This window comes from Heloderma suspectum, chromosome 10, assembly GCF_057233095.1.
Source record: "Heloderma suspectum isolate Gila_16-S chromosome 10, 16-S_ref, whole genome shotgun sequence".
Lineage (NCBI taxonomy): Eukaryota > Metazoa > Chordata > Lepidosauria > Squamata > Helodermatidae > Heloderma > Heloderma suspectum.
In genome coordinates, this window is record NC_139467.1 from 15,498,476 (window position 1) to 15,569,149 (window position 70,674).

Below are 70,674 nucleotides of genomic sequence, written 5' to 3' on the forward strand. Positions count from 1 at the left end.
ATACAATTTGTAAAGAATAATTACTGTTGAACTGAACAATGAACAGATATTAACTTAGTAACCAATAATCCCCATATAACATTTCAGAAGTAGCTAAATGTAGTTCCAGAGACTATAAACAATAGAAATGCCTCTCTTTCTATAATCTCCTTTCTCACTCACCTCATTGTTCCTCATTCATTCTGAACTGGTTCTAACTGCCTTGGAATATTCTTGTCCATCAAATAGGAACCCCATAGCAACATTCTAAAAGGGTTAGAATGGTTCTCTTCTCAAACCATTTTTTTTCTTCTGTGGACCACTTGAAAATTGCTTGGAGTGTTGATGAATCACTTAATAAGCACTTTTTTCTTCTACAAATCAAAGCATGTACATAACTCTTATTTTAGTAACCACAGTTCTGCCTTATTAAATGTGATGGCTGTGCTTCTGGATTAAATATGAAGGAAACATACATTTTTCTTCAGTGGCAGCTCCATCATCAACATCTCCTACATCATCGGTAACATCATAAAAGCCAGAAGCACATTATGAGAATCATGGGCCCTAGTTTAGGCTAGGGATGCTGGATCATGGCATCTGGCCCCATCACTTCCTGGCATATAGAAGGGGAAGAAATGGAAGCAGTGACAGATTTTACTTTCTTGGGCTCCAAGATCACCGCAGATGGTGACTGTAGCCATGAAATTAAAAGATGCTTGCTCCTTACTATCCTTATGGCATAGTAAGAAGCAGAGACATCACCTTGCCGACAAAGGTCCATCTAATCAAAGCTATGGTTTTCCCAGTAGTAATGTATGGCTGTGAGAGCTGGACTATAAGGAAGGCTGAGCACCGAAGAATTGATGCTTTCGAACTGTGGTGCTGAAGAAGACTCTTACGAGTCCCCTGGACTGCAAGGAGGTCAAATCAGTCCATCCTAAAGGAAATCAACCCTGAGTGCTCACTGGAAGGACAGATACTGAAGCTGAAGCTCAAATATTTTGGCCACCTAATGCGAAGAGAAAACTCTCTGGAAAAGACCCTGATGCTGGGGAAGACTGAAGGCAAAAGGAGAAGGGGATGGCAGAGGATGAGATGGGTAGGTAGCATCACCGATGCAATGAATATGAACTTGACTCTCTGAGGCTGTAAAAGCAACCTTGGAGAAGGGGTAGATGGGGCATTCTGGTGGGCAGGGAGGGGAGGGAAGGGGACTGAAGAGGCCAGGATACAAGCTATACTGAGGCCTCTCCAGCTTCTTTCCCACCCCATCCGATGCACCCCAGCTAGACAGGCAAAAAAGCTGGTCTAGCTGAAATGCAGAGTGGGAGGAGTGGCAGAAGCAATGATTTCCGTCACAGTTCCTCCCTCTCTGCACTGGATGCTCATAAGTCTCCGAGTTTGGAGGCTGACCAGCATTGGGCAAGGAAGTAATAGGATTGCACCCAAAGAAAAATAATTAGTGCATTTCATTGTTCCTTTGGTGATCTTGTTTTATTATAATGTATGTTCTTCCTTTTGTTGCCTTTATTTTGTTTCTTTAATTGTTTCTTTAGTGTTCTGGTTATATTATAATGTTTCTTCTTCTTCTTCTTCCTCCTCCTCCTCCTCCTCCTCCTGTTGCCTTTATTTTGTGAACTTTATTTCATAATAAAATAAAATTTCATGAGAAAAGAAGAAGTGGTATAGTCCCGACAAAGAAGGCATAAGGTTGAGGCATAATTCTGGGATGGGGCCTAGAAATACCTATTTCAGCTACCTTGACAGCAGACCAGGCCCAGTTACCAGCTGTGGGACAAGCGAGCTCCTGTTCAAACCCTAAACAGCTGGGCTTGTCTGTTGTTGTTGTTGCTGCTGCTGTTTTCATGAAATTTATCTCATATAGTATAACAAGATAACTAAAGAAACAAATGCATTAGCTAATTATAATTCTTTGTCTATAACTGATACGCTTGTGGAAGATACACATTAAAATGACCTAAGTAGCAGCTCAGAGCACCGCCACAGACAGTTGGCAGTGAATAGCTGGGGTGTGTGTGTAAAAATGTGGGGAGACTGGCCATTAACTGGATCCAGTCAGAGCCTAGCAGATAGCAGTCCACTGGGACAGCATGCACATTGTTGGAACTGAGCCCAGAGATCCCCAAAGCAGCTCTGTTTCTGAGGAAGAGCTACTACCCGTGGGACACATCTCTCAGAGGTGCAGCTGCAGGGAGATGCCCCCGCAGTTCACATTCCTGAGAGAGATAGTGACCCTGGCAGCGAAAGAGTGGGAGAGCGGTTGCTGCTAGATGCTAGGCAGCGGCGCAGAGAGAGGCGTGAGGTGGAGGGCGCCGAGAGGAGGCGCTCAGCCCGCTTGGTGCTATGGGAATGGCTGCATCCCAATGCCCCATGGGTAAGGGAGGGAGCCTCCCCTCCTAGCCCATAAGTTTCAGAGCTTTTCCCGCCCTTCTCCAAATGGGGACCAACTGTGCACATGGAGCTTAGGTTACTGTGCTATGATGATACAGTTCCTTGCTTAGTCACTGGCAATTAGCATCTGAAAGAGTCATTAGGATGTAAAGGAATAAAGCCTTGGAAAGAATCCCTTTTGTCTGCGTCTTGTTTTGGCAACTGGAGGGGACTTTAAGAGGCAGCTAGGGTGCTCCTGACATGCATCTAGGAACAGTTGTGGGGTGAAACTCACCTTTTGCTAGGCTGCTGAGTCGGAACTGCAGACAGTAGGTCCCAAAAGGGTTGGACCCAAGACAAATGATGGTTTGGTCCCTTTTAGGACTTCCTGTCAAATTCAGGGCACTGGGGTGACCTCATCTCCCTGGACCTGAGAAGTGTAATGCAGGCTGCCTCCAGTGCTGTTTCCGCTGAGGGTTTCTCCTTGCAGTTGCCACTGGATCTGGGAGGAGGCTGAGAGTGCAAGGAGAGGCCATTGTCCTCATGCCAGCACATAACATTTTTCTGCTTGCTGCTGGGCCTGGGGCCATCTGGAAATAAGCAAAAAGAGCAAGTGCAATGAATCGGAGCAAGGAATGGATGCTCTGCTTGCAATAGAGCACAGGAGCACCAGAGGGTACTGTGCCAGCGAAACAAGCACAGGTAAAAAAAGATTATTTTTTGCTGAAATCACACATACATTTTCAAGGACATACGTTTTCACTCAGCCATCTGAAGTTGGAGAAATCCATTTGGGGAGTGGGGTTTGACGAGTTTTCCTAGGCTCGGCAACTTGGACTTTGTTTTGATTCCTGATACGGCACATGGCTCTGTCTCCAGCGAGTCAGGCCAGTTCATGGATTTTCTGGGAATTTTGAGCATTTGGGGGGAAGGTTTTGCAAGTTGCACAAATCTCTGAGCAATTTGTGCAAATTTGGCTGTAATTTGTACAAAACACTCAGAGATTTGTACAAACTGCAGAACCCCCCCCCCCCAAAAAAAAAGTTCCCGGAGATTGGGCAACAGCCTGTAGCTCGGATCGCAGATGCAAAACGGGCCATACAAGCCATGGAACTCCCTTGAGCCAAAAAAGAAATGGATTTCCCAGCGATGGACACCTTTACCTGTGGGCTTCCAGATGTTGCTGGATTCAAAGTCCCATCAGCATCAGCCAGCATGGTCAAAGGCCAGGAATGATGGGGTTTGTAGTCCAACAATATCTGGAAGGCCACAGGTTCCCCACCCCAGGTTTGCGCTGACTGGCAACAGCTCTGTGCGGTCTCAGGCAGATGTCTTTTCAAGTCCTACTTGGATGTGCCATGGATTGTACCTGGGTTCTTTTGCATACAAAGCATGTGCTCTACCACTGAGCTACAGTTCTTCCTCACAGCCTTCTACTGAGCCAGACTATTGGCCCATCTAGCTCAGTATTGTCCTCATCAGCCTTCCCCAACCTGGGTCCCTCCAGATGTTTTGGACTTCACCTCCCATAATCCTTGACCATTGACCATGCTGACAGGGAACAGTGCAGGCCAAATCATCTAGAGGGTCTCAGGTTGGCCTACACTGACTGGGCACTCTGAGGTTTTAGCTGGAGGCTTTCCTGGTTCTACCTGGAGATGCCAGGGATTGAACCTGGGACCTTCTGCATGCAAAACAGGTGTTCTACCACTAAGCTACAGCCCTTCCTTGTAGGGAGCTGCCTTATACTGGGCCAGACCATTGGTCCCTCTACATGGCAAGATAAATGGTCTATTTACACTGACTAGCAGTGGCTCTCCAGGCTTTCTAAGCCCTACCTGGAGGTGCCGGGGATTGAACCTAGGAACTTCTGCATGCAAAGCAGGTGCTCTGCTGCTGAGCTATGATATTTATGTAGTGCTCCTGCTGGGGACGATGGTACTAATACTCCAGCTCACCCCACCTACCAGGAGTTTGCATCAGATGTTGCACTTCATACTCCCAGCTGTGAACTCCTCAAATGGTTATGAATTGTCCAATTGGCCTCCTTTTGAACTCTTTGTAAATTCTCCAGTTTCTGAAAGTGAGTTGGGGACTCAAAGCTTTCCAGGATTGGTGTGACAGGCCTTGGGGATGTATGTGAATTTCATTCCTGTTTGCAAACCATATGTACCATTTGCAACCCTGAACCCAAGCAGGAATGCAATTCTCAGGAAATCTTTTTGCAGTTCTGAGAACTTGTGTCCACGTTCGAAAGTGCACATATGCACATGTGTGCACTTCCAAAAATGTACATGTGCGCAGTTGCACATGTGTGCAAATTCCCCCAAATCTGCATTTTCACACTTTAGCATATTGGGGAAAATGTGCATTTTCGATCAGGGAAAATGCACATTTTTAAAAATGCATATTTTTTCAGTTGTATGAAAAAATGCACATTTTTCCCAATCAAGAAGAAAAAAGAGAGAGAGATGCTTGCATTTAGGAATGTAAATGATGTGAAACAAACAAATCCACCACTCTCTAACTCAAGGCAGGATTTTTCACACATCAGTCCCCCCCCCACCAGGTCTACCCACACATCTCTGTGGCAGGGACTTCCAGGCTGCCATGATAGGCTACCTAAGTATTTATGTAGCCTATCACGGCATGCCCCCCCCCCCATGGTTTTCCAATAGTAATGTATGGCTGTGAGAGCTGGACTATAAGGAAGGCTGAGCACCAAAGAATTGATGCTTTCGAACTGTGGTGCTGGAGAAGACTCTTACGAGTCCCCTGGACTGCAAGGAGGTCAAATCAGTCAATCCTAAAGGAAATCAACCCTGAGTGCTCATTGGAAGGACAGATACTGAAACTAGGGATATACGGAAGTCACTTACCTTTTCATGGATTCTGTTCATGGTGTGTGGGAGGGAGGCATTCCATCCCTCCCCCCGGAATCCTCGATGGGGGGGAGGCGATCTGGTCCTCCCCCCCGGAATCCTTGACGGCCGGCTGTGCTCCGCGGCGGCTCCGCGGAGCAACCAGCCAGTCCCAGGCGCTGGCCGTCCGCAGCCGGATTTCTGGCCACGGAGGGCTCTGGGTAAAAAACACACACACAAAAAAACGCGTACGCAAATGGTGGCGGCTATGGCTGCCACCATTTGCATTCCTTATTTTTCACCATCTTAGTCTATGTCAATATTTACGTAGACTAAGACGAAGAAAAGAAAGGGGAACGCAAATAGCGTAGTGGGCGCTATTTGCGTTCCCCTTTCTTTTCTTCGTCTTAGTCTACGTAAATATTGACGTAGACTAAGACGGTGAAAAATAAGGAACGCAAATGGCGGCAGCCGTAGCCGCCGCCATTTGCGTGCGCATTTTTTTTTTTAAACCCAGACGTGATAGGCTACGTAAGTCTTTACATAGCCTATCACATCTATGGGGGGAAAAAAAGAAAAGGACCATACTGCAAATGGCGGCGGTGGCAGCCAGTCGGAAGACCAGCCACTGCCACCGCCACCGCCGAAGCCGCTGCTGGAGCTGCCGCCATCCGGAACATCCACCCCAGGTAAGTCTCATCCCGGGGGGGATCTGCGGGGGTGGGTGGGGGTGGCAGGTTGTTCCGTGATGGATTTCGGGAGGCCGAATGCACTGGCATTCGGCCTCACCGAGATCCGTCATGGAATTCTCTGACATCCCTAACTGAAGCTGAAGCTCAAATATTTTGGCCACCTAACGCGAAGAGAAAACTCCCTGGAAAAGACCCTGATGCTGGGAAAGATTGAAGGCAAAAGGAGAAGGGGACGGCAAAGGATGAGATGGCTAGATAGCATCACCGATGCAATGAATATGAACTTGAGCACACTCCAGGAGAGAGCGGAGGACAGGAAGGCCTGGCATGCTATGGTCCATGGGGTCATGAAGAGTCGGACACGACTTAACGACTGTACAACAACATTGCCTGGCTTTGCACAAAACGTTCCCTTGATATCTCCGATTTTCTTGAAAAGATCTCTAGTCTTTCCCATTCTGTTGTTTTCCTCGATTTCTTTGCATTGTTCATTTAAGAAGGCCTTCTTGTTTCTCCTTGCTATTCTCTGGAACTCTGCATTCAGTTGGGTATATCTTCCCCTTTCTCCCTTGCTTTTCACTTCCTTCTTTCCGCAGCTACTTGTAAAGCCTCATCAGACAGCCGCTTGGCTTTCTTGCATTTCTTTTTCTTTGGGATGGATTGAGTTGCTGCCACCTGAACTATGTTACGGACCTCCGTCCATAGTTCCTCAGGCACTCTGTCTATCAGGTTTAATCCCTTCAATCTATTCCTCACCTCCACTGTATATTCGTAAGGGATATGATTTAGGTCATACCTGAATGGTTTAGTGGTTTTCCCTACGTTCTTCAATTTCAGCTGAAATTTTGCAACAAGAAGCTCATGACCTGAGCCACAGTCAGCTCCAGGTCTTGTTTTTACTGACTGTATAGAGCTTCTCCATCTTTGGCTGCAAAGGACATAATCTGATTTTGATATTGACCATCTGCTGATGGCCATGTGTAGAGTCGCCTCTTGTGCTGTTGGGAAAGAGTGTTTGCTATGATCAGCGTGTTCTCTTGGCAAAACTCTATTAGCCTTTGTCCTGCTTCATTTTGTACACTAAGGCCATGCTTTCCTGTTATCCCGGTGATTTCTTGACTTCCTACTTTAGCATTCCAATCCCCTATGATGAAGAGGACATCTTTTTTTGGTGTTAGTTCTAGAAGGTGTTGGAGGTCTTCATAGAACCGATCAACCTCAGCTTCTTCGGCATCAGTGGTTGGGGCATAGACTTGAATTACTGTGGTGCTGAATGGTTTGCCTTGGATTCGTACTGAGATCATTCCATCGTTTTTGAGATTGTACCCCAGTACTGCTTTTCCCACCCTTTTATTGACTATGAGTGCTCTTCCATTTCTTCTAAGGGATTCTTGCCCACAGTAGTAGATATAATGGTCACCTGAATTAAATTCGCCCATGCCTGTCCATTTTAGTTTACTGATTCCCAAGATGTCGATGTTCAGTCTTGCCATCTCATGTTTGACCACCTCCAGCTTCCCTTGATTCATTGATCTGACATTCCATGTTTCTAAACAATGTTGTTCTTTACAGCATCGGATTTTCTTTTCACCACCAGACACATCCACAGCTGAGTGTCCTTTCGGCTTTGGCCCAGCCGCTTCACTCTTTCTGGCGCTACTTGGAAATACCTTCTGCTCTTCCCCAATAGTATATTGGACAGCTTCCAACCTGATGGTCTCATCTTCCGGCATCATATCTTTTAGCCTTATGATACATTCCATGGGGTTTTCTTGGCAAGAATACTGGAATGGGTTGCCATTAGGGATGTACGAAAGTCACTTACCGTTTTGTGGATCTGCTTCGCGGTGGGGGGGGAGGCACTCCGTCCCTCCCCCTGGAATCCTCGATGGGGGGGGAGGCACTCTATTCTTCCCCCCGGAATCCTGCCCAGCTGGCTCTGCTCCGTGGGGATTCTGTGGAGCCGCTGGCCGGCTCCACTGGCAGCCGGACATCCAGCCGCTGGGCAGCAGGGATGCACATGGCGGCGGCTGTAGCCGCCGCCGTTTGCGTCCCCGTACTCAACCATGATAGGCTATGTAAATATTTATGTAGCCTATCACGACAAAGTAAAAAATCCCATGTACGCAAATGGCGGCGGCTACGTCAGCTGCCATTTGCGTTTGCTAGTTTTCGCCTTTCTAGCCTATGTAAACATTTACGTAGGCTAGAACGGCTAAAAATAGCGAATGCAAATGGTGGCTGCTGTAGCCACCGCCATTTGTGTACGCTGCGCCCAGCTGCGGCCGGCCAGGAGACCAGCCGCCACCGCCCCCGCAGCCACCGCTGCCCCTGCCACCGCCTCCGCCGCCCCCGCCGCCCCTTCCGCCGTTGTGCCGCTGCCGCGCCACGACCGCCACACCGCTGCCGCCGCACCTGCTGCCGCATCTGCCGCATCCACCCCAGGTAAGTGCTGTCCCGGGGGGTTCTGCAGGGCGGGTGGGGGGGGCAGGAGGCCGTTCCACCACGGATTCTGGGGGGCCGAATGCCAGTGCATTCGACCTCACTGGAATCTGTGGCGGAATTCTCCGCCATCCCTAGTTGCCATTTCCTTCTCCAGTGGACCACATTTTGTCAGAACTCTCTGCCATGACCTGTCCATCTTGGGTGGCCCTGCACAGCATAGCTTATGGCTTCACTGAGTTATGCAAGCCCCTTAGCCACAACAAGGCAGTGATTCATGTGGGGGTAACAGGAGAACATGAACCCCCAAATGATGGTTCACTTTAAGAAGAGCCATGCTGAATCAGACCAAAGGGCATCTAGTCCAGCGTTCTGTTTATACAGTAGCCCATCTATTGCCTGTGGGAAGTCCACAAGTGCAATCAGTGCAATAGCACCCTCCCCCTCATGTTCCCTAGAAACTGGTATACAGAGGTGTACTGCCTCCAATACTGGAGGTAATATATAGCCATTGTGCCTAGTAGCCCCTGATAGTCTTTTCCTCCATGAATTTGTCTAATTCTTTTTTAAAGCCATCCAAGTTGGTGACCCTCACTACTTCTTGCGGTAGCAAATTTCATACTTTGATTACGCACTGTGTGTCCTCCTTTTATCTGTCCTGAATCTCCCACCAGTCACCTTGATGGGATGACCTGGACTTCTAGTATTATGTGAGAGGGAGAAAAACTGATCTCTATCTACTTTCTCCACACTGTGCATAATTCTGTATACCTCTATCATGTCTCTCTGTACTTGCTTTCTTTGTAAGCTAAACAGTCCCAGACATTGTAACTTTCCTCAGAAGGGGAGTTGCTCCAGCCCCTTGATCATTCTGGTTGCCTTTTTCTGCACCTTTTCCATCTCTACAATATCCTTTTTGAGGTGCAGCGACCAGAGCTGTAAAAATTATTCTAAGTATGGTTACCAGTGGAAGCTGGTGGCTCTTATGTTAGTGGGGTGGTGAGTCCGTTCAGAGGTTCAGTCAGAACCAGTCAGAACTCTAAAGGAGCTGTCTAAGGTGCTTCACATGAACGATAGCTCATTCATTCATTCATTCATTCATTCATTGCATTTATATTAGGGCTGTGCACAGACTGCCTGCTTTGCTTCAGATGCTGCTTCAGACCCTCCTAATCAGCCGTGCTTTGACTCAGACTGATTTGGACCCCCTCCACTTCTACTCAGTTCCGGAGCCGAAGTAAGATTCGGATATCCGGATCACTTGGTTTGGGCATTTCCCCATAGACTTGCATGAGAAAACACAAATGGCCATAGCTTTTTCAGTTTCCATGATAAATACATGAAACCTGGAGACCTCTCTGCTGACATAGAACAGATCCCATGTGCCAAATATCAGACAGTTTGGCCTAGTACCCTTTTTGCTAGGTGCAGATGAGCTTTGCGTTTCCCCAAAACCTCTCAAAGCAAAAAGCTGTACCTCTCAGTGCTGCGCTGCTGCCCCCCCTCCCCCCAACCTGCTCGGCTGTCTATGGCTGTGTTTCCATGACCGCGGAAGGAGAAGCTAATGGAGGAGTACCAGATTTTAATTTAAAAGGGATCGGCTTTGCTGCAACGTGGTCCATGCAGGGCCCCACGAGCAGGTTCTTCGCACCAGGAAAAATAGCTTCACAGAACATACTTCCTGGTGGGGGTGGGAGTTGGAGTGAGTGTCACCTGACTGGCAGGGGCTGCTCAACCAATAGGAGAGGCTTCCCCCCTCTCCGCCCCTTTCTCCTTTCCCCTGACAGTCCAGTTGCACCTGCATTTCAGGAGCAAGCCTCACTAAGCACAATGGGAGTTACTTCAGAGTAGACAGACATATGCTTGTGCTGGGAAAGAGAGCAGCAAACACAAAGGGGACTGGGTAAAATGAGGATCCAAAAACTCAAAAAGGGATCCTCCTGATTTCATATCATTTTTCAAGGGGAGAGCCACAAAACCACCACCCAACCACAGAGCACATCTGCCTCCATGGACTGAAGCAGAAAGATCATGGATCTGCCACTCATGGGTGCAGCCATGATGGAAAAAAATGGATCTGAGGAAGGGGTACTTAGGGATCCTCATGATTTTTACAAGAAAGATACCCCCAAACACGGTCATATCATGGAGCACATATATGCCCATGGACTGAATGACAAAAAACAGATTTGGGGGCTTCATGTTATAAAGTCTCCTTGGGACTGCAGACTCTGGCCTCATCCATCGGCTAAAGAACCGAGGGCCACTGGGGGCTGCACCTCCTGCCTCCCAGGATGAACATCATCACAGCGGGGAGCCCAACCTGGTCCTATACGTCGGTCATTGGTGTATTTGCTTTCCTTCCCCTCCTTCCTCCCACTCCCTTTTCCTTTTGTGTCATGTCTTTTAGATTGTAAGCCTGAGGGCAGAGACTGTCTTAATAATCATCTGTGTAAGCCACTCTGAGACCCTTTTTTGGCTGAAGAGTGGGGTAAAAACACAATAAATAAATAAAGCCATGGATAAGATGACAACATGGATCCTCTGAGTTTTTACATTGGGTCTCCCTTGCCCAACCACCCCATCAAAGCACAGAACTCATCTTTTGTCCAAGTATGCACACTAAGAATCCCAGATCTGCTGCTTCCCAGCAGATCTCAGATCTTCCGCTTCACCTCAAATGGTGTGGAAAATCATATGAAATCAAGAAGATCCCTGCCTCGGATCCCTGTTTTTGAGCCATGGCTGTGCCCATGAGTGGCGGATCCATGATTTTTCTGCTTTGGTCCATGGAGGCAGATGTGCTTTGTGATTGGATGGTGGTTTTGAAATATAGAAAAACAAAACTGGAAGGGTGCAGCATCTGGTACTGGCAAGTCATCGTGTGACTTAAATGTGAGTGGAAAAGGGGATATAGCAGGATGGGAATAGTGGCCCCAGCACAATCAAATTCATCATGTGTGTAGATGCCAAAAGAACTCAGGGAAGTCCAACATAGTCACACTGAATTTAGAAAGAGGAAACGTCTCAAAACTGAGGGGATCCAATAAAAGGATGTTGAAAGGGAGGGTTCAAGAGGGTCAAACCTATCCAGGATGCCTGGAGTAGATTTAAAATATCAATAGAAACAGAGAAAGAACATACAGCGCAGTTTAGGGAAGCTATAGGAAGTCCATGAGTAGGGCAGTGTGGTTAACAAGTTGGGTCAAGGAAGCAATACATGGCATGCGGGCTTCCTTTAAATAGCGGAAGACTTGTCAAAGGAGAACAAAAAATGCACACATTCTGGCAAAAGAAATGTAGCTTGACAATTAGAGAAGTAGAAAGAAAAGGAGTTTGAGGAGCAGATTGCTGAGACATTGAGAGAATCAATGAATATTTTAGGGATGTGCGAATCAGCCAAACTAGAGCTCACCAAAGTTCTCCAAATTTCTTCTTGAAGCTTTTTCCTACTTGAGTCCATATCAAATTGCAAGCTTGTTTCATACTTTTTGCATTAAACTCTGTGTGTATTTTTGTGCATGTTTTTCCAAATGTTTCCATCAGTTGTGTGCATCTTTGAAATGGACACATTCTTCTCCCACTGATTAAAGCATACTTGTGCACATTTTTCAAAAGTATGAATTTCTTCATGCACATTTTTCAAATGTAGGCATGTTGTTAAACACATTTCTTGGTCTGCAAATCACACTGCAAGCTCAGAAATATGGACTTTGACAGCAGATTGAATCCAAGTCCGTGTTTGATCTGGAGGGTGGGAATTGGCTAAATTCTGATCAAAAACAGACTGAAATGAATTTCTCATACATCCCTAAAACATTTTCCCCAATATCTCAGGAGCAGATAAGCTGATCAGATGGGTGACAAAGACAGGAACAAACTGTTGAAGGAGAATAGGAAGTTTTCAGAGAAGTGAAATGAATTCTTTGTCTTAGGCTCCACTGTGGAACATGCTGGATTGATAGATATTAGAGCTGTACGCAAATGGCCTCTCAAAATTTTCCAGCCTACTTGAGGGCAGAGAAATTGGAGGGACAATTTCACTGAATTTCTCCTAGGCTAAGGGGAGGAGAGATTCTACAACAGTTTCTCACAGATAGGGCTCACTATTGGCAGGGGCTGTAGCACAGGTCCTTTCTTTTTTCCTAAGGGTTTTTGGTTTATTGCACTGCTCCTGCAAGGGGCAACAGCATCAGTTATGCTGAGGCTTCCACTTTTCTGAGGCAGAATTTTGAATTTCTTTTGGTTTTTGAGCTTACTTAATCACCGTGAGGTGGCTGAGAATGCTGTGTGTGCTTTCTCTCTATGTTTCACATCTTCCCGTTGCTCATCAGCCTCCAAAGCCACCTGCCATTCCTGAACTGAAAAGCCCCATGGGAGGAATTACCTCATCACGATGTCTTCCTCACGACAGCTTTAATTGAAGTATGGGAAGCTACAGGAGGCTACAGGCCACAGAGATTATTGTACAATGGCAGACAGGACACTCATGCACACTCCTCAGCCACCTCACAAGTAAGGTAAGCACAAGAACCCCAAACCCAGCCCATGATAATTTCACCAAAATTTCTGCTCTTTTGAATTTCTTTTTGAAAGCAGTTTCTTTTCCAACAAATTGTATGAGAATGGTTGAAAAACATGTGGGATTTTTTTTTGGCACAGCACTAATAGATATGCTTGAGTCAGTTTGGGGGAGTGGGTGATCTAGGGTGTCAACTTACAGGAAAAGCTTGGCAGAGTGGTTTGGATTGGGTGACAGAGGGCACAGGTAAGGCATAAGGCCTTTTAGGCACAACATATATTGTACGATATGTCACTTTCATAATCACAGTCTGTAGGTGGATGGTTATTATTCCCGTGTTACAGGTGGGGATCACTGCCTTGTTCTGGCGAAGGGGCTTGCGTAACTCAGTGAAGCCATAAGCTATGCCATCCAGGGCCACCCAAGATGGACAGGTCATGGCAGAGAGTTCTGACAAAATGTGGTCCACTGGAGAAGGAAATGGCAACCCACTCCAGTATTCTTGCCAAGAAAACCCCATGGAATGTATCACAAGGCTAAAAGATATGACACCGGAAGATGAGCCCCTCAGGTCAGAAGGTGTCCAATATACTACTGGGGAAGAGCAGAGGGTATTTCCAAGTAGTGCCAGAAAGAGTGAAGCGGCTGGGCCAAAGCCAAAAAGGACACTCAGCTGTGGATGTGTCTGGTGGTGAAAAGAAAATCCGATGCTGTAAAGAACAATATTGTTTAAGAACGTGGAATGTAAGATCAATGAATCAAGGTAAGCTGGAGGTGGTCAAACATGAGATGGCAAGACTGAACATCGACATCTTGGGAATCAGTGAACTAAAATGGACAGGCATGGGCAAATTTAATTCAGGTGACCATCATATCTGCTATTGTGGCCAAGAATCCCTTAGAAGAAATGGAGCAGCACTCGTAGTCAACAAAAGGGTGGGAAAAGCAGTACTGGGATACAATCTTAAAAACGATAGAATGATCTCGGTACGAATCCAAGGCAAACCATTCAACATCACAGTAATTCAAGTCTATGCCCCAACCACTGATGCCGAAGAAGCTGAGGTTGATCGGTTCTATGAAGACCTCCAACATCTTCTAGAACTAACACCAAAAAAAGATGTCCTCTTCATCATAGGGGGTTGGAATGCTAAAGTAGGAAGTCAAGAAATCACCGGGATAACAGGCAAGCATGGCCTTGGTGTACAAAATGAAGCAGGACAAAAGCTAATAGAGTTTTGCCAAGAGAACACGCTGATCATAGCAAACATGCTTTTCCAACAGCACAAGAGATGACTCTACACATGGACATCACCAGATGGTCAATATGGAAATCAGATTGATTATGTCCTTTGCAGCCAAAGATGGAGAAGCTCTATACAGTCAGTAAAAACAAGACCTGGAGCTGACTGTGGCTCAGATCATGAGCTTCTTGTTGCAAAATTTTGGCTGAAATTGAAGAACGTAGGGAAAACCACTAAACCATTCAGGTATGACCTAAATCATATCCCTCATGAATATACAGTGGAGGTGAGGAATAGATTTCAGGGATTAGACCTGATAGACAGAGTGCCTGAGGAACTATGGACGGAGGTCCGTAACATTATTCAGGAGGCAGCAACGAAATCCATCCCAAAGAAAAAAATGCAAGAAAGCCAAGTGGCTGTCTGATGAGGCTTTACAAGTAGCTGAGGAAAGAAGGAAGCGAAAAGCAAGGGAGAAAGGGGAAGATATATCCAACTGAATGCAGAGTTCCAGAGAATAGCAAGGAGAGACAAGAAGGCCTTCTTAAATGAACAGTGCAAAGAAATCGAGGAAAACAACAGAATGGGAAAGACTAGAGATCTCTTCAAGAAAATCAGAGATCTCAAGGGAACGTTTTGTGCAAAGACGGGCATGATAAAGGACAAAGAAGGCAGGGACCTCACAGAACCAGATGAGATTAAGAAGAGGTGGCAAGAATACACAGAAGAACTATACAGGAAAGATCTTAATGTCCCTGATAGCCATGATATCATGATATCAAGTTCAAGTCACTGAACTTGAGCCGGACATCCTTGAGAGTGAAGGTAAGTGGGCCTTAGGAAGCATTAGTAACAACAAAGCTAGTGGAGATGACAGTCTTCCAGCTGAGCTATTTAAAATCCTAAAAGATGATGCTGTTAAAGTGCTGCATTCAATATGCCAACAAATTTGGAACACTCAGCAATGGCCGCAAGACTGGAAAAGGTCAGTTGACATTCCAATTCCAAAGAAGGGCAACGCCAAAGAGTGTTCAAACTACCGCACAATTGTGCTCATTTCACATGCCAGCAAGGTGATGCTCAAAATCCTACAAGCTAGGCTTCAGCAGGTGCATCATGGAGAAAGCAAGAGAATTCCAGAAAAACGTCTATTTCTGCTTCATTGACTACGCTAAAGCCTTTGATTGTGTGGATGACAACGAACTGTGGCAAATTCTTAAAGTGATGGGAGTACCAGACCACCTTACCTGTCTCCTGAGAAACCTGTACGAGGGTCAAGAAGCAACAGTAAGAACCAGACATGGAACAACCGAGTGGTTCAAAACTGGGAAAGGAGTACGACAAGGCTGCATATTGTCACCCTGCTTATTTAACTTATATGCAGAGTACATCATGAGAAATGCCAGATTGGATGAATCAGAGGTCGGAATTAAGATTGCTGGGAGAATTATCAACAACCACAGTTATGCAGACGATACCACCCTAATGGCAGAAAGTGAAGAGGATCTCAAGAGCCTCTTGTTGAGGGTGAAAGAGGAGAGTGCAAAAGCTGGTTTGAAACTCAACATTAAAAAAACGAAGATCATGGCATCTGGCCCCATCACTTCCTGGCATATAGAAGGGGAAGAAATGGAAGCAGTGACAGATTTTACTTTCTTGGGCTCCAAGATCACCGCAGATGGTGACTGTAGCCATGAAATTAAAAGACGCTTGCTCCTTGGGAGGAAAGCTATGGCAAACCTAGACAGCATAGTAAGAAGCAGAGACATCACCTTGCCGACAAAGGTCCATCTAATCAAAGCTATGGTTTTCCCAGTAGTAATGTATGGCTGTGAGAGCTGGACTATAAGGAAGGCTAAGCGCTGAAGAATTGATGCTTTCAAACTGTGGTGCTGGAGAAGACTCTTACGAGTCCCCTGGACTGCAAGGAGGCCAGATCAGTCAATCCTAAAGGAGATCAACCCTGAGTGCTCATTGGAAGGACAGATACTGAAGCTGGAGCTCAAATATTTTGGCCACCTAATGCGAAGAGAAAACTCTCTGGAAAAGACCCTGATGCTGGGAAAGACTGAAGGCAAAAGGAGAAGGGGACGGCAGAGGATGAGATGGCTAGATAGCATCACTGATGCAATGAATATGAACTTGAGCACGCTCTGGGAGAGAGCGCAGGACAGGAAGGCCTGGCATGCTATGGTCCATGGGGTCACGAAGAGTCGGACACGACTGAATGACTGAACAACAACAACAGGTGGGGAAGCTGAGGGTGGGAGGCAGTAGGGGGCTCAACTGCTCCTGATGGGTTGAAAAAATGCTTGAGGGTTTCTGGGCCACATGGCATAGCCACACCCTTTGCTGCTGACACACCAGTCCCCCCCCTCCAATTCAGAACATGTTAGGAAGTATGTACTGATGTATGCACACAGAGCTTCTCAGATGAGGGGTGGCGTGATTGGCCCAGGGTCCCTCTCACATGGAGGAGTTCTGCATGCAAACACAGGTACCGGCATACAGAGTCTTCCAAAGAGTTCTGAATGCATGGGATGAGGCTACCCTTTGCAGCCCTTTGACCCCCACGTGTTCTTCCAATGTATGGGGACTGGGTTATGCAAATCCCATTAGTGACTTGCCCAAAGGCATTCATGGCCAAAATGGGATGTGGATTCAACTCCAAAGTTCAACAAGGTCTTAGTGGTTCACATTTGCTCACACACATGCACAAAAGGGGACAGAAATCTAATGCATAGAAATCTGATCAATGTTAGCTTTGCAGACATTTCTACAAAGCATGGTTCTGGAAGGCTAAGGAGGAGATAACTCAGAGATGGGAAAGCAATGGACCTTAGGCAAAGCACCAAGGGACAGCTGAAGCTTTGATTGAAGAGCCAACATAGCTGAAATTGGCAGGGTGGGATTGGTTGGCAATGGGACATATCTTGAGGGAGAGGATGGGAAAGGGATGCAAGCTTAGCTGAGCTAGGATAGCGATGGGTCTGCAAGCTGGTTGCCAACTGACCAGAAAAATTATCATGGCCTGTGCTTGTGTCTTTCACAGCAGTTTGATAGGCAACATTTGAGAGGTGACTTTTTCAGGGCATGTGGCTGAGCATTATCACTTGCTAATCCCTACAGATCAAGTGCAGGTTAAAGGCACTGGTGAAAAATAACATAAAAAGCAGTTCATTTGTTCCATTTTGAAAGGCATCAGGAAAGCTAGGGACAGGAACCCAAGTTTAGACACAAGGAAGCTCAAATATACCAGTGTGAATGTGATTTAGGCCCTCTCCTCAGCTTATTGTCATTCTTCCAGCGGATGCACTAATGTGCATTACCCTAATGGTGACTTTATTCCCTTGCACCAAGGAACTGACCTGCAGGGCCCCTCTGGAGTGCTTCCACTGGGGGTCTCTCCTTGCACTTTCCACTGGACCTGGGATGGAGGCCAAGAGTGGAAGGAGCAGGTACAGAAGAGGCTAGTGTCCTCATGCCAGCACATGGTGCTGGGCTGGGAGCTGCTGAGTCTGGGCCCATCTGGAAAAGAGCAAAAGGGAAAAGAGAGCGAGAGCGAGTGAGAGAGGGTGAATGGATCAGGCCCAGGAAAAAAGAAACTCTGCCCATCATTGCACAATAGAGTGCCTGAAGGCAGCGCCATGGAAACAGAGAGAAATAGCCCAGTTATATGGGTCCCCAAAAGGCCCCTCCCCAAGGTCTTACATAGCACATGCAACTGAAAGGACTTCCTGATAGTTCCACATGGATACTTCACTTGGCACTGATACTCCCCAGCATCCTGTGGTCCAACCTTGAGCAACAAGTGTGTGTTCAGGTTGTCCCACTTGGGGTCATGGAGGGGATTCTGCCCCTTCATCCAGGTCAGAGTGGGATCAGGTCTGCTATCAGCCCTGCAGTGGAGTCCAACATTGTCACCTTCCTTGGCCATCACAGGATCAAAATCCCTTTCTGTATTTTCCGAGTACGAGGCTACAAAGAAAGCAGGATTAGAGTTGCATTTGGATCCTTGCTTCAATGCAACGTGAGATGACACTGATAACCACCTTGTCCATTTCACACCATATTTCCCTTCTCTATCCACAGAACAGCAGCAGCACAGCTGTTATGGCAAGGATGGGCAACCTCTAACCCATGGCTGAATGAGGCTTGCGAGGCCTCCCCATCTGGCCTGCTGTGGCCCTGGTGAGGAGAAGGGTGGTCCAGTCTGGTGATGGAGGAAGAGAGAGAGTCTCTTCATCCACCACCCAGATCATGTTCCTGTCTCTGTGCACAGAGAAAAAGCACTGTCTTTTTCTCCATTTATGGAGAGTCACTATCACCAGTGATAGGTCCCAGAGCCCTGTAGTTCAAGAGTCACGTGTGCATTCCAATGGACACCTGCCTTTCGTCGCTTGCCACACATGGGCTGGTCCTTTTGCCCAAAGTGCATTATGATTTGAAAGGGGGCTGGTGTTATGGTTGGAAGAATGCTTTCCCAGCTTTTGTGTGTTCAGTTCAACCATAACTCATGAACCACCAGAGGCTTTGCCACTGATACATAGCAGGTAGGTGTGCGTGTGCACGTGTGGGGTGTAGGTATGCTGAGCTGGATCAAGACTGTGGCATGTGGGAAATTTTTCCTTTTAACCTTTTGCCCCTTCCATGGTCCCGCTCAGAATTGGGCCCCCTGTGCCTTCTATTTGGGATTCTTTTGGGGAGCACCAAAACGTTGTCAAAAGCAACAAGCAGTTCTCACAACATGGTTAATATAACATTTAGTGGTAGCAGCAAAGGGAGGAGTTCAAAATCTTTCTAACACCAGTCTTATTTCATATGAAATTCTAAAAAGGTTTTTAAACATTTAAGAAATATCCCTGCCAGTCCAAATTCAGATATACTCCGTTCTTCCCATATTTCATGTTCTCCAGTTCATTCCTCTATTTTCATTACTTTCTCACAGAAAAGAGTGAGAAATGAATGGGGGAGCATTTATTTTGTCTTCCCTTCATTTTCTGTTGTGTTCACCCTGCTTGGCTTGTTTCGAAGCAAAATCATAGGAGGTTTTTGCCATGGTGGCATCAAATTCAGTGGTGGTGGGTCAGGGTGGGGGAGTGCAAAATTGCCCAGGGGTCCCATATGTGTCCTGCAAACCTTGTGTTGCCTACCATCCCTGATTTAGGGGTTCATATCTCACCAAGTTGTCCATGGCTCATCACATTCACTGTGATTTCGAGGAGCTGCTTCGACTCTTCAGATAGGAAAGAGAAAAGTGAAGAGCAGTGGAAGGAGAGCTGAACAACCTGGAGGCAAAGGACTGAGGGCTTATGCTTCCCAGGAAGGGGAGAGATGATCGCAGCTCTTGGAAAAAGAAAAGAAGAGCTACAGGAGCTACAGGAGCTACTCCCAATCCATGACCATGTGACCATGTGCACAAGCATCTGGGTAAAGCTCTATGCTGTTTGGCTAGGGAGGGTGTGAAAGTGATGCCAGCCCCGTAGGTCCATCTATCACTGGGGTGTGGTAATTATTTGACACAATGGTCCAGGAAATTTCAGTTCGGGTCCCTGAACAGCTTCCTGGTGCCTGGTAGGCAAAAGGGACTAGCTCCCTGCAAAGCAGCTCAGAAACCTTCAAGATCTCTGTCAGCTTTGAGCAAACAAAGGAAGAAAATAGAGGAACCTCCCCGCGCACCTCTCACAAGATATATGAGACACGTATTATGGATGGTGCCCGTTACTATGTTCCTGAGGCCAGATTCTCCATGTTTGGGGGATGAGGCCATGGGCTCTGGGAAGATGATGGTGTAGGAGAAGGCATTTCTCTCAGCTTTGTCCCCAGATGATCCCACTTCCCTGGAGGCCCTGATGCAGAAGCAGGGCAACAGGTTCCCCACCCCTGTTCTAGACTGAGCTCCACTTGGTGTACCTGGGACCTGAATTCATGCCATCTATTACCTTGTACCTGAACTCTTACCTTGAATCAGGACTCCTACTAGAGACCCTGCTTTGGCTGGAACCCCCATCTGGCTGTGACCACCCCCTTGAATCAAACACCTGTGTTTCCTTTCTCTTCGCCCTCCAGCCTCATCGCCCCCCTCCAGTAAGACTACCCTTTTAATGTTCCTTTGACAATAACTTTAATTTCAGACTAGGGATGGTGGAAATATCCACAATGGAACCAAACTAGGTAGTATTTTGATGAATTCCACTGGGCAGGTTCTGCCAACATGCAGACTGTTTTTCTCACTCTCTCAATTTTGTGCAAATTCCATCATTGAAAAATATGCAAAAGATAAAAAAAGAAATGGCAAAAAATGTGCATTTCCCCATAGGCAAAAGCATGAAAATGCACATGGGGGGGGGGGATTTTGCACATTTTGTGGGAATGTGCACAATTTCACATGTGTGCCTTTGTGCAAATTTGGGAACTAAAAAAAATCTTATTCTGTTGATGGGTGAACTGCGGAATGAATGGTGCCTGACAATCTGCGAAGCACAGATAGAACAATTTTACCCAATCCGTACATCCCTAATTACAGCAGACATGTGGTAGAAATAGCTATGCACTTCCATGCACCTTAATGTTAATCAAATAACTCCACTGCACTGTGGTGCAATCCATGAATGGAAGCCTGAAGATTGCCAAGTGATGTGTTAATGAAATGTGAATAGCTTTGATGGAGGTGTATATGACTGCTGCTAAGGCCATAGTAGCTTTCGGTGGTGGATGTAGGGGATAGATTAATAAGGGGAGAAATAAAACCCCCAGGAATTGGTTCACTTTAGATGTTATGCTGATGCAAAGAGAACAGGAAGTATAAGTGACTTGCATGTCTTGTTTCTTTTCCTCCTCAGCTTCATGTCTGTCCCAAGGCTTTTCCTTCCTACAATAAGAGATGTGAACCATCTATCTTTGGCATTCCAATAATGTTAGGAATAGGAAGCAAGAGACATTTATGTTTCCTGTTCTTTACACATCATCACAATGCCTATAGCCACTGATGTAATTATAGGTAGCACAGTTCTCAGATCTAGAGGGAGAAAGAGAACAAAATAGCCAGGGGATAAACAACAACAACAACAACCCTTGCCTGTCACAAAAACTTGAAGCATTTTATGAACATAACTGTATTTTAAAACCAGTCCTCCTTCAACTCTGAAGTAATACAATGCCTGGTCCTGTATTTGGGCATCAGTGATACTGAGGGAGCAGTTGCCTTGACCTAAGTCTCCAGTTAACAGGTAACGGTTCTTAGCGGATGTCTCGATGGTCTGTCTCTGGTCATTGGTGGCCACAAGAAGACCTGGGTGACGTCTGCTGGAGGCATAAAATATGTGCCTTGACCCTTCCTTATTCTTAAACCAGTAGCCATATAATTTTTCAGAACCATTCCCATGCTGATGGTTATAAGTGAACTGGCAGGGAATGTGAACACAGAGACCTCGCTGCACAGAGACAGAAGCAGGCACTCTCAGTGTATAACCTGGATGTTGGCTCAGTGTACCTGCCAGAGGAAAGATGGAAGCTGTTAGGTTAGGTGGTCTGGGGACAGATGAATATGTCAGTCCAGGTCTGGGCTGACCCTCCTATCAGTCTACTGAGGCCATATGGGGCTGTTTCACACACTGGACATTGAAAATTGTTCAAGGTACCTGGAGATTAGGGATGTACGAAAGTCACTTACCTTTCCGCGGATTATGTTGATGGTGGGGGGGGAGGCGTTCTGTCCCTCCCACCGGAATCCTCAACCAGGGGGGAGGCGATCCGTTCCTCCCCCCCGGAATCCTCCATGGCCGGCTATGCTCCGCGGCAGCTCTGCGGAGCAGCCGGCCAGGCCTAGCCAGGCCAGAGCCATCCGCAGCCGGATTTCTGGCCGCGGAGGGCTCTGGGGAAAAAAACGAACAAAAAACTTCGTACACAAATGGTGGTGGCTACGGCTGCCACCATTTGTGTTCCTTATTTTTGGCTGTCTTAATCTACGTAAATATTTACATAGACTATGACAGCAAAAATAAAGGGGAACGCAAATAGCGTAGCAGGCGCTATTTGCATCCCTTTTTGATTCACCGTTTTAGCCTACGTAAATATTTACGTAGGCTAAAACGGCGAATCAAAAAGGGACGCAAATAGCGCCCGCTACGTTATTTGCGTTCCCCTTTATTTTCTCCATCATAGTCTACGTAAATATTTACATAGACTAAGACGGCCAAAAATAAGGAACGCAAATGGAGGCAGCCGTAGCCACCGCCATTTGCATACGCAGTTTTTTTTTTTTTTAACCCAACCATGATAGGCTATGTAAATCTTTACGTAGCCTATCACGTTGTTTTTTGTTTGTTTGTTTGTTTTTACAAGACTGCAAGTGGCGGCAGTGGCAGCCGGTTGGAAGACCAGCCGCCTCCGCCGCCGCCTGGAAGATCTGCCCCAGGTAAGTCGCGTCCCGGGGGGGATCCACGGGGGGCGGGGGGGCAGGTCGTTCCGCCACGGAGTTTGGGGGGCCGAATGCACTGGCATTCAGCCTCACCGAGATCCATGGCGGAATTCTCTGCCATCCTTACCGGAGATACTGCTAGGTGGATGCAGGGGGGTCCCCATCATACCATCAGTATTATTATGTATTTGATTTATTTGTTTATTGCACTTGCATAAGCTGCCTTAACATTGTTCTCTGGGTGGCCCACAACTGTACAATAATAAAATACAATATGAAAAAATACAATATACTCAGGCAAGCTAATTGCAGCATACGTCTCTCTCCCTCTCTCCCTCTCTCCCTCTCCAGAAAAACAAATAAAACCAATTTCACAGCATGAATAAAAATAAATGATATATAAATAGAGCTTTATCATTTGAACATGGAGATCACAGATCTTACCATCCTCCTTGTACCAGACTGCTTATGTCTTAATCAGCCTCTTCTCCAACTACCATTGGTACCTCCAGCTCTCTTGCCTGTAATTCTGTCTAAATGGGCTCTGTACAGCCATCATTTGTGCAAAATCGGCCTTTCCGTCAAATGCTGAACTGCCATTTTTATGCAAAATGGTGGCTTGGTGAGGGATCAGGGATCCCTGCGCTTGCCCGACTTGGAACACGGTTTGGCAAGCATGGGGATCTGTGGACTGGCATCTGGGGGGCCGAGCCAGCAAGAAATTGCTGAGCTTCTTGCTTCACGCCCCCTGCCCAGCATTGTCTATTAAAGAACATACCATCTGTACATCACTGGATCTAGCATTTCCCAACACTGCTCCAATTCATTGGCTGCCACTTGAATGCTGTGACATCTCTCATCACATGTATTTTTTATTAGTGATGTTCTGCTATTGATGTTTTATTATTTTTTTTTTTAAAAACCAATGTATTGTTGGTTTATTATACTCCATTTTCTTTTTATTGCAAGCAGCTATGACTATTATCATAATAGAAAGCAGAATAGAAAGAATAAATAAACTAAGGGTGCAATCCTATGCATCTTTAGACAGAAGAAGTCCTACAACTCCCAGCATTCCCCAGCCAGTAACGGTAACTGGAGAATGCTGGAAGTTGTAGGACTCTTTTCTGTCGAAACATGCATGGGATTGCACCCTAAACTTTTTTAGGCAACAGGGGGAGTTGAGGGGGATATTTTATTTAGCTAGTAGCTAAGGTGTAATTACTTATGTCTTTATTGATTAATAACAAGGGATTTGCTTGCAAAATGTTTCTCTTGCTAGAACATGAAATCAAGCTAGTATGACAGAATGCTAGACATTATAAATATTTGCTTGAAGAGTTTTCTGATTTCTGTATGTCATTCATTCATGCTGATCTTTGCAGAGAAAGGCAAAGATCAGAACAGCAAGCACCCTAACAGAGATACTTTTAGTAGAGACAAAGAATAGGGGAAGTGAGGGGGAGATGTGTTCCCTGTCATGCCTGGTTCAGCCTTCACTGACCAGTATCGAGGTGTTCCTTGCAGAGTGTTTCACTTGCTAGAGCATGAAATCGAACTCACGTTACATAGTACCAAACAATATGAGATATTTGTTTTTAATGAATGTGTTGATCTCTGGACTTCCACACCAACCTTTGTAGAGAAAGGAAAGGATCAGAACAATCAGTGTTTCCATAGAAGAGGTCAGATTCTTCCCTCTCCAGGGGGGATCCACAATGCCCTCCTGTAACTTGGCATACTGATAGCATTGGTGCTTTCTTTTCAGGGGCAGCAACGCTGTACCAGAGAGTGAGAGAAGCAGCCTGAGTATGAGCAGACAAGAACCAAATGAACACCAAACTAACAGGGGGCTTCTCCACATGGGGCTTTTCTTCTGCGATTGAGATTGGTTACTCATGGATGTTTGCAGGTTGTTTACATGATGTTGTCAACTTCCAGCACTTCTCCCATGCTTTCTGATAATTTCCGCAGCTTCATTTGAAATGGAAATAATGAAGTAATAAAAAGACGCAGTTTGAAGAGGTTTGAATTTGCCCGTGTAAAGAGGAAGTGATGCTATAACAACAGTGTCATCTAGTGGCTGTTTAATGAAACATATAGAACTTGCAGATAAAGCCAATCCTCCAAAACAGAAACCCAGAACCCAGGAAGTGTGTGTGAAGGAGCCCATCTTAGGAGCAAAGAATCTGGAAGCAGAAGCCCCAGTAAAGTTGAGGGATAAAAAATCTGATGTGGAGAAGCCCACTGACTGACTGCAGAGGTCTTCATAGCTCATAGAATAACCAAACCCAAAGAATAGGAGTATAGAATCATAGATTCATAAAATGTTACAGTTAGAAGGGACATCTAGTATGGGCATCTAGTCCAACCCCCTGATCACTGCAAGAGGCCATCTAGTCCAACCAGTGGAGGCTGATGTCTCCAATCTCAGTGGAGCAGAGAATCCAGTTCGAGTTTCAGTCAGAACCAGTCAGAACTCTAAAGGAGCTCTCCAAGGTGCAGTTGCCCCGCTGACATTGGAGCCACCAGCCTCTGCTGAGTCCAACTCTCTGCTCTGTGCAAGATCTGCAATGGAGAATGCATCCCTCTCAGATAGGATGGTCATAAATAAATCCAGTGATGGAGAGTTTACCTTCTCCTAAGACAGTTTGTTCCACTGTCAAGCAAAATCTCTTACTGTTGGTTACTAAACATTTCTCTTGATGTTTAGTCAAACCCACTCATTAAATAATCAGAAAGTCCCTGGTTCAAATCTCACTCACACTCAACTTCGATTAGGTAGGCCTCCATCTCTTGCCTCAGCTGGCTAAATGTAATTGGATGATAATGCAGAACCATCTTAACAAAACTGGCCTAAGGCGTTTTGGCATCTAAGATGGACAATCTAAATGCTGCTCCCTTCCCTGCTCCCATGCTAAAAATATATGAACTTCAGCTGGTCCAAAACAGGGTAGTGAGACTGTTAACAGGGATTGGCCATCCAGATCACATTACACGAGTACTTTTCCAGCTGCACTGGCTGCCAGTCCATGTCCAGGCCTGATTCATAGTGCTGATATCAGCTTTCAAAGCCCTAAACAGCTTGGGGCCAGGTTATCTGGAGGATTGCCTCTTCCCATATGTACCTGCCCAGACTCTAAGATCATCTTCAGAGGTCCTTCTCTGGGAGCCCCTGCTAAAGGAAGTGAAGTGGGTGACTACCAGGAAGAGGGCCTTTTCTGCTGTGGCACCCCAGCTGTGGAATGAGCTCCCTAGAGAGATTTTCCTTCGCACCTATGTTGTACTCCTTTCAGCGCCAGGTGAAGACTTTTTAATTTTCCCAGCATTTTAGCACTCTAGTACTTCAGCTCTGCTGTTTTAAATTTATATTTTAAAACTCTGCATTGCTGGTAGGTTTTATTCTGGTTGTATTTTTATGTTGTAGTTTTAAGCTTTCATATTTTAAATTATTTTATGTTGTAATTTATGGTTTTAATTTTTGTGTCCTGCCCAGAGAGCTTCAGCTATTGTGGGACATAGAAATGAAAACAAACAAATAAATAACAGACAGTTTGAGTGCTGCCGAATGGCACCTCAAATTGACACCTAAGGCAGCTGCATAATTTCATGGGTAGTCCAGCCTTGTCCGCAGAGAGGAGTTGTAAAGTTTTCTGAGGTAATTTATGTAAAGAGCTTTCAGTCTTAGCAACATGGTAAGTATTGTTACAAAAACAGCAGGCAGTGGTTATGAGAGAGCCAAACTAAATTTGAGTGGTTGGGCAATTTGGAAAAAGTCAGGCATTTTGTCTCAGAGGCCATCACCTCCTTGCCACACAGAAGTATGACGGAACTGAGAAAAGGAAAAGCAGGAGAAACCACAGTTTAGCTGTTAAAATTTGGTTCCTCTTGCTGTGGTTAGTTCCCTGAAAAGCAGAAATGGTAGTAGAAGCCAGGCCATGACGGCAGAGTCCGGGATCGCATGGAGAGTTCTACTCGCGTTCAAGAGCAGAGCCCCTGTTCAGACTTTGCTGATTCAACATGACGAGGTCTGAACTGAGGGGCAGGGTTAATAAACCCAGAGATGTAGGGGGCACTACCCGTCCATGGTCCAGCTCTCTACCAATTTTAAACCCTCATGCCTTCAGGAAAATGCTGTCAAGGGCTCCTTGGAGGCCTCTCTCAGTCTAATCCAGTAGCCAAGTCCAGACACAGACAAAGGGATTCTTTTCAAAGCTTTATTCCTCTTTTACAACTTAACTCTACTGTCAGTAACTAGATCTGAGCAGCAGAGTACCTATGCCCTAAGTTGGAACAGTTGGTCCCCATTTGAAAGGGAATCACTGAAAGACCCTGAACTTAAGGGCTAGGGAGAGTCCCTCCCCTTTTCCCTTGGATCCTCTGGGCGCAGCTGTTGTTTGCGCGCCAACCGGGCACTACGCCTCCTTTCCACGCCCTCCATTTGGCGCCGCTGTCTGCGTCGGCGTCGCGCGTCCATCAGGTCTGTTTCCCATGCTCTGTCACTCCCAGGACTGCTATCTAAGCTAGGAATGCCGGTGGGAGGAATCTCCATTAGCTGTTGGCCCTGGGAAAGAGGAGCGCGCTCCTCTCCCAGGAGCAACTCCTCTTCCTCAGAATCAGAACTACTCTGGGATTCTATGGGCTCAGTGTCCACCCTGACAAACACCTGAACAGGTCTTTAGCGGGTACATGTTTTGGGTTCGGCTGGCTATACACCATATCAGGCTGAAAGGATATTAATTTAAGTTCGTTTCTATTTCTTGTGTATTTGCATTTCCAGATGATGCTCAATTTTCTGAAGTGGTAGGAAGTTCACCATAACATTCACTGGGTCAGTGTCCTTTGCAAGACAGAATGCCCAGAAGAATCTTGCTGGGTTTTTTTTTGTAACATTCTTCTCATTTGCAAATCTGTTGTCTGAGCAGGTGTGACAGGGGTGCAGAAGAAAGCACACAGGATGTGTTAGTGGAAGGATGGGGAACCTGATCAGGCCTGTCCTGTGTAGGTTCCCCAATCAGCCTGTAGAACCACCTTGGATTCCTCCAGGGGCACGGCCTGGCCTCCAAACCCTGCCCTCCACTGTTATCTCCAATCTGATATCAGAGATAACAGCAGGGATCCTGCTCCGCACTACTCCCCCTCCCAATTTGCAGAGATAATGGTAGTGAGGAGATAACAGCAGGAATCCCTGGAGCCCTGCTACCCTGGAGGAATCCTAGGAGGCTCTGCAAGCTGGACAGGGATACTCTGTGGGCTGGATTGGGCTGTGGGCTGTGGGCTGGAGATTCCCCATCTGTTCCCTAACACATCTTATGTGCTTGCTTCTGCACCCCTGTGACAACTGATCAGTTAGCACAATCGCAAATGATAAGGATGTTACAAAAACACCAGAAGCTGCCAGTGCATTCCATCTTTGGATAGGTACCTTCTGATATATGGCTTTTCGTGGTTGGTAAGCATCCAGTACCACAATTATTTTGTCCAGGATGCACCTTGTTTCTTAGCACTCCATTCTCCTTTTCCTATATGTGCCCAGTGTCCTGATTTCCCATGGATAATTCTGTTTTCCTGTGCCCCTCAGCATGAAGAAAAGCAACATGTTAGGTGTGACATCAGTGGCTGTGGCCATGCTCACCGACATCCTCTGGCCCATGGAGGGCCCAATGGGGGGAAGCTCAGCCCCGATTGAAAACAAATTCCTCACCTCTTTATTAGGGTCACTACCATTTGGAAACCATATACACTGGACTCAGTGTTGCAATGGCTTCATGTGGCAATTGCTCCAGGCACCACCATGAGCAGGTTGATAAGCAGATCATTCAATCTATATGGAGAACTTCCCTGCCAACTATCCATGTGAGCAGGACAAACCATGTGGTGAGTCACTGCATACAGTGTTTGCTCCTGATTTTGGAGGAGGGGAGCCTAGGGATGTACAGATTGTGTGAAATCTGTTCTGTCTGTGTTTTGCAGATTGTCTGGTACCTTTTGTTCCGTTGTCCACCCATCGACGGAATCAGATTTTTTAAAAATTTCTGCAAATGTGCAATTGCGCAATTTTACTAACATGCACAAATTCCCCGAAAAGCACATTTTAACACTTTAGGCTATGATGGAAATGCACATTTTTGGCTGTTTTTTTTTTAATTTTGCATATTTTTCTATGCTGAAATTTGCACAAAATTCAGGAAAGTTAGACAATCGGTCTGCAAGTCGATGGAATCAATCTGACAGGGAAAAAGCTGGTCTGAGGTGGAATCTGTGGGTCAGATTCATGAAAATCCAAACTCATTTGGTACTGTTCTGGATTTTTCTGACAGCCCCAGGGAAGCCATTGGGTAAGATGCCCCCACTGGACCCTCTCCCTGAGTGAGTGTCCCTCACTGCCGAGGTGGTCAGTCTGTTTGTGGTGGGCTTAGGGCAATGACCTTACTGCCCTGGTGCAATGTTATCAGTCACAATGTTGCATCACCTCAACTACAAATCAAAGTTTACAGGTCAGCGACCTAGAAAAATGAAACTGCAAGGGTGCAGCATTTGTGCCTTGAAATTTAGGAAGCAAAACTGGAAAGGTGCAGGAAAGTCATCTGGAAAGTCATCGTGTGAGTCAGATATGAGTGGAAAGAGGGATATTGCAGGATGGGAACAGTGGCCCCAGTGTGATCAAATTCAACATGTCTGTAAATACCAAAAGGCAAACCTAGACAGCATAGTAAGAAGCAGAGACATCACCTTGCCGACAAAGGTTCGTATCATCAAAGCTATGGTTTTCCCAGTAGTAATGTATGGCTGTGAGAGCTGGACTATAAGGAAGGCTGAGCGCTGAAGAATGGATGCATTCGAACTGTGGTGCTGGAAAAGACTCTTACGAGTCCCCTGGACTGCAAGGAGGTCAAATCAGTCAATCCTAAAGGAAATCAACCCTGACTGTTCATTGGAAGGACAGATACTGAAGCTGAAGCTCCAATATTTTGGCCACCTAATGCGAAGAGAAAACTCACTGGAAAAGACCCTGATGCTGAGAAAGATTGAAGGCAAAAGGAGAAGGGGATGGCAGAGGATGAGATGGCTAGATAGCATCACCAATGCAATGAATATGAACTTGAGCACGCTCCGGGAGAGAGCAGAGAACAGGAAGGCCTGGCGTGCTATAGTCCATGGGGTCACGAAGAGTCAGGCATGACTTAATGACTGAACAACAACAAATACCAAAATCACTCAGGAAAGTTCAACATGGTCACATTGGATTTAAAAAGAGGAAACTTCTCAAAACTGAAGGGATTTGATAAAAGGAAGTTGAAAGGGAGGGTTCAAGTGGGGTCAGGATGCTTGGGGGGGGTGATTTAAAACACTAATAGAAATTGAGAAGGAGTGTACAGTGCAGTTTAGGGAAGCTTCAACAAGTCCAAGAGGAGAGTAATGCGGTTGATGAGCTGGATCAAGGAAGCAATACATGGCATGCAAGCTTCCTTTAAATAGCAGAAGCCTTGTCAAAGGAGAAAAAGAAAAAGCAAAGAACAAAAAAGGCACACATTCTGGCAAAAGAAATGCAAGTTTCCAATAGGGTCGATTTAAAAAGCAGGGGTGATGAGAAAGTCATCTCCCCACCTCCTCAGGTACATTCTTGGGCTGCGATGTTGGGGAGCCACTTTCAGCACATTTGAGGGCATAGTGGAGAAATTCAGATGACTTTCTTGGGTGGGGGATTTACATCCTAAGCCTTTACTATTATTTTGGCCCCTCCCCTTTGAGCCTCTTTGTACTGGAGGCTGGCCCGAAGGGCAGTCTGGGGATTCTGCTTGTGTACCGTCCACACCGCTGAACGACTGACTTCCTGGCCGAGGTGCTTGAGGTGGTCTCTGATGTGCGTGTACAGTTCCCTAACTTATTGGTGTTGGGGGACTTCAATGTACATTCAGAGGTCATCCTCACAGGAGCACCTTGGGACTTCATGGAGACCATGGCTTCCTGGGAGCTGCACCATATTCTAACTGGGCCCACCCATGTAGCTGGTCATGCACTAGAGCTTGTGTTTGTTTCTGGAGAAGCGGGGAGTGATCTGGAAGTCAGGGGTATAACCACCACCCCCTTGTCATGGTCAGATCACTATCTGGTGACATTAGACTTCTCGGTTCCACAACCCCTCCGCAGGGTGGAGGACCCATGAAAATGGTCCACCCCAGGCGTCTTATGGATCCAAATGGATTCCTGAACATGCTTGGGGATTCGCTGGAGCACACCAACAGCCACTCGGTCGAGACCCTGGTGGGTGGCTGGAATGCCGCAATCACTGGGGCATTAGATCGGGTGGCTCCAAAACACCCTCTCCCCCTGAACAGGGCTTGGACTGCACCATGATTCAATCTGCAGTTACGAGCTCTGAAACAGGAGGTGAGACGGTTAGAGCGCCAGTGGCGGACGTCTCGCTCCAAAGACGATCAGACACGGGCTAGAGCTGTATCTTCAGCCTATCACGTGGCGGTGAAGGCAGCAAAAAAGGAATATTATGCTGCCTCCATCGTGTCTGCAGAGTGCTGTCCCAGGAGGCTGTTCCAAGTGGTCCGGAGCCTGTTCGGTCCTGTGGCTCCGGAACTGCTGGAACATTCTAAGTCCTCCTGTGAGGCCTTGGCAAGGCACTTTGCAGATAAAATTGATCAGATTAGGTGTGTTACTCCGCATGCTATGGATACAGTTAGTGAGCAAGAGGTGGCCTGTGGAAAACCAGTTTTGTGGGATCGGTGCCAGCTTCTTGCTCCTGATGAAGTGGACAAGGTGCTTTCATTTGTAAGGCCGACCACCTGCTTACTTAATCCTTGCCCATCTTGGCTCATCATGGGCTGCAGAGAGAGACTGGGTGAGGGGATCAGGGCAGTGGTGAACGCCTCCCTTGAGGAGGGAGTGATGCCATCAGCCCTCAAGGAGGCAGTGATAAGACTACTCTTAAAGAAGCCCTCCTTGGATCCCCAAGTTCTGAACAACTTTCGCCCAGTCTAAAATCTGCCATTTTTGGGCAAGGGGATTGAGTGGGTGGTGGCAATGCAGTTGAAGGCACACTTGGAAGAAGCCGATTATCTAGACCCATTTCAGTCAGGCTTCAGGCTTGGGCATGGGACAGAAACGGCCTTGGTCGCCTTGGTGGATGATATGAGGATGGCTCTGGATAGGGGTGAATGCTCCTTCCTTGTTCCCCTTGACCTCTCAGCGGCTTTTGATACCGTTGACCATGGTATCCTCCTGGACCACCTGGAGGAGTTAGGCATTGGAGACACCGTATTGCGGTGGTTTCGGTCCTTCCTCTCCGGCAGGTACCAGAGGGTAGCACTGGGAGAGGAGGTTTCAGACCCGTGGCCGCTCACTTGTGAGGTGCCACAGGGTTCCATCCTCTCCCCGATGCTATTTAGCATCTATGTAAAGCCGCTGAAGGCTATCATCAGGAGGTTTCGGGTGCAGTGTCATCAGTATGCGGATGACATGCAGCTCTACCTCTCATTCAAATCTTCACCAAGGTTGGCCATAGAATCCCTGTCCAAATGTCTGGAGACAGTGAGTGGCTGGATGGGGAGGAATAAGCTGAAGCTGAACCCTGACAAGACCGAGGTACTTCTGATGGGAGACAAGAGGAGGCTGGGGGATGTTGACCTGGTGTTGAATGGGGTACAGCTACCCTTGAAAGACCAGGTCCGCAGCCTGGGGATCATTTTGGACTCCCAGCTGTCCATGGAGGCTCAGGTGTCAGCTGTGAGCCGGACAACGCTGTATCAACTCCATCTGATACGGCGGCTGCGCCCCTTCCTTCCCAACCATCTGCTCCCATTGGTAGTACATGCCCTGGTCTCCTCTTGTTTAGACTACTCTAATGCACTCTACGTGGGGTTACCCTTGAAGACAGTTCGGAAGCTGCAGCTGGTACAGAACGCGGCGGCTCACCTGATTAAAGGCAGCTGCCGGCGAGATCACATCACTCCAGTGCTGAAGGAGTTGCACTGGTTACCAGTTGTTTTCTGGGCCAAATTCAAGGTGTTGGTTTTGACCTTTAAAACCCTATATGGTTCCGGCCCAGCCTATCTTAAGGAGCGCCTCCAGCAACACCAGACAGGCCGCTTAGCAAGATCAGCCTCGGATGGCCTTCTCTCTGTCCCATCAGCCAGGACAGCAAGACTGGCGGGGACGAGGGACAGGGCCTTTTCTGTGGTAGCTCCCACTCTGTGGAACTCCCTCCCTAGGGAACTCCATGCCCCCTCTTTAATGAGCTTCCGCCGTGCATTAAAAACATGGTTGTTCAGGCAAACATTTGGGGTGGGTTAGGGTATTTTAGAAAATGTTTTTATTGTAGAATTTTATTGTTTTAAACTGTTTTATTATATGTTGTACATCACCCAGAGTAGCTGGGTGACCAGCCAGATGGGTGATTAATAAATTTAATTTAATAAATAAATTGCCCCCACCCACCACTGGAATGTGGTCCCTGAGAGCTTCTCCAAAACTGAATTTGTCTCTCAGGATAAAAGAGGTTCAACGCCCCTACTGTAGAAATTTGAATTGGACAAGGATGGCAGAAAAACATTTTAGCCTGAGCTAAATGGGTTACAGACTCAGAAAGGGGGATTTGCAACAACTGCTCTCTGGGAATGTATTTGCTACTTGCCTCTACTTATGCTTTGCTTGCACGTTAGTTAGCCAAGCAAATATTACACATGCACCTTAAGTCGCCTGGGCTCTTTCAGCAGAAGGAAGTGAATCTTTGTACAGTCAGTCAGCTACATTTTTGTACGGCCTCTCTGCCAAAGCCCTCAGTGCAGTTTACATTTTAAAATAATGGCTAAAGATTGAAGGCAAAAGGAGAAGGGGATGGCAGAGGATGAGATGGCGAGATAGCATCACCGATGCAGTGAATATGAACTTGAGCACACTCTGGGAGAGAGCGGAGGACAGGAAGGCCTGGTGTGCTATGGTCCATGGGGTCATGTAGAGTCAGACACGACTTGATAACTGAAAAACAACAACACGAGAGAAGATACAAAAGGAAAAGGGGACAGGGAGGGCAAAGGAAAAAAAACAAATTCCACTGGTAGCCCATCACCTTCAACTTCTCATTGAGTGAAGTGGACTGCATAACATATTCTATAAAGTCTGCTGAAAGGAAGTGCGAATAAGGAAGTTGGATTTACTGAGAATTTATTTGCACACGTAAATTCTATTTACAACATCTGTCTCAACCCTACCACCATCACTAAATAACCTGCACTCTGCCACCTCTTTTTCACATCAGTCCTGAAACTTCTGGGGACAACCACTTCTAGCAAAGAAGATAGAAGTCACCCAGTGATTACCAGCACACTCCTAAGACTGGATGGGATTTAAGCTCATTCTCCTAGATTCTGTGCACAACTGAGGTCTTAAGTTGGGGAAAGGTGGGAGTCTGGGTGATGGTGGAGAATCTATTAGAATTTGGAATGGCAAGAAAGTCAACTAGGACTGGTGAAAAATGACAGAGACCATTTCTCCTCTGTTTCACCAACAGTTGAAACAGGCTGTTTTGTTTCCAGTGTGTTTGGAAGGGGGAGGCAAAACTCCTTTGAGGGGAAGAGAATCAGAACAACATTCAAATGCAGAGAGTTTTCCAATGTAGATAGGTCACATGGATAAAACATGCCAGACATTCTGACTATTAACAAGTTGTTAATAGCTTTCAGGACATTAATAGCCTTGAGTTTTGTTATGTAAAGGGGGATGGGAGGAAAAAGAAAGAAAGGCCTACCTATTAATAATATCAGCATTGCTAGGTACCACTGATCTGAGTCATTTACACATTCAAGAAGCATGAATAGAGAGCAGGACGGGCTCCTCCTGTTCATACTAACAGAAGAAACCCCTTGCAAGTGCAACCCATTCTGTCTTGGTGGTCAATGGGTCCCAACCTTTTTGGTGAGCAGATTTGGAAATTTGAAAGATTGTCCTGGGCACCTCCCCCCAAAGCTACTCTGGGGGAGGGGAGGGGTGATCACACAACATTGGAAGTGCCCCACCGATCAAGGAATGTCTGCAGAGGTGCAATGTCTCCTGAGCTGCAACACCAATCCTATTATATCATCTTCCCATGAAAAACGGAGGCCTTTTGAAATAATATGCTGGGGAAATATTCAGCATGGCAGGGGCACGTGCTTCCTCGGCAACTCCATGAAACCCTATACGGTTCCGATCCAGCCTATCTTAAGGAGCGCCTCCAGCAACACCAGACAGGCTGCTTAACAAGATCGGCCTCGGATGGCCTTCTCTCTGTCCCATCAGCCAGGACAGCAAGACTGGTGGGGATGAGGGAGAGGGCCTTTTCTGTGGTGGCTCCCACTCTGTGGAACTCCCTCCCTAGGGAACTCTGCCATGCCCCCTCTTTAATGAGCTTCCACCATGCATTAAAAACGTGGTTGTTCAGGCAGGCATTTGGGGTGGGTTAGGATATTTTAGAAAACGTTTTTATTGTAGAATTTTATTGTTTTAAACTGTTTTAATATACACTGTACATCACCCAGAGTGGCTGGGTGACCAGCCTGATGGGCGATTAATAAATTTAATAAATAAATAAATAAATAAATAAGAGTGCCCTGGAGTGTGACGTTTTCCTATTTTCATGTCTACAAAGAATTCCTCAGACTATTGCTCCTCCAACTGCTTCCCATCTCCTTTTCCCTTCCACATTCCCTTCCCCCTTCCTCTGCCATCAACTCAGTCTTTTTTCCCATCTTCATCCAGGGCCTTATAGACAAAGGCAACATGGCCTTCCTCTTGGGAAATGCCTCAACCACTAGAATGAATGCCAGCACCAGCCACTCTCAAATAGGCATAAACCCCTTGAACGCAGCCATTGCCTGCTGTATTTCAGTGGCCTTCCTGTTGGGGATAGGCATGAATGGACTCTTCCTCTGGGTCTTGGGGTTGAAAATGAAGAGAACAGTGAATACGCTCTGGTTTCACCACCTCATTTTCACCTACTTAATCTCCTCTTCATATATGCCTTTCTTAGTTGCCAGCATCCTCCTTGACTCACACTGGGCCTTCGGCATAGCTATGTGCAAGCTTCTCAATTTCTTGGGTTCTCTGGGGATGTTTATCACAGTCTTTCTACTTGCCATCATCAGCCTGGACCGTTACCTCCTCACCTGACACCCCATCTGGTCCCAGCATAACTGGACCGTATCTCGGGCACAGAGACTGATAACAAGATTATGGCTTGTTTCTGTCATCCTGAGTGCTTCTTACCTAGCTTTTTGGGAGACTTGAGAGGTGGAGAAGGGCAGGATCATGGGTGTCAATAATTATGCCTTCTCCAGTGACTGGGATGGGGCCCAAACGTGTTCGTGTTCACTTGGCCTGTTTTGTGGTTCGATTCCTGCTGGCCTTCCTGCTTCCCTTCATCATCATCATGGGCTGCTACTCTTGGATTGGTTGGGAAATGAAGAAGAAAATGCTGGTGAGGACTGGAAAGCCTTTCAGAATTCTTGTGGCTTCTGTGGCATCATTCTTCATCTGCTGGCTTCCCTACCATCTATACTCTGCTTCAGTGCTACTTGGGGCATCCAAAGTGATAGTAAAAGCCCTGGAAGTAGTCTTTACCATTGGAACCTGTTTCAATTTCTGTTTCACCCCCATTTTCTACCTCTTCGTTGGGGAGAAATTTCAGCAGGTCTTAAAGACGTCCATTCTTGCTCTGCTTCAGAGAGGTTTTGTGGATGAGCCCATGGTGCATGTTAACAATAGATACACTGTTGAGGTGGGAGACCCCCCAGCAGGAGCAGCTTGGAGCTAAGGTCTCTGAACTCACTGTTGAATTGGGAGACCTAAAGCTAGAGCAGGTTGGAGTGATTCAAGAGAGCGATCTGCTATTTCCCTGAAGAATTAAGCTTGGGTCAATGCAAGGAGGTCAAATCAGTCAATCCTAAAGGAAATCAACTCTGAGTGCTCATTGGAAGGACAGATACTGAAGCTGAAGCTCAAATATTTTGGCCACCTAACGCGAAGAGAAAACTCTCTGGAAAAGACCCTGATGCTGAGAAAGACTGAAGGCAAAAGGAGAAGGGGACGGCAGAGGATGAGATGGCTAGATAGCATCACTGATGCAATGAATATGAACTTGAGAATGCTCCGGGAGAGAGCAGAGGACAGGAAGGCCTGGTGTGCTATGGTCCATGGGGTCACAAAGAGTCGGACACGACTGAACAACTGAACAACAACAACAACAATGCACATTGTGAAAAATGTGGTTTCTATGTTGGACTCGCCTCCATCCAGGGACACTGGTTGTTCGTGAAGCTGCCGCCATCTGTACTCACCCATCACATCACGAGAGCTCCTAGACAGCTCGGCAAGCAACTGGTGAGTGCTGTGGGTCCACCTGCTACTTTGTTACACAAAATGGCATCTCAGGTCTTTTTGGAAAACTAATATTGCCTAGATTGAGGCTGTAAAGGGGCCATCTACACAACATTACAGGTGTAAATGGGCCATCTTGCATAACCATGGAGGCTCAGGGAATAAGCAGGCAGCTGACCCCCGTTCATGGACCACACAAGTGCTTGCCGAACGGGTCCAGTAAGTTGCATGTGGTCTGTGAATAGGTGTCCAGGGGACAAGTCTGTTGGACTCCACCCCCATATTTTCAGGGTGGAAACTGAGCCCATAGAGCCCCAGAGCAGTTCTGATTCTGAGGAGGAACAGCAATCCATGGGAGAGGAGCTCGCTCATCTCTCACAAGCACAGCAGCTGGCAGAGATTCCTCCTGCCAGCATTCCTGGGATAGATAGTGACCCTGGCAGTGAGAGAGCACTGGAGCGGGGCTTGCTGGACACTCAGCGCAGATGCAGGGAGCGATGACAGATGGAAGGTGCCGAAAGGAGGCGCTCTGCTCATTTGGCGCTAAAACAACGGTCGCATCCCGAGGACCCAAGGGTAAGAGGGAGGATCTCTCCATAGCCCATAAGTTTGGAGTCTTCCTGTGGTTCTCCTTCCAACGGGGACCAACTGCCTTACCTGGAGCTTAGGCTACTCTGCTATCTTTCCCCAGTGCTGTTCCTTGCTTTGTCACTAGTGATTAGTATCTGAAAGAGTCATAAAGTAATAAAGGAATAAAGCCTTGGAGAGAATCCTCGTCGTCTGTGTCCTGAGTTGGCTATTGGAGGGGACTGCAAGAGGCAACTAGGATGTTCCTGACACATATTAGGTACTAGCAAGCAAAGTGGCTATTTCTATGCTTTATCCATTTTAACCCAGTGAACTCCCATGGGAACCACATAATTGGATGTTCGGTCACCAGGATATTAAGTATACTTTCCCAAAGGAAGAATCCAGTTTGTAACTGGTCAGTGCTAAGGGGGATATGACATGTTATAAGTCTGGAATGTTTCATCATGACCTGCTTCTACACTGATGCCCTGTCCTGCTCCTGAGGAATTGCTTTTCTGCAATTAGGTGGAATTACAGAATTATAGCGGAGGTTCCACACAGCGCTTTAATATATTATGCCTAGATCCTCCTCTAATATTTTTACTCAGAAATAAGTCTAATTCATCAAATGTCCCTGGCAACTTCAATTAAATGTTGTACGCTTATTTTTTTTTTCATAAAAATAAAACGCTATTGCACTACAGAGCTATTGCACCATAGGGGAAAAAAATGAAATGAAATCTGTAATTAAAGCCTCCTCTGCTACATTGAGAACAGAAACTGAAACTGGAGCAATTCAAAGAGGTTCTTTGTTATCTTTTCATTGTACATTGTTATCTTTTTGGCACCAAGTTAAGATTTTCATCTCAGGCATTTCTCAGTGTATGATAAGGTTTTTTATTGTTGATTTTTAAAAGTGTGTGTGTGTGTGTGTGTGTGTATGTGATTATGTAAACTGTTTTTACATTATGTACAACATTGTATTTTTAAGGTTTTTAGTCTTTGTAAACTGCCCAGAGAGCTTTGGCTATTGGTCAGCAGTGCAGAAACGTTATAAATGAAATGTTATTTGCGGGACAATAAATAGGCTTTTCATCCTTAATCCTCTGGCCTTGATCAACAAGAAGGGATAAAATAGGCTGTGCATTCAAAGGGACAGAGTTAATTTAAAGCAGGGAGCCTTTTTTTCCTGTTGAGGTCAATGTTACCATGGAAGTAATCTGTCAGGGTTCTTATTCCAGCAGCGCTTGGGGTCAGAACCAAACCTGGCTGGGATCAGAGCATGACATACTCACACATATAGGAACATAGGAACATAGGAAACTGCCTTATACCAAGTCAGACCCTTGGTCCATTTAGCCCAGTATTGTCAACACTGACTGGCAGTGGCTCTCCAGGGTTTCAGGCAGGATTTTTTCCTCACCCTACCTGGAAAAGCTGGGAATCGAGCCTGGGACCTTCCGCATGCAAAGCATGTGCCCCATCACACTGAGTTATGGCCCATTCATCCATCCATGAAAACACACACACACACACACACACACACACAAATATACACAAACTCCCCAAGCAAGCAAAGTGGCTTGGTTCCCCCCCACCCCTTCTTTCTGAATTTCATGGTAGAAAAAATAAGAAAAATCAATCAAACTTTGACAGACTTCCTTTTAAAGGCTGCAATCCTGTGCACACTTAAAAGAAAACCTATTTGAAGGCAGTCAGAAAGGAAGAAAATGAAGCTAAATGTGTTTGTGAATGAGAGGAAGGGGAGGGAGGGATAAAAGAGAAAATACATTCACCAGAAGAACACAAAGTTAAGGCTGCAACCCTCTGCAAACTTACTTGGAAGTAAGCCTCACTGAACTCAATAGGAATTATTTCTGAGTAAACACGCAGAGGGCCGCAGCTGTTCAAGAAGAAAGGAGAAGAAAAAGGGCCTGGGAAATGGAGAAACAAAATTAAGAGAGAAATAGCGTGCTTCCATGTGAGGCTTTTATGTCGCCATTGTCCCTGCCTCATACACATCAGTTTATGGGGTAAACAGAAGTCATTTTCTTCTACTTAGAATCATAGAACAGGAGGGTTGGAAGGGGCCTATGAGACCATTATGTACTTGTAATCCTCATGTGTTTTCCCACCACTTATTCCATCTTTTTTCTTAAAACAGACATCCAGTAAAGAAAGGAACAGCTGCACAATGCCTTCTGGTTGCTAGCACTGGAAGCATCCATAGAGGGAGTGGACAGGCATGTAGTTTTACTGTTGGGTGGCTCAGTTTGCCTCTTAGGACTTCTTCACACAGAGATTTTATTCTGCTATTGAGTTTGCTCACTCATAGAAGTTTGTGGGCCCTTTAGATGACGTCGTGAACCTCCAGGGCGTCTCCTGCACTAAATGACCTGTATTCCATTTTTTTAATAGATCGGAGATAATGAGATATCAAATTCCCCCACTTGTGTTCCCTCTGTGAAAAAGGAAAAGCCTCAAGAAGAGAAGCGAGATCAGTGAAACATATGGAGGACTCAGATTAGGGAGAGAAGGAGGGGGAAAGGGGAGGGGGGAAAGGAAATACGTGTAAAGGGAGTCCATTGTGATCCTGCATTTAAAATGGAAGCAGAAAGCCCTGTTTTAAATGTGGGATTTTAGGCTGATGTAGAGATGCTCTTAGGCAGTGAGGAAGGTGTTGGGAATATTGCAGCCTCACCTGCAAGTTAATGGAAGGGGGCAGTATTGCAGTTAGTTAATGCATGGGAATTTAGATCATAGCAAACCTTAGGATCGCTATAGCCTACAATGTGATTTCCTATGATTTCTTCCTTTTCCTCCTCTCCTTTCTTCCTTGGCCTCTCTCTCTCTGACCTCCTCCACTGGTGAGAGCACATATGTTTGCTCTCTTGATCTTGCCTGTCCAATGGAACACAGAATGGACTGAACAAACTCTGTTTGAAACTCTACGCTGTACCTGCATTTTATATGCAAGATTAGTTGTGAGTAAAACCATTTTACCTTTTCTTCACCAAAGAAGGGTGCAGTCTCCTTTTATTCTTATAAGATAGCATGTGGACTGGTAAACACTCATTCTGTTTTGCCTTATTTCTTTTTTAAAGTCTGCTAATGGCCTTTCTAACAGGAGGCATCATTACCACAATCCCATCAAAAGGTGGCTGCACTGGGGTGTACTCCAAATACAGGCAATTGGGGTAGCTGGTTTGGAGAGGTGATCTCATAGGTGGGTTCTTCCCTTGGGTTTTACCTTCTCTAGCCTCCACCCGATGAAACTGAGTAGACACCCCCACACACACCTGCCTCCATTGGGTCAGCTGTTCTCACTGACACCAGGCTTCACCCCTTTTACTCTTTGGATTAAAGAGACACCCCAGTATGCCTAATTGGTTCCTTTTACCCAATACAGGAGAAGTAACAAGGAAATATATTTTCTAATTGTAGTGCAATAAGGCAAACCAACATGTGGGATTCTGTTGTCAAAATAAAACAAGTAAAATTTTATTTAATAAAAGAAGAGTTATATATTAACATTAATCAATCTATGCTTGGTCCTAACCGACCTGCCTGCTGTACCCCTTCTAAATCTTATTCCCCCAGCCCCACTCACTAGATGTAGCTTCTTTAATCCCTATGGGCCTATCTGACTTGTGACTGTCAGATCATTTCTTTTATAACTTCAGAATCCTCTCTCACACACAGGGCCCTCCCACTTTTCACTCACTCTGTGTTAATCCTGTTTTACCTGGGTCACATATAACAATGCAAACACATACATTAATAAAACAGGCATACGTTTCAGTGGGGCTTAAGGGCGGCTGCTGCTGCTGCTGCTTCTTCTTCTTCTTCCCTCTCTCAGTAAACAGGCACAAACACCTGAGGGAAGGGAGGGAAGTCACAAGAACTTCCTCCCTTGGCTGCACACGGATTTTCCCTGCCACCACCCAAAACACTTTTTTTTTTTTTGAGCTCCTGGGAGATGGCAAGCTCCTATTTTCCCTTATGAGCTTCCGCTGGGCTTTAAAAACCTGGTTGTTCAGGTGGGCATTTGGGGTAGGTTAGGGTTTTTTTTTTTAGAGCAGTGTTGTTTTGTTATGTTGTTTTGTTCAGTTGATTGTGTAAATTTGTTGTATTTCATGTTATTAGTACTGTACGCCACCTAGAGTGGCCAGGTAGCTGGCCAGATGGGCAGCTAATAAATCTAATAAATAAAAAAATAAACAAAATAAAAGAGGATGCCAAACCCGTGGTGGTGCTGATCCCCCTGAGATCTGTCCACGGTTGGCAATTGAAATTGCACGAATTATATGCAGACGCTCGCCACTCCAAAGAAGACATGTTGCAGCAGCACAAAGCAAAAGCAGTGGGGGTAGAGGCGGCAGTGGGAGGAGAAAATGTTTGTTTGAGGCAAACTTGACAGGGGACTGTGCTAGCTAACTGGGTGTGTGAGAGAGAACAGCCATGCACAGCGCCCTTGGGAGCTGCTTTCTTGGGATGCTGCTGCCGGGATAGCTAGAAAAGGTGTAGTGTTGGTGGAAGGGCATGTTTGGAAACATGGGGGGAAAACATTGACCCCAGAGAAGGGTAGAGCGGATCTATAGATTAGAGCTGTGTACAAAGGGCCTCCCAAAATTCTCCAGCCTATTTGTGGGCAGAGAAAGGGGGGGGGATTTCTCCGAGGGGAGGAGAAATTCTCCAACAGTTTCTCACAGAGAGGGCTCACTGTTGGCAGGGGTTGCAGCACAGCTTCTTTCTTTTTTCCTAAGGGTGTTTGGTTTACTGCACTGCTTCTGCAGGTGGCAACAACATCACAGCTTCCTCTCTTCTGAGGCAAAATTTTGAATTTCTTTTGGTGGTAGTTTGGAGCATACTTAATAACTGTGAAGTGGGCAAGGGTGCTGCGTGTGTTTTCTCTCTCTACTACACATCTTTCCATTGCTCTGCAGCCTCCCAGGCCACCTGCACTTCCTGAATGGGAAAAGCCCCATGGGAGGAATTGCCTCATGATGTCTCCCTCATGATAGCTTTAATTGAAGCATGGGAAGCTGAGGAGGCTACAGGCTGCCACAGAGATGGCTGTACAGTGACAGACAGGACACTCATGCACACTCTCAGCCACTTCACAAGTAAGGTATAAGCACAAGAATCCTTAACTTAACCCATGAGAATTTCTCCAAAATTTCTCCTGCTTTGAATTTATTTTTGAAAGCAATTTCTCTTCTATCAAATTGAATGAGAATGCTTGAAAAAAATGTGGGAGAAATTTTTGGCACAGAGCTAGTATAGATGCAAAGGAGGAAAGGGATTCTCTGCTTTTAATAATTCTGTAGGAGAGAGAATTCTAGCCAGGGCTGCTTTTCCCACCCAGCAGTATGAAGACATGACAAAAAACAGCAGATGAAATTTTGCACAGCATTCCAGAAGCCCAGCCTTGTATTCCATCAACACCCAAGCACCTTACTGCAGGGTGGGGCAATGAAAGTGTGGTTCAGGTGTTTGCACCCTGGGGAATGATGGATTAGTCTATTTCCAGGCTGTGTCAGTTTCACAAGTCTGTGTTTCATAAGTACGTTCTGTCCAATTTCCACATCAGTCTGTATTTCTTCTCCAAAACATCTGTATGCTATTTTCCTTAACATACTCATTTCAGGATGCCTAATATACACCGTTTTGTATGCAATTGTCCCTAATATATGCAGTTTTGTATGCAATATTTGAGCTGAGAAAAAATATCTGTCTGGCCTGCTCATGCGTCTTTAATTGCAGGCATGGAGATAGGCAAATTCATCTGCTAATGTCTGTAGATCAAATGGCTGACAAAAACACAACAGTGCTTTTTGTGGGCAGTGCCAGAGAGGGACATTTTGTCAAACAATGAGTGAACATCAGAATTCTTCAGCAGATCAAACCTCATCTTGGATGGAGAGTGTGAGTTTTGGACAGGAGATGAATGTCTGGGGGAGGAGATGAGCCATTGTTCAAGATGTAGTCAAGCGAGGAAATAGAGGGGTGCTACTTTTCAGAGTTACAAACATTCTGGAGCTATGAACAAGAAGGAAATACAGCCAAAATTATTTGATGTGGACAAGCCACATCACTCATTTAAGCACCACAATCTTGTAAGTATCTCTTAGGGCCCAACTTCATATTGACATGTTCTTGCTCTACAGGCCAAGGGGATCAAAGCGTGTACAGCTTGGTGTCATGCTATTGCTTTCCCTGAGCAAAAGAACTCCAGTAGACCCAGTGAGCACTAACATTGTCATTTGCATATGTATTTATTTAAAATATTTATACCCCATCTTTCCTAGTATGGTTCAATATGACTTACAAAAAAGTAAAATACCATACAATAAAAATGATACATAAAAGGAGCAGCAGCATCAAACACCAGCAATAAAATAATCTGAAAGCAAGTGAAGTCAAAAACACAAAACATTATATGCCAGTGTAAAAATAAAAACAAGGATTCTACAGAATTATGTCAGGTGGCAATACAAAGCAAACAGGCTCTAAAGGCCTTGTTAAATAGGAAGGTCAGCAAAAGGCCAAATAGGAGGGGGCTATATGCACCTCTCTAAATAAGGAATTCCAAAGTCTTAGGAATTGATCAGAGGTCCTCTGGAGATGGTCTTAATAAGTGGGTAGGGTCATATGGGAGAAAGTAGTTCATTAGGTACCTTTGTCCTAAGCTGTGTAGGATTTTAAATGTAGTACAAAACTCCAAATCTCAATTTGATACATCTACCCTCCCAATGATTTCATCTGTCTTTTCCAGCCAGGGCTCTGTAACACATATCAGGTCAGCCAGTTTGCCCTGGCTTAAATCCTGGATGGCAGGTGTTTTTCCTTTAACTGACTTGGCATTCAGCAGCACGGCTATCAATAGCTATCAGGCTATCAATGGCGCCTTGTCATTATGGCTATTTATTAACTTGTCAAAGAACTTGTCAAGTTTATCCTCTACTTTGGGGCTTCCCGAGCAAAGGGCGGTGAGGAATTGACAAGTTATTTGACAAGTATGGGCTCATTTAGCCCAGAAGTATTTAGCTTCTGGGCTAAATGAAGTAGTGTGTGGAAAGGATGAAACTGACAAGGATATTTACAAGAGGGGAATATGCCTCTGAGGGGCTATATACCGGACAGGCAGTCTTGCGACCGTGCATACTTGTGCAAGATCGCGCACGTGTGTGTGTGTGTATGTGTATGTGTGTGTGTGTGTGTGTATATATATATTTACACACCCTACAACCCTATTTGCACAAATTTGAAGATCCCCCCACCCCCTAAATGATCCAATTTGCACAAATTACCATTTGCATAAATGGTGGGACTAAAAAAAAAAAGTACAAGACATTTCTGGATCCCCTACTGTCTACCACCACTTACCACAATAGAAATGCAGTGGAATCCCATTGGGCTTAAATGGAATGGAATTCCCAGAATCAAACATACCTATTCCAGAGTCATCTGGTTGGCCACTGTGGGAACAGAATGCTAGACTAGATAGAAATTTGGTCTGAATCAACACAGTTCTTTTTGTATTCTTAAGTCCTTGTGACTTTCGAAACCCTGAGGGTTGTCACTAATGTGACTGAGGATTCGTTGGTAGAGAGATGACCCAGAAGGCAAGACGACTGAATCATGGTCAGGGTGCCTTCCCCTGTAGCATCTTGGCCATCTCCCAGTCAACATTTATCCCCATGTCCACTACTCTTCCAATAGAGACATCTAGTCCCCGTTCTTTGATTCCTCCCAAATTTCAAATTCAAACTTTCAAAAAGTCACCTCTTTTGGGGAGGAAGTTATTATGCCACTTTTATTGATAGATTGATTTGATTTGTATCCCACCTTTCTATCAAGACAAATAACACAAGGTGGCTTGTTTTGCACCCATTTCCCCCTAATATATGTCTTTTTATGTGCAATTTCCTCAATCCACACTTTTTTTTTTTTCAATTGGGAAGTTATTTGGGAAGAGTGAATTGTGCTTTTTCATATTAAAATGCAAACCAAATGAATTTTGCTCCCATCCCTAATCACCTCCAGGTAATGCCTCTGCCAATAGGCTGGACTTGGGGGCTAGACAGCACAATTCACCCCTGTGCTAAGGTTACTCTTACTGATGCTGTTCTTCTCTCTCCTTCTGGGGCCACAGGCGATTGTGCCCTCTGGTTACTGTTTGTCTCTTTCTTTCTTGATGGAGCCTTCATCTGGGATGAAAACCAAAAGGTGGAGAAAAAGAAGAAAAAACAAAGCAAAGTCCACAAAGCAGATTGTAATGCAAAACAATCTGCTTTGGGGATAAAGTAGGAACTCAAACCAATACATGAACCAGAACTCAGTTATCTTTTGAAATTGGTACTTCTCTGAATTTTGCAATGGAGTTCTCCAATAATAATAATAATAATAATAATAAAAATGCTTATATTAGGGGGAAATGTACACAAAATGCACATATTACTGAAAATAACTTTTAAAATGTATTATATAATGAAAATTGTTTGAAACAAATGTGCATATTAGGCAAAATTGTGTAAAAAATCAGTCGAAAAGACCCTGATGCTGGGAAAGATTGAAGGCAAAAGGAGAAGGGGACAGCAGAGGATGATATGGCTAGATAGCATCACCGATGCAATGAATATGAACTTGAGCACACTCCGGGAGAGAGCGCAGGACAGGAAGGCCTGGCGTGCTATGGTCCATGGGGTCACGAAGAGTCGGAGACGACTGAACGACTGAACAACATTAAGAGGAATGTGAACAAACATACATACAAATTTAAATACAATGTGTTCGTGTTTTAAAAAAATCTCCAAGTGCAAGATAAACTTAATGGGATATTAGAAAATTTTCAAAGTTTGGGATGAACAAAATGTATGATTGGAAAAATGAGAAATCGAGAGAAACTGAAATTTAAGGTTGAGTGAACAAGAGATTTTCACCATCACTGAGGTTCTCCAAACACCACCTTGAAGCTCACCTTGCCTTGTTTCCCATGTTCAGTTGTGCTCTTCTTTTTGTTGCTGTTGAAATGGGAAAAGTGTGCATTTCAAACAGGAAAAATGTGCACTTTCCCCCAATAGAATAAAGTGTGAAAATGCACATTTTTTTTTTGCAAATGCACATTTTCCAAACATGAATGCAAGCTTGGGAATTGGAGAACATTTTCAGAGAACATGCTTTCCTGCTCTCATTCATGTTTGGAATTGTGGATGGGACATGCTCACAAGATTAATGAACATAGACAAAATTGTCATACATCCCTACTGAAACTGACAGCTTTGTCCATCACTAGGCAGGGCAGCCCCCTCCCAACCTCCTCCCTTGGGGCTATCATCCATCCCATTCAGTCTGCTGGTACTCCAGCTCCATCTGCTGTGCTCTCTTATGTCCAATGGCTCAGTATAAGAGAGGACCATATGTACTTCAGTGGATAACTCTGTTATGAAAAAGAGAGTAAAGGTGAATGGGTGCATTGTGAGACAAAGGAGGAAATTGAGTCAGAAAAGAGGGAGATGAAGATCCCCAGATATAATTTCCACCACAGGAGGAAATCTGTGTGCACACATAGGTGTGTGTACATGCATGTGTGTGCCTCACTAACTGTACTCTTGCAGCCCTTTTAGGTATTACATTTTGCCAAAGTAACTGATAGTTGTATGACATCTTCCCTGTGGGAAATGCAAAGAAGGGCACATAGGCTTGAGAAAGACCTAGAAGCTATGCCCAGCAATGCCCAATTGCAGTAAGATGTTCTAAGGTAAACCCCCAAATTCCCTGCTGTCCCTTGTGGTGGACCCCAGTAATACCCCTTTACAGAAATAGGTTGCTTGGGTCATCGAATGAAAGGGAATGGTTCAGGACAGCTAAAAAGAAGGACTTCTTCACACAGTACATAGTTAAACTATGGAATTAGGTACCACAAGGTGTAGTGATGGCCACTAACTTGGATGACTTTAAAAGTGGATTGGAGAAATTCATGGAGGATCAGGTTAACAATGGCTACTAGCCATGATAGCTATATATTACTTCCACTGTTAGAAATAGTATGTGGCTCAATAAAGGTTTCAGGGGAACACAACTGGGAGAGCACTCTTGCACTCATGTACTCCATGCTGGATGAGATAGGCTTTTGTTTTAATCCAGCATGGTTGTTCTTATTCTCTTATGATGAGCTTTGGCTATTGGGCAGTATAGAAATAAATAAATAAATAAAATGAGCTTCAATACCACTTTGACTACTGTTATGTCCCAGCAACATCTCTCTGACAGAAGCCTAGTTTTGCTTTGCTTATGTATTATGTTGATTTGGAAGGTTGCCTTGGTGAAGCCCTCTCTGTTCTGTGTCCAGCACTTGTATTCGCCTGCATCCTGCAGCTGTACACTGGAAAGCTTCAGTTCATTATCTGATGTGATCTCAAGAGACCCAGGGAATTTTTATTCCTTTTTTCAAATTAAGCTGGGCAAGGGGTTGCCCTCTGCCTCACAGCACAACACGATAGAGTCACCTTCCTGTGCTCTGATCTGGAAGAGTTCTGTGAAGGTCTGTGAACCTGCAAGATCTGAAAGTGCAACTGAGCTGCAATCACAGATCTCAAACTCTGGCATGGCTACCCACCCCCTCTCCAGCACAAGAAAGGAATAACTGTCTACAAATATCCACAGATGTAGGAAAAAGCAAGAGAATTAAGTTTGCAGATGTGACAGTTGAATGCAAGTCTTTTGTTGATCCAATTGAATATTCTATTCAATGGACCACACTGCTTTTCAAGACACACATTTTTACCTATGGAATTGTTGGGGTGGTTTTTTTTTTATGTTTATCGCTATTTACCTCAAAGAGATGTGGATTAATCAGCCATCCTTACTTTAATGGTCTCTATAATTGTGTAGTTGTACAAATACATGGAAAACTTACTTTCTTTGGAGGAGGATATACGCTCCCCACTGATCTGTGGCATCTGGGGTGGGTCTGTAAGACAAGAACAAGCCCATTGGGTGAGTGATCTGCTGTGGTGAGGATTCAGCAGTGGATTGGGAGAGAGTCTGATCGCAGACTCTCTCTGTCTCTGTCTCTGTCTCTCTCTCTGTCTCTCTCTGTCTCTCTCTCTCTCACACACACACACACACACACACACCCTTTCCTCCGATTTGGTCCAACACCTCAGCCAAACCATGGCCTCTTTCTCCTCTCATAGTATTGCCTTTGAGCCCCTCTGCTGCCTCCAGCTGCTTGAGACGCTAATGATCCACTGCCTTTTTTCTTTTTCTTTCTATATGGGCATCTCTGCACCAGCCTAAAATCCTGCATTTAAAATGGGGCTTTCTGCTTCCATTTTAAATGCAGGATCACGACAACTCCCCTTTTCACGTGCTTCCTTTCCCCCCCTCCCCTTCCCCTCCTTCTCCCACTTGTTCCTGCGCCGGTGCCTGGTGTCCCGAAGCTCCAGTTGTCCCTCCCCCTGCCTGCCAGGGTTGCTACCACCCTGAGGAATGTGAGCAGGGAGGGGCTTTCTCTCTGGCGGCACCTCTGAACAGCATGCAGGTTCCTCTCCCACGGTTTCTATCTCTTCCTCAGAATCAGAACTGCTTTGGGGCTCTATGAGCTCTGATCCAACCCTGAAAACTATGGTCTGTCACTGGGGGTACAAATTGAACACAGAGTTTAAACTTTGGTGCCATTCGGCAGCACACCAGAGATCCCGGATGTGCCGTCTTCAGAAATGCCTCCCCAGGTGATGTTTGGAGGCATCAAAGCACAACTCCCTGAGGCTGTGCAAGCGATATTCATTGGATGTCCTGCCCAAAGCTCTCCCATTATCTGTACTTCTGGGTTTTCCTGTTCTAAGAAGAGAGCAGAAGAGTCAGTATACATCTATCTCCAGCTATTCCAACCAGCTCTGTATTCCCTCCGCACCAGCTGCACTTCATTTCAGACAAACTAGAAGCACCAGGCTGGTTTTCCCAACCTAGAACAGAGAATTGGATCCATTTTGTTCTCTGTCTCAGCTGCCAACAGTGAGGTTCAGGGCCCTTCAACCTTTCAGATCTGATGCTGAAGCTAGATTTAGTTATACTTAGGGCAATCAAGGGGATGTAAGTTTGTCATGTTTAATTTATATTCCATTTATTTCAATGGATCTATTCTTCTTGTTGTTGTTCAGTCATTCAGTCGTGTCCGACTCTTCGTGACCCCATGGACCATAGCATGCCAGGCCTTCCTGTCCTGCGCACTCTCCCGGAGTGTGCTCAAGTTCATATTCATTGCATCAGTGATGCTATCTAGCCATCTCATTCTCTGCCGTCCCCTTCTCCTTTTGCCTTCAGTCTTTCCCAGCATCAAGGACTTTTCCAGAGAGTTTTCTCTTCGCATTAGGTGGCCAAAATATTTGAGCTTCAGCTTCAGTATCTGTCCTTCCAATGAGCACTCAGGGTTGATTTCCTTTAGGATGGACTGATTTGACCTCCTTGCAGTCCAGGGCACTCGTAAGAGTCTTCTCCAGCACCACAGTTCGAAAGCATCAATTCTTCGGCGCTCAGCCTTCCTTATAGTCCAGCTCTCACAGCCATACATTACTACTGGGAAAACCATAGCTTTGATTAGACGGACCTTTGTTGGCAAGGTGATGTCTCTGCTTCTTACTATGTTGTCTAGGTTTGCCATAGCTTTCTTCCCAAGGAGCAAGCATCTTTTAATTTCATGGCTGCAGTCACCGTCTGCAGTGATCTTGGAGCCCAAGAAAATAAAATCTGTCACTGCTTCCATTTCTTCCCCTTCTATATGCCAGGAAGTGATAGGGCCAGATGCCATGATCTTCGTTTTTTTAATGTTGAGTTTCAAACCAGCTTTTGCACTCTCCTCTTTCACCCTCAACAAGAGGCTCTTGAGATCCTCTTCGCTTTCTGCCATTAGGGTGGTATCGTCTGCATATCTGTGGTTGTTGATAATTCTCCCAGCAATCTTAATTCCATCCTCTGATTCATCCAACCTGGGATTTCTCATGATGTACTCTGCATATAAGTTAAATAAGCAGGGTGACAATATGCAGCCTTGTCGTACTCCTTTCCCAATTTTGAACCAATCGGTTGTTCCATGTCTGGTTCTTACTGTTGCTTCTTGACCCTCGTACAGGTTTCTCAGGAGACAGGTAAGGTGGTCTGGTACTCTCATCACTTTAAGAATTTGCCACAGTTTGTTGTGATCCACACAATCAAAGGCTTTAGTGTAGTCAATGAAGCAGAAATAGATGTTTTTCTGGAATTCTCTTGCTTTCTCCATGATCCAGCGAATGTTGGCGATTTGATCTCTAGTTCCTCTGCCTCTTCGAAACCCAGCTTGTACTTCCGATAGTTCTCGGTTCACATACTGCTGAAGCCTAGCTTGTAGGATTTTGAGCATCACCTTGCTGGCATGTGAAATGAGCGCAATTGTGCAGTAGTTTGAACACTCTTTGGCTTTGCCCTTCTTTGGAATTGGAATGTCAACTGACCTTTTCCAGTCTTGCGGCCATTGCTGAGTGTTCCAAATTTGTTGGCATATTGAATGCAGCACTTTAACAGCATCATCTTTTAGGATTTTAAATAGCTCAGCTGGAAGACTGTCATCTCTGCTAGCTTTGTTGTTACTAATGCTTCCTAAGGCCCACTTGACTTCACTCTCGAGGATGTCCGGCTCAAGTTCAGTGACTGCACTGTCATGGCTATCAAGGACATTACTATCATGGCTATCAAGGACATTAAGATCTTTCCTGTATAGTTCTTCTGTGTATTCTTTCCACCTCTTCTTAATCTCATCTGCTTCTGTGAGGTCCCTGCCTTCTTTGTCCTTTATCATGCCCGTCTTTGCACAAAACGTTCCCTTGTTTTCTCGAGGATTATGTTCCTGATCACGTTTGCATTCAGGGTTGTGAATGGGAAATGTTTGCATGATTTGCGAACAGGAACAAAATTCTTATATATCCCTAGGTGCAGGGGCAAAGAATCGGTACATGAATGAGTCTGGCTGGATAATCAGGCCTGTGCCTTCCCTCTTTTCCTTGCATGCAACATTTGCTTCTGTTTTCCTTGATCTGAAGCAAACCATAGTTTTCCAGTTCAGGCAAAACAGCCAACTATGGTTTGCCTCAAAGCAGGGAAAAAAGGAGGGAATTGCCAGCACAAGGTGAGGAGGAGGTAGAGGTAGCCGGGAACATAAGCACAAGTCTGTGGCATGTAATACCATTCCATGGCTTGGTGTTACATCTGAATCATCCCAGTATGTCATTTGAATGTCTTTAAATGTTTAAATGAAACATTTATGAATGTCTAAGCATACATGTAAAAAAATGCATGCTCTTGGCTAAGTGAGACTTCAGCCATAATGGAGTTAGCTTTTGCTCGCTTGACATCTCTGTATATACTTTCTTTAAAGAAACCAACAGATAGGCCAAATTGCAGGGAGTGGATTGTGGGCAGCAAATATGTTTCACACAGTTATTTGTGGATATCACAAGTGGTTTTCACACCGGAGACAAGAATATAGCCAAAGGATGGTTGATACGTCAATGTCTTTTCCTGAGGGGTAATTTCTGATGAGAGTGTTTAACTGCAAAATTCATTATGTCTATTTGCAAGGTAGGCTTTCACCTCAAAGTTTAGAAATCACAGGGTCCAAAAGACTTTACAGTGCTATCCTATGCATTTTTGTTGTTGTTCAGTCGTTCAGTCGTGTCCGACTCTTCGTGACCCCATGGACCATAGCACGCCAGGCCTTCCTGTCCTGCGCTCTCTCCCGGAGTGTGCATCCTATGCATGCCTACACAGAAGTAAATCCCATTAGTTTCTATGGGGCTTCCTCCCCATGGTAAGTGTGTTTAGGACTGCAGCCTTAAAAATCCAGTCATATGAGAAATGTGATACCTTCTGGTAAAGGGGAAATAAAACTGAATGTCTTGGCCAGCATCAGCTGACATTTGTAGATGTAGCTAAAGGAAGGTGTGGAACCCAAGATGTAAATCGGAGAGAACAAGATCATGTTATCTACAAAGGTGTGAAATTAGCAATTGTAGTTTGGGGCCTTAAAAGAGGGTCAGTCAAATGTTCCTTGTATTCATCTCATCTGAAGCAAATGAAGGGAGGGGAAAAATATTGCAGCTCTTAATATGGTAAGTATAACCTTTCTTGGGCAAGATTGAAGAGTAGAAGATTGTACAAGTTCCAACCTTTATAGTATTTTAGATTAAAGATTTCTGTGTTATTTTTTGGTTTATTATATATAACCATTGCTTTGCATATTGACTATTAATTGCTAAGAGATCCTTTTGACACAAACTACCTTAAATGCTTTCATTTGTATTTTATTTTTGGATTCATAGACACTAATAAGGACTGCATTTATTTCACATAATTTCATTCTCAATGTATTGTAATCAATGGTCTGGATTGGATAATACCAGTCTCCAGATCTGTTCCAGCTTAGAGAAAAGGTGAGTGAGAAGAAACATGATAGAGGTGTACAAAATTATGCATGAATGTGGATAGGGAGATATGTTTCTCCTCTCATAATACTAGAACCCAATGGGGTCATCCCTTAAAGCTGATTGGTGGGAGATTCACGACAGATAAAAGGAAATACTTCTTCACACAGCACATAGTTAAGCTATGGAATTCACTTCTGCAAGATGTAGTGATGGCCACCAGTTTGGATGGCTTTAAAAGGGGATTGGACAAATGTATGGAGGATAAGGCTATCAATGGCTACTAGTCCTGATGAGAGAGGGAGGGGACCAGGACAATTACTACCCCCACCCCCAAAACAAGGAAGGATTAAAAAAGAAAAGAAAAAAAAGGAACTGGCTAGTTGACAGAGACTGCTGAGCTGGAAGTGGCGAGGGCAATTATTTTTATCCTTGAGAAACATCTGGGGCAATTCATATTGCCCCTCAGGGTGCTCAGACCGCCACCCCTGAGGGAAACAGCACTATTAATTGTAATTCCCACCTCTCTTCAAGACTGAGGAGGGGTAGAGAGATCACGGACTCCCCCTCAAATTACTATTGGGGCAATAGTATAATAAGCTCCTTTTATTATTATTTTTCCTTCACAAAATACCCCCTTGAGCTGAACCTAAGGAAGGTGTGGGGAGGGAAGAGGTTTGGGCGAGGCACCCCTGCAGGTAACCCCCCCCCCAAAAGGTGCCTTTTTGAGTGGAGAGGGACTAGGAGATTGTCCCCCTCCCTATACTGGTCATAGGTGGGACCTCTCCTCTTTCAGGGGTATGTAGGAGTGGGAAGGACCCTCCCTCCCAACTGCTCTCTTCTGAGGGTGGTGGTGGTGGTTCTCTGATTTACTGATTTATCTTATTTTTTACAAAAGCATCAGGCTTGTCTCTGGGTCTTGTCTTATGGTGACAAATCTGAGGAGTTGTGAGGATCCATGGGTAGTGGGGGGCGGGAAAAGGTCAGTGGTGAGGCCAGCAGGCTTTTCGTGTGTGCTGCTGTTCCTGTTGCCTGCTGCTTCTGCTGCAAAGAAGGAAGAGAACAAAGAAGAGGGAGAGAGACCCTCACACATGCAGGCAAGGCACCATTTGCTGCTGTTCCTCCACCTTCCCCGGCTATTCAGAACATACTGAATAGTCCTGCAATCATTTTGGACAACTCCATACTCAGCTGTGGTCTACCTGCAGTTTCTGGAGAAGGGGTATGGTTTTGCACTTCTCCCAAGGGAGCATATGCTGAGCCAGACACAGTAAATTCATTCAGAGAACAGCTATCCCCCTACCACTCAGCCCACAATGAACATCCTGTAAACTGGCATCTGGTTAGTGGTCAGGGTGCCTGTCTGGTTTGAACAGATCACAGATCACAGAAGTGCAGCCCAGGGTTTCCACAGAGTGCAGGCTCTGGATAACAGCATTCTTCCTGGCCATTCAGCGTGTGCCCAGAGCCAGGCAGGTGGGAATGACAGCAGGCTGGCCCTCTGGGATTGCAGCTACAGCAAGTGCAACAGCAATTTTGAAGTAGTCGATGGAACCCTGAATCCAGGAGCCATCATGGATGGGATCACTGAAGTGACCAATGTTGATTATCCACGCAGCAATGCATATAAGTTAGATGACCTTCACCAGCTGCTCTCCAAACTCATCTAGCTTCTGCTAAAGTGGGGTCCTTTCCTGCTCAGTAGCCACCATTTCATCATGAATTTTGCCAGTTCAGGTGTTCACACCAGTTGCCACACACATGGCTTTGCCTGCAGATTTGTACCAGATTCACCTGTGAGAATTGACTGGTCTACTGAATAGGAAGAACAAATTAGAGAAGAAAGTAGGGCACATACTCCTCAACCCCAGCTAAGGATGATGTGTGCATACATGAGTGAGCATGAGAAAGAAAAGGGACAAACTAACCACAGTTAAACATTTTTGAGGGAGAGGCAGTAATAGAGGGAGATGCAGGGAAAGAATAAGCTCTGGAGGCATTTTGGAGAGTTCACTCTCTCTTTGGAGATCTGATATGCAATTTGGCTGACAGTTTTATCTGTGTCTGGTGTATTTTTGTAAATAAACACAAATACTGCAAAATACCTAGAAGTCTCCCGTGACCTCCTTCTAAAAGAAACATAACTCAAACAGGTGCTGCACCCTGGAAATGCTCACTGCTCAGAGAAGTAGGGAGAGTGTAACAATATAAACTGACTATAGCTGATTGCTTCCTTACAGGAAACCCCCCGCTGAACATAAGTGTGCGTGTGTGTGTGCGTGCACGGGCATGCGCATGCACACTCTAAAAGCAAGCAGATTCTCTGTATAAAATGTAGTACCTCTGAGACACAGTTTCCCCTATTTCTTCAAAAGTTTTAAGAAATTTAGATCCCTGCTTTATTATATTATTTGTTCTTTGTTTCCATTTCCATTTGAAAGAACTAATGTCTCTGAGAATTGCATAATTACATTGCAGGTGTGCTTGTGTGTGTGACGGGGGGGATACTTTCTGTATTCTGGGATGCCATACCAAATGATGCAGGAGTTGGAAATAGCTATGTCACACTATTTTTGACTGATCCATTAAACTAAACATCAAAGATCATATGCAAAGGTGGGACAATAACCCCCAGGAATGCTGCATTGTATATGAGACAAGAAAGATCCATAAAGCATTGCATAGAAAGAGGGCTGACAGACTGAGGTGATGAAGAGTGGCCCGACAGAACCTTTTGACTGTGGGATTACAGTGAGTCTAAACCTGTCACCCTTTTGTATAAAATATACAAAGGGGTTTAAGACAAGATTTCTGGAAAGCAGGCTTTGGAATGTAATACCTACCATAGTTTGGGAAAGCAATATCTTCTAACCAGTGGAAGAAGGCAGGGAAATAATTCAGATCCAGTTTGAACTGGAAGAAGAGAGAGTGGAGAGTTCACCTAGAGTTAACTGAAACTGGGGTGCATCTTTGTGGGGAAGGAAGGGGTTGATGACTGAAACATTTGGTCTTTTGGAATCTGATGCAGTCAATGAATTTGATGCCTGCTGCAGGAGCCCTTGCTTGCCTCCATTATGTTCTGCTTGCTTACATGTAAATAAAGCATATATTGCAAAGAAACCTTATGTTTCCAGTACAAATGTTAATGAACCCTGGAGTGCTGTCCCTTAAACTTTGCACCCTACAGGGTAACAATGCTTCCTATATCTCCTTTAAGGAACCGGGAATAAGGAACCGGGCTAGGCAGAGGAAGAACTGGTGTGAAGCATAGGTCTTTCATTGTCCACTAGAATACTGGTTGCAACTTTGGTGTGTTTTTCCACATCATTTGGAGCTAAGTGCAAAAGTGAAAGTGCTAAGTGCATCATTCCTAAATGCTGAACCAGAAAGTAGAAAGCTATGAGGACAACCTTTTCTTGGCCAGTGGATTGCAATAAACAAGTTAGCGGGACACACTTTGTGGAAGGTGTGGGTCGAGGGTGCTCTGTCTACAACCCAAAAAGGGGGTGATGATCGGGGGGGGGGCAGGCACCAATCATAAACTTGAGGGAGGTCTGGGTAAGAGAGGGAAGTGCTGTTTGCCCTGCTTTGGCTGGGTCATGCTCAGCCCTGGGACAAACTAGGGGAAAATCTGTGTAGCAAAGCCAGTAGGCAAGCAAAAGGTCCAAAGCACAGTATTACCAGTCCAGAAAATGGATAGTCCAAAAGTAGGATCTTTCCAGGAGTCAGCAGCATGAGAGATCAGTCAAAGGAGAAGCAAGGCTTTAATGTACTGGGAGCTAAAATAAAGGTGTTGTTCCAGCAGTACATCAGAGGATTCTGGAAGAAGTCCACCTTGTGAAGAGGTCCTTTACTCATGTGGAATCTTCCTTTGGAGATAACCACACCTTCTCACAGGGGTTGTTCTGGCCTGCCTCTTGAAATGCTGCTGCTTGTGTGGGCTAGGTGGTCACTCAACCTCTGTCTGAGAGGTAGGGATGCTGGAGAAATCTGCAATAGATTCAAATGAGTTCAGATTTCCATGAACCCATCCTGCAGATTCTGCAGTAGATTGGCCTTTTCTGAGTCACATGGATTTTGCAGACTTGCGGAGTGGTTTTTCACTTGGGGGGGGGATTTGCACTAATACACATCAGCATTAGTGCTCATTAGCACTAATGTGCATTAGTGCACGTAGAACAAAATTCTGGTTAAAAAAAATCTGATTCTGTCAATGAGTGGACGATAGAAAGAAAGACACCTGATGATCTGCGAAACAGAAACAGGACAGATTTAAGAAAATCCATACATCCATTCAGAGGCAGATTTCCCCTCCTCCAGAAAATCTTAAGGACTGAGTAGGCTTGTATGGGAGAAGATAGTTCAGGTAGCCTGGTCCCAAGCTGTATAGTAGGGATGTACAGACTGTGTAAAATACTCTCCATCTGTGTTTCACGGATTGTCAACACCTTTCGTTCTGTCGTCTGCCCACAGACGGATGCGAATATTATTTTTTCATCATGCAGAAAAATACACAAATAATTACGTAAATATTTATGTAAGTATTTACATAATTTACCTCAGTATGTAACATTTAGTGTATTGTCCCCATTCCATTCAATGTTCCTCGGCAGAAACTTACATATTTTTCTATGGATTTATATGCATAAATTTTGGGAAAGTAAAAAAAATAATCTGAAAGTCCGCGGACTCCATGTGGCCACGGGGGTGGGGGCACTCCGCAGCAAATTCCACAGGTTGGATTCTTAGAAATCTGAGCTCATTTTAATCTGCCTCAAATTTCTCCAGCATCCCTACTGTTTAGTGCTTTCTAGGTCATAACCAGCATGTTGAATTCCTCCTGGAAACACATTCTCTCTCTCTACCCACCCCCAATGCACCTGCTTTCACTCACAGCTCTTGCAGTTCTCATGGCCACCAGGGGAACCACTGAGAACAGTGTGGAATCTCCTCAAAATGGTGTGGGGGACACAGCAGAGATGAGCATCAGGCCTTATGTGTGTCATGGAACATCTCTAGGGGTGCAGTGGTGCCCACAGGTACATGTTTCCAATCCTATTAGCAGAAGTGAAGAGGGAAAGAGCACCATAGATTGACCAGTGATGGTCTCCAATCCTATTAGATCATGTGCCCAGGTGAAATGGAGACCTTGTGCTAGGAAAACATTCAAAATGGCAGGGAAATATGCTTCTTCGGCAACACTGTGCAGAGTGTACTGGAATTTCAGGCCTTCCTGTCTCCATACCTATGGATAATTGTTCAGGCTATTGCTTCCCTAAATGCATCCCATCTCCTTTTCCCTCCCACATACCCTTTTCCCTTCCTCTGCCATCAACTCACTCTTTTTTCCCATCTTCCTCCAGGGCCTTATGGACAAAGGCAACATGACCTTCCTCTTGGGAAATGCCTCAACCACAGGAGTGAATGCCAGCACCAGCCACTCTCCTGTAGGCATAAATCCCTTGAATGCAGCCATTGCTTGCTTTATTTTGGTGGCCTTCCTGCTGGGGTTAGCCATGAATGGACTCTTCCTCTGGGTCTTGGGGTTGAAGATGAAGAGAACAGTGAATACGCTCTGGTTTTGCCACCTCATTTTCACCTACTTAATCTCCTCTTCATATATGCCTTTCTTAGTTGCTTACATCCTCCTTGACTCACACTGGGCCTTCGGCATAGCTATGTGCAAACTTCTCAACTCCTTGGGTTCTCTGGGGATGTTCACCACAGTCTTTCTACTCACCATCATCAGCCTGGACCGCTACCTTCTCACCTGCCACCCCATCTGGTGCCAGCATAACTGAACGATATCTCGGGCACAGAGACTGATAACAGGAGTATGGCTTGTTTCTGTCATCCTGAGTGCTCCTTACCTAGCTTTTCGGGAGACTCGAGAGGTGGAGATGGGCAGGATCACGTGTGTTAATAATTATGCCTTCTCCAGTGACTGGGATGGGGCCAAAACCCAGGCCCTGAGGGATCGTGTTCACATGGCCTGTTTTGTGGTTCGATTCCTGCTGGCCTTCCTGCTTCCCTTCATCATCATCATGGGCTGCTACTCTTGGATTGGTTGGGAAATGAAGAAGAAAATGCTGGTGAGGACTGGAAAGCCTTTCAGAATTCTTGTGGCTTCTGTGGCATCATTCTTCATCTGCTGGTTTCCATACCATCTCTACCATGCTTCACTGCTACTTGGGGGATCCGAAGTGATACTAAAAGCCCTGAAAGTAGTCTTTACCATTGGAACCTGTTTCAATTTCTGTTTCACCCCCATTCTCTACCTCTTCGTTGGGGAGAAATTCCAGCAGGTCTTCAAGACATCCATTCTTGCTCTGCTTCAGAGAGGTTTTGTAGATGAGCCCATGATGTATATTAACAATACACACAGTGTTGAGGTGGGAGACCCCCAGCAGGAGCAGCTTGGAGCTGATGGTGACTCAAGAGAGTGATCTGCCATTTCCTTGAAGAAATCACCTTGGGTCAAGGAAGGAACATTCTGAGAAATGTGGTTCCTCCAATGCTTTACCATTTTTAACCCAGTGAACTCATAAGGGGGCCACATAACTGGGTGTTCAGTCTCCAGTATATTAAATATAATCTCCCAAAAGAAGAATCCAGTTTGAAATGAGTCAATGGACTAAACACTTTTTGTTGCTAACAAGCATATTTATTATATGTTCTATAATGTAATGGAATGTTTCATCACAACCTAGTTCTATACTAGAGCCCTATAGCACTGCTGAGGTACACAGCTTTTCCTCAATCAGCTGGAAGCAGAAAATGAAAATGGAGTTTCCACACTGCACTTTAATATACTGCCATTATGGAACAATGCTATAAGACTGTTTCATCAAGATTTGCTTCTACAATAGAGCTCTGCAGCAGTGTTGCAATATTTCTTTTCTGCAATCACCTGGAAGCATAACTACAACATAGTTCCACACAGCATTTTAATATACCACTATGCTACCCAGCAATATATTATGCAGCAACACCCTTTCCCCATGGCCTAGATCCTCCTCTAATATTTACCAACAAATATGTCCTGTTCAGGAAGTCAAACATGTTTGTGCTTTTTACCTCAAATGAAAATAAATAAAAATGCAGTGCTATTGCATTATAGAAAGTAAAAAGTGATTAAATGAAATTTGCAATTGAAGTCTCCTTCCCTCCAGCAGGGACAATGAAATTGGGGGCAATTCTGAGGGGGCATTTGAGGGCAATTAACAGGCTGTTAATCTCTACTCCTTCAGCCTCGTTCAACAAGAAGCAATATAGTGGGCTGTATCTTTCAATAGGCAGTTAGTTTAAAGCAGTGGTAAGGAACCTGTTTCCTGCCAAGATCCACATTACCATGGATGGAACCTCTCAGGGCTGGTATTTCAGCTCTGGGTAAGACCAGAGCCAAATGTTGGTGGGTCAGAATGGGATATATTCACCCATACACATCCATCCATGACAGCATACACACATGCACACTTCCCAAAGTATACAACCTTTGTATACCCCCCCATCCTGAATTTTGATGATAAAAAAGAAAGTAAAACCAGTCAAATCTTTGACAGTTTCCCTTTTAAAGGCTGCAATCCTGTGCACACTTAAGAGCCAGCATATTTGAGTGCAGCCAGAAAGGAAGAAAATGAAGGTAAGTGTGTGTGCGCAGAAGGGAGGCAGGGGAGGGAGAGAAAAAAAGAGAAAAGACATTCACAGAAATGAGAGGAACACAAAGTTAAGGCCCCAACGGTCTGCAGATTTACCTGTGAGTAAGCCTGACTGAACTCAGTGGGAATTATTTCTAAGTCAGCTGGAGAGGCTTGGGTTGCAGCAGTTCAAGAAAGAGGAAGAAAAGGTGCCCAAGACATAGAGAGGGAAACGGAGGTGGAGGTTTGTGCATTTACTGGTGAGTGGTTCAGTTTGCCTCTTAGGGAGTGAGAAAGGTGGCTGTGCTAGGCTGTTCCTAGGGAAGTGGGAAAGCAGGTTTGGGGAGGTGGTCTTGTAGATGGTGCTTAAGGGCTTCTTCATCCTCTCATCCTCCTCATCAGTGTCCCTCTCTCAGTAAATACAGCTTGGAGAAGGGAGGGAAATCAGGGCTGCCCATTCTCTTTCTGCATTGGTGCCATTCTATTAGCTTTGCAGAGCTACTCCTCTGCTGGCTGCACACTTTCCTGCCACTATCCGACCAAACCACTACCTTTTCTTTCCCTTTCGTTTAACCTCCTGGGAGATGACAAGCTCATAATTTCCCTTAGGGGGAAGGGAATGCTGTGCAAAGACAGGGCTGAATGGTCTGTTGCCGAGATCTGTGAGCAGTTGATAACTGAAACTGCAGTCAGGAGAAGTGCAGAAGCTTCCCCAAGAAAGCCCAGGCAGAGCTTGTACTCTCAGCGATGGGAGGAGAAGCATTGCAGACAATATCCGTGGGGGACTGTGCTAGCAGTTTGGGTGTGGTACAGAGAAGACTATTATTATTATTATTATTATTATTATTATTATTATATTTATATCCTGCCTTTGTTCTCTCTAGTGAAGGAGGAACACTTACATTTGTTTTTTTATGCAATTTCCCCTAACACACACACTTTTGTACACCTAATATATACGGTTTTGTATGCAACTTTTGAATAGTATATTATGGTTTATTTATTTATTAATTAGATTTATTAGCTACCCATCTGGCTGGCTACCCGGCCACTCTAGGCGGCATACAATGTTAATAACAACATGAAATACAACGAATTTACATAACCAACTGAACAAAACAATAATAAAACAACACTGCTCTAAAAATCCCTAACCCACCCCAAATGCCTGCCTGAACAGCCAGGTTTTTAAAGCCTGGAGGAAGCTCATCAAAGAAGGGGCATGGAGAAGGTCACTAGGGAGGGAATTCCACAGAGTGGGAGCCACCACAGAAAAGGCCCTCTCCCTAGTCCTCACCAGCCTAGCTGTCCTGGCTGATGGGACAGACAGAAGGCCTTCCAAGGCCCATTTCATTGAGCAGCATCCCTGGTGTTATTGGAGGCACTCCTTAAGATAGACTGGGCCAGAACCATATAGGGTTTTAAAGGTCAATGCCAACACCTTGAATTGGTCCTGGAAAACAAGTGGTAATCAGTGCAACTCCTTCAGCAGTGGAGTGATGTGGTCTCACCAATGGCTGCCTTTAATCAGGTGGGCCACTGCATTCTGCACCAGCTGCAACTTCTAAAACTGTCTTCAAGGGTAGCCCCACATAGAGCACATTACAGTAGTCTAGGTGAGAGAGACAAGGGCATGAACTACTGATACACACACACACACACACATACACACACACACACACACACACACTCTATCTGGCAGTGTCTTTAACTGCAGGGCATGGAGATAAGGAAATTCATCTGCAAATGTCTGCAGATCAAATGTCCAGTAAAGCACAGCAGTAGGGGATGTGGGGAAGAAAAGCTACTCAATTGATAGTCCATACAGGGATGTAGAATCACAAATGCAGCAGACAGAAGCCAAAGCTAGAAGACAAGGGCAGAGCTGGAATCTGATGGAGGCATCACTGGGCACCTTAGGGGGCCCATTCCCCAGCCTCCTGCCCTTGCTGCTCCACCTCCTTTCTGTCACTATTTGTTCCCCTGCCTTCTCCGAGTATGCAAGCTGTACCAAGAGGGAGAAGACAGAATAGCATCCTTCATTTGCCTTGTGCTCTCTCTTTCTCTCTTTGGGCAGTTGTACAAATTGGGTCCAGACTGACAGGGCAACGGAATGGGCAGCAAAGAGGAGCTGGACCCACTCAGGTAGGGGGCCCACTGAAGGCATCTTTTCCAAGCCTCTCCCCCCCAAATCTTGAGCTGGCACTGTACAAGGGGCTCCAAATGCACTAATGTAAACATAACTGAGCCCATCCTCAGATGTTACCAATCTTGCCCTATTTCCTTTTCTACATGGCACATCTGTTAATAGGGATGGCGGAGAATTTCTCCACGAATCTCTGGGAGGCTGAATGCCAATGCATTCGGCCCCCTGAAATTGGTGGTGAAACTCTCCGCCCCCCCGTCCCCCCCCCGGGATGGGACTTACCTCCTTCGAATGTCCCTGTTGGAGGCGGGTCCCGGCGGTGTTTCGGCGGCGTTTCGGCGGGGGCGGGGGCGGCGGCGGCCGGTCTTCTGACTGGCTGCTGCCGCTGCCATTACAAAGTAAAGTAAAAAAAACCCCCAAAACACGTGATAGGCTACGTAACGATTTACGTAGCCTATCATGGCTAGATTTTCAAAGTCAGCCGTGATAGGCTATGTAAATCTTTACGTGGCCTATCACGGGCGACTTTGGGGGAAAAAAAAGCGTGTACGCAAATGGCGGCGCCCATGGTCGCCGCCATTTGTGTTCATTGTTTGGGCAGGGGTAGTCTACGTAAAGATTTACGTAGACTACGGCGAAAATAAGGGCAACGCTATTTGCGCCGTAGTCTACGTAAATCTTTACGTAGAGTACCTCTGCACAAACAAGGAACGCAAATGGCGGCACCCATGGGCGCCGCCATTTGCGTACGCGCTTTTTTTCCCCCCAAAGTCACCCGTGATAGGCCACGTAAAGATTTACGTGGCCTTTCTTGGCTGACTTTGAAAATCTAGCTGTGATAGGCTACGTAAATCGTTACGTAGCCTATCACGTGTTTTTTTTTTTACTTTACTTTTTTTATTTTGCGGACAGGGAGACGGGGCGCTCCCCCCCGGCCTGAATTTCGGCGGCGAGGGATGGGGCGCCTCCCCCCCGGCCTGAATTTGGGCCCGGAGGGGCAGGGCGCCTCCCCCCCGCTAAGAACTTCAGGGGGAGAACCGAAGCACCTCCCCCCCACCGCGAAGCAAGCTGCGGGACCAGGTAAGGGACTTTCATCCATCCTTACATCTGTATAGGGATGTACGAAAGTGACTTACCTGTTCGCGGATTCTGTTCATGGTGGGGGAGGCACTTGGTCCCTCCCCCCAGAATCCTCGATGGGGGGGGAGGCCGATCCGGTCCTCCCCCCCAGAATCCTGCCTGGCCGGCTCTGCTTCGCGGTGGCTCCATGGAGCAGCTGGCCAGGTCTGTCCGCAGCTGGATTTCTGGCCACGGACTGGCTGGTGCGGATGCAAATGGCGGCCGTTGTAGCAGCCTCCATTTGCGTCCAGCCAGGCAGCCATGATAGACTACGTACGTCTTTATGTAGCCTATCACGGCTGGGCAACCCCCCCCAAAAGGCGTACGCAAATGGCGGCGGCTATGGCAGCTGCCACTTGCGTTCCCTATTTTTCGCCGTTTTAGCCTACATAAATATTTACGTAGGCTACTTACGGCGAAAAAAAGGAGAATGCAAATAGCGTAGTGGGCGCTATTTGCGTTCCTTTTTTATTTGCCGTTTTAGCCTACATAAATATTTACGTAAAATAAATGGGGGGGGGAAGGAACGCAAATAGCGCCCACAACGCTCTTTGCATTCCCCTTTGCCCCCCGCCGTAATAGCCTACGTAAATATTTACGTAGACTAAAACTGCAAAAAATAAGGAACGCAAATGGCAGCCGCCATAGCCGCCGCCATTTGCATATGCCTTTTTTTTTTTTTTTGCCCAGCCATGATAGGCTACGTAAAGACTTATGTAGCCTATCATGGCAAAGACCAGAATGCAAATGGCAGCTGTGGCAGCCGGTCGAAAGACCAGCCGCTGCCGCCGCCACTGCCGCTGAAGCTGCCGCTGGAGCCGCCGCCATCGTCCGGAACATCCGCCCCAGGTAAGTCTCATCCCAGGGGGAAACTGCTGGGGTGGCGGGGGTGGTGGTGGTGGCAGGCCATTCCACCATGGATTTTGGGGGGCCAAATGCCAGTGCATTCAGCCTCACTGAAATCCATGGCAGAATTCTCCACCATCCCTACATCTGTATCATGTTTTTGTCAGGAGATGTATCTCTTTGAGGAGGAATGAGTAAGAACTGCTGGTTGTAGATCCCAAAAGCATTGGTCCCAAGTAGGGATGTCAAAGAAATCCACAAAGGAAGCAAATAAGTTTGGATTTTGATGAATTCCACCCGTGGATTCCGTAGCGGACCGACTTTCTCCCTCTCAGGCGGATTCTGATGACTTGCGGACTGTTTTTCTAACTTTCCTGAATTTGCACAAATTTCGTAGTAAAAAAAAAAACTGTCCAAAAATGCATATTTCCCGCATACGTTAAAGCATTAAAATGCACATTTGGGGTGGAATGTGTACATTTTTGCATGTGCAAATTTGTGCAAGTGTGCATTTGTGCAAATTCAGAAATGAATTCGGAAACAAGTTCAGTAGGGATGTATGAAAATCACTTACCTGTTCATGGATTATGTTTATGGTGTGGGGGGGAGGCGTTCCGTCCCTCCCCCTGGAATCCTGGATGGGGGGGAGGAGCTCCGTTCCTCCCCCCCGGAATCCTCCGCAGCCGGCTGTGCTACGCGGCAGCTCCGCGGAGCAGCCGGCCAGGCCCAGCCAGGCCAGAGCCGTCCACAGCCGGATTTCTGGCCGTGGAGGGCTCTGGGAAAAAAACAAAACAAAACCGCGTACGCAAATGGCAGCAGCTATGGCTGCCGCCATTTGTGTTCCTTAGTTTTGACGTCTTAATCTACGTAAATATTTACGTAGACTAAGACGGCGAAAATAAGGGGAACGCAAATAGCATAGCAGACGCTATTTGCGTTCCCCTTATTTTCGCCGTCTTAGTCTACATAATTATTTACATAGACTAAGATGGCCCAAAATAAGGAACGCAAATGGCAGCAGCCGTAGCTGCCGCCATTTGCGTACGCCTTTTTTTTTTTTTTACCCAGAAGTTTTAGGCTCCGTAAAAACTTACGTAGCCTAAAACGACTGGGTAAAAAACAAACAAAAAAACCCGTAGCCACCATTTGCATTCACTTTTTTTTTTTTGCTCAGTCGTTTTAGGCTACGTAAGTTTTTACGGAGCCTAAAACATCTGGGTAAAAAAAAAAGGGGGTACGCAAATGGCGGCAGCCGTAGCCACCGCCATTTGCGTACGCCTTTTTTTTATCCAGATGTTTTAGGCTATGTAAAAACTTACCTAGCCTATCATGTGTGTGTGAAAAAAAAATGCAAATGGAGGCGGCAGCAGCTGGTCGGAAGACCAGCCGCCGCAGCTGCCACCGCCGCCGCCAGTGGAGCCACCACTGCCCGGAAGAACCACCCCAGGTAAGTCTCGTCCCAGGGGGATCTGCGGTGGGGCGGTGGGGGGGCAGGCCATTCCACCACAGATTTCGGGGGGCCAAATGCACTGGCATTCGGCCTCCCCGAGATCCGTGGCGGAATTCTCTGCCATCCCTAAAATTCAGAAACCTCCGATTCTGTGGATGGGTGGATGAAGGAATGAAAGGCACCTGACAATCCACAAAACATAGATGCAATGGATTTTACGCAAACTGTACTTTCCTAGTCCCACGGCTGGTAGTGCTGTGTTTCCTATCTAGGCTTCATCTCCAGTGTCGGGAGCTGGTGTCTTCATTCCCCTGGACTCAGGAAATGACCTGCAGGGCTCCTCTGTGTCCTGCTCCATTGGGGAATCCATTGTCTGCTTGGGGGGGCAGCTCAGGTGAGGATGCATGATGTGAGACAGGAGGCTGGATCACATTTGGGATCTGAGTTAATTTCAGTACCTTGGACAGCCATCGCGGAACTACAGAACTGACAAACTGCTGCAGCACTGGCCAGGAGCAACTGCAGAGTTTTATAGTCAGGTCAGGAGAGTCTTTCTGGAAGCTCCACTGCTCAAGCGCTGTGTTTAGCTGTTAAAGGGGCCAGCAGCCTTTTCCTGTAGGTGTTGGCTTCTTTCAGGGAATGAAGTCTGAGGGAGTGAGGAGCCAGCTGGAGACTGGCTCCTCCGAGGAAAGGCCCAATCATTGAATGATTGGACTAGCCTCAGACTAAGCAACAAGCTCACCAGTTTTTAGGGCCAGCAGTGTTTGCCCTATTTTGTCCACCAGGCCAAGCCCTTAATGGTTTGGCTAAAGAAAACGGTTCCCAATCAAGTAAAGTGGACCGCAGGAGCTGAAGAGGCATATATACTCCAAGGACACCGTGACTCCAGACTTGGAGCTGTACGCACCCAAGAAATGGAAGGAGTGGAATGTCCCATTGCTTTTCTTAGTCAAAAACTTAAACTGCCTTAGAAGGGCTATCCCACCATAGAGAAGGAGGCATTAGCTATTAAACTGGCAATCACGAGATGCCAGTATTGCTCGGCTGGGCTGCCCTTTGTCATAATTACAGATCATGCACCCTTCCAGTGGTTGCATTCTACAAAGAGTGCAAACTCACATTCATTGCAATGGTACTTAGCCCTTCAGCCTTACGCTTTCACTATCACTGAGCAGGGCTAGGCCACTGGAATGCAGACACACCCTCCTGGATTTACAAGGCTGCTCTTAGCTTTGTTTCGGGGTGGGGGGAAGTGTAGTGAAGAGGTGGAATCAGTTCCTTCTTCCCCTTTAACCCAGCCCTGGCAACTTGCTGGGTCAACTGAGGGAGGTGACTTGACAGCTGGTGGAGGCAGGACGGGTTCCAGAGCAGCACCCCTCCCCCCAATGCTCTAGCCCTGTCCTCCTCCTGAGGAGGTCAGGCTGCAGCACTGTGGTGCTGCTGAGGCCCCTCCTGCCTAAGCCAGTTGTCAAGGGCTTCTTTGACAGTTGGCAGAGGCAGGATGGGTCCCAGCACAGCCAACCCCCAGCACTCTAGCCCTGTCTTCCTCCTGTCCTCCTCTAGCCACCTGCCCCAACTGTTGTCAAGGGCTCCCTCAACAGCCAGCAGAGGCATGATGAGTCCTCCTCAGTGGCACTTCCAGCCACTCACTGAGCTCCAGGACACTCAGGCAGCGGCTGGGTCCTTTGGCACCCCACAGCCTGGTGAGCAGGGTCTGGGAGGCTGAACGGATGGGAGTCCAACAGACTCCACCCCCTTCTCAGACTCCCACGCCATCCATAATTATTTATTTAATGCATTTCTATCCCACCCTTCCTCCAAGGAACTTAGGGCAATGTACACAGGGAAGGGGCATTTTAATCTTTCAACTAGTGCTGTGTAAAACATTTCTTCCACGTTATTTTTTACTAGTATTCTCTCATTCAGTTTGATAGAAAAGAAACTGGTTTTGAAATGAAACTCCAAGGAGAAGAACATTTTGGAGAAATTCTCAATGTTGAATTCACAGTTCTTGTGCTTACCTTGCTTTTGAGGTGGCCAAGGAGTTTGCACGAGTGTCCTGACTTTCATGGTACAATAAACTCCATGGCAGCCTGCAGTCTCTTCAGCTTCCCATACTTCTATTAAAGCCCATGGGAGGACATCCTGAGGTAATTTCTTCCATGGGGCTTTTTCACTTAAGGAAGCCTGGGCAGCTTGGGAGGCTGCATAGCAATGGAAAGGAGATGTGCAATGGATTTAAACACACAGACACACACCACCTTTAGCCACCTTGCAGTGATTAGGTAAGCACAAAAACAGCACTGAAAGAAATTCAAAATAAATGATAAAATCCCCTGAGGATGAGGCAGAAAAGTGGAAGCCCCTTTCATGTGGCTAGACACAATACTCAGAAAACATTCAGGAAATTGGAAGAGAGATTTGGGCATAGCAATACTCCACCTCTTCCCTGGGACTAGACACAACACTGCTGGCCCCCTCACACCTGCACTGGGGGATGCAACCTGGGGGCCAGACTACCAATGCAGCTGATGCTGTTGCCACTTGCAGTGGCAGTGCAAAAACCAACCAACCAACCAACCAACCAACCACAAAAACCCTTGGGAAAAAAGAAAGAGGCTGTGCTACACCAACTGCCAGTGATGAACCCCATATGTGAAAAACTGTTGGAGAATTTCTCCTCCCCCTGGAGAAATCTGGTGAAATTTTCCTCTGCCCACAAATAGGCTGGAGAATTCTGGGAGGCCATTTGTGCACAACTCTACTTTCAACATTCATTTGGCTTAGGATTGATAGATAAGTCTGTGGTGGAGTGAGGATTTGTACCCAGGTCTCCCACTCTACCAACCTAACCACTAGGGGTGCACGAACCCCACTCACCAGTCCGATTCAGGGCATCTGTGGGGGGGGGAGGCGATCCGGCCCTCCCCCCGGAATCCTCCCTGTTCGGCTCCACTCTGCGGCAAGTCTGCGGAGCTGCCGGCCAGGCCCGTCCGCAGCTGGACTTCCGTCCACTGCCAGGCTGCGGACGCAAATGGCATCCAGCATAGTGGATGCCATTTGCATCTGCAACCTGGCAGCGGGCAGCTGCGGGCTGAAGAGGATGGATCCGGACCCGGCTGGCAGCAGGTAGGGCCCGTCCTGACAGAACTTCGCAGGGTGGTGGTGGGGGGGAGTAGTCCATTCTGCCACGGACTCTGGAGGTCTCATTGGAGTCCATGGCGGATTTCTCCGCCATCCCTACTAACCACTAAATCACACACACTCACATTCCCTTTCATTTGGAATCAAACAGCATCATCTTAAATATGTCCCTTAAGGCTCTACTGTGTCTAGACCAGCTTTCATTCGATGGGCCAAGGTGATCCAGGGGTGCACAGCTGTGTGTGATGTCACTGCTTTCCCAGGGCAAAAATTGCAGTAGACCCAGTCAGCATTTTCCTTCTCATTTGATTATTTGTTTAAAATATTTATATAACCTGCCTTTTCCCTCTATAGCAGCCTACAGGCATAATAAAACACAAAACAATAAAAACAGTATATAAAAGGAAAAGCAGCAATAAGATCCAGCAATAAAATAGTTTGAAAGCAACTGCTGTTGAGAACTTCGTATGGTATTGTAGAAGGAGCTGAAATGATCAGAGAGATACAGCAAGGGTTGTGGGGAGGAGAGACAGAACTGCAGCACCCTCACTGTATGGCGCCCTCACTGTATGGCATGGGATTAAATATTGGCCTGACAAGACAACCCTGATGAGGAATGCACGTTGCTTCCTGCTCCTGAAAGTGTTCTCCCTAGATAAAGCAATCGTTGGGGGAAGGAGAGACAGGACTGCAGACTCACTGTGGTATAGGTGTTACTGCTGGTTGAAACTGTATTTATTTAAATGCTGGAAGCACTTGTTTATTCTGGCATCATTGTTATATGTATTGACTTCCCTTTCTTTATTATCTGCTTTCTGTACTTACCCTTTCCTTTATTTTATAAATTTGTGTTAAACTTGCCCTGTTGTTTAGATCTAATTACATTTCTAGGAGCCTGAGGTGTGCCACAATACAATATAAGGAGGATTTTGTACAATTATGGCACGCAGCAATAAAAAGCCAGCCCCTAAAGGCCTTCTTAAATAAGAAGGTCTTAATGCTGCTGCAGAAGTCCAAAAACAAAAAAAGGAGGTGGTGGTGGATGAACCTTCGTAGGCTGGGGGTTCCAAAGTGTGGGTGTGGCAGCAGAGAAGTCCCCCTCCCCTGTCTCAACCACATGTGAGTTAGGAACTGACCAGGGGATCTCCAGAGATGATCCTAACAAGTAGGCAGGCTTATGTGGAAGAAGGTGGTCTGTCAAGAACCCTGATCCTAAAATCTTTAGGATTTGAAAGGTCATAACCAGCAGTTGGAATTAGGCCCAGACACAACTAGGAAACCAGTGCAATTGTTTCAGCAATAGAATGACCAGCCCTCAATATCTGATTCCAGTTAACAACCTCACTGTTGCATTTTGAATAAGCTGAAGTTTCTGGGAACTTCTCAA

At 45.9% G+C, this 70,674-nt stretch overlaps 2 protein-coding genes and 1 pseudogene across 2 annotated transcripts; 2 read left to right on the forward strand and 1 right to left on the reverse strand.

Moving 5' to 3' along the window:
- Positions 1-2,914: 2,914 nt before the first annotated feature.
- Positions 2,915-20,144, reverse strand: LOC146337791 (cell adhesion molecule CEACAM8-like). The gene is made up of 5 exons (XM_084816314.1): positions 20,096-20,144; positions 19,317-19,370; positions 17,846-18,112; positions 17,503-17,662; positions 2,915-2,963 (listed from the first exon to the last, which is right to left on the reverse strand). The coding sequence occupies exons 1-5, from the start codon at positions 20,142-20,144 to the stop codon at positions 2,915-2,917; spliced, it is 579 nt and encodes a 192-aa protein (XP_084672440.1).
- Positions 20,145-35,312: 15,168 nt separating this feature from the next.
- LOC146337792 (putative G-protein coupled receptor 33) lies at positions 35,313-36,354 on the forward strand (annotated as a pseudogene).
- A 21,880-nt stretch (positions 36,355-58,234) lies between these two features.
- On the forward strand, positions 58,235-59,391 carry LOC146337793 (putative G-protein coupled receptor 33). The gene is given in 1 exon segment (XM_084816315.1): positions 58,235-59,391. A coding segment is annotated over 1 exon segment (1,077 nt). The 5' UTR covers positions 58,235-58,314.
- The last annotated feature ends 11,283 nt before the right edge of the window (positions 59,392-70,674 follow it).

Excerpts from the sequence above, each read along its gene's own strand:
- LOC146337791 (XM_084816314.1), bottom strand. The coding sequence starts at position 20,144 with ATGGGGGTTCCAGCCAAAGCAGGGTCTCTAGTAGGAGTCCTGATTCAA. Across the intron at positions 18,113-19,316 it reads GATGAGCCATGGACAACTTG|CCTCGTACTCGGAAAATACA; the intron begins GTGAGATATGAA and ends CTTTCTTTGTAG. Across the intron at positions 2,964-17,502 it reads ACTCCAGAGGGGCCCTGCAG|ATGGCCCCAGGCCCAGCAGC; the intron begins GTCAGTTCCTTG and ends GCTTATTTCCAG.